We start from the raw sequence: 72,089 nt of genomic DNA, 5'->3' as shown, positions 1-72,089 counted from the left end.
GTATAGGTGTGTAACACTACATTCACTAGTAGGAGTGAGAAACACATCATGGGGTGGTGCACATTGTATGGGTGTGTAACATTACATTCACTAGTAGGAGTGAGAAAAAACATCACGGTGTGGTTTGAATCGGAGGGTCTGAATTAGGATACGCAGTGAGTGGCAATTTAGGATGGAAAAAAGCACCGCGGGGTGGTCAGCATGGTGAGGTCAGATAACATGCAGTGGCATGTAGGATAAGTTTCTAAAAAACATCACGAGGTGGTGAGCATTGTATGGGTGTGTAACATTACATTCACTAGTAGGAGTGAGAAAAACATCACGGGGTGGTGTGAATCAGAGGGTCTGAATTAGGATAGGCTGTGAGTGGCAATGTAGGATGGAGAAAAGCACCACGGGGTGGTCAGCATTGGGAATTCAGGAAACATGCAGTGGCAATGTAGGATAGGTTTCTGAAAAACATCGCGGGGTGGTGCACATTGTATGGGTGTGTAACATTACATTCACTAGTAGGAGGATAAAAACATAACGTGGTGGTGTGAATCGGAGGGTCTAAATAGGATAGCCAGTGAGTGGCAATGTAGGATGGAGAAAAGCACTGCGGGGTGGTCAGCATGGGGAGGTCATGGAACATGCTGTGGCAATGTAGGATATGTTTCTGAAAAACATCGCGGGTTGGTGTGCATTGTATGGGTGTGTAACATTACATTCACTAGTAGGAGTGAGAAAAACATCAGGGGGTGGTGTGAATCGGAGGGTGTGCATTAGGATAGGCAGTGAGTGGCAATGTGGGATGGAGAAAATCACCGCGGGGTGGTCAGCATGGGGAAGTCAGGGAATATGCAGTGGCAATATAGGATAGGGTTCTGAAAAACAACGCGGGGTGTTGCGCATTGCATGGGTGTGTAACATTACATTCACTAGTAGGTGTGAGAAAAATATCACGGGTTCACGTGAATAGGAGTGTCTGAATTAGGATAGGCCGTGAGTGGCAATGTAGGATGGAGAAAAGCACCGCTGGATGGTCAGCATGGGGAAGTCAGGGAACATGCAGTGGCAATGTAGGATAGGTTTCTGAAAAACATCGCGGGGTGGTGCGCATTATATGGGTGTGTAACATTACATTCTCTAGTAGGAGGAGAAAAAGATAACGGGGTGGTGTGAATCGGAGGGTCTAAATAGGATAGGCAGTGAGTGGCAATGTAGGATGGAGAAAAGCACTGCGGGGTGGTCAGCATGGTGAGGTCATGGAACATGCAGTGGCAATGTAGGATAGGCTTCTGAAAAACATCGCGGGGTGGTGCGCATTGTATGGGTGTGTAATATTACATTCACTAGTAGGAGTGAGAAAAACATTGCGGGGTGTTGCGCATTGTATGGTTGTGTAACATTACATTCACTAGTAGGAGTGAGAAAAACATCACGGGATGGTTTGAATCGGAGGGTCTGAATTAGGATACGCAGTGAGTGGCAATTTAGGATGGAAAAAAGCACCGCGGGGTGGTCAGCATGGTGAGGTCAAATAACATGCAGTGGCAATGTAGGATAGGTTTCTGAAAAACATCGCGGGGTGATGAGCATTGTATGGGTGTGTAACATTACATTCACTAGTAAGAGTGAGAAAAACATCACGGGGTGGTGTGAATCGGAGGGTCTGATTTAGGACAGGAAGTGAGTGGCAATGTAGGATGGGGAAAAGCACCTGGGGGTGGTCAGCATGGGGAAGTCAGGGAACATGCAGTGGCAATGTAGGATAGGTTTCTGAAAAACATCCGGGGGTGGTGCACATTGTATGGGTGTGCAACATTACATTCACTAGAAGGAGTGAGAAAAACATCGCCGTGTGGTGTGAATTGGAGGATCTGAATTAGGATAGGAAGTGAGTGGCAATGTAGGATGGAAAAAAGCACCTCGGGGTGGTCAGCATGGGGAAGTCAGGGAACATGCAGTGGCAATGTAGGATAGGTTTCTGAAAAACATCGCGGGGTGGTGTGCATTGTATGGGTGTGTAACATTACATTCACTAGTAGGAGTGAGAAAAACAGCGCGGGGTGTTGCACATTGTATGGCTGTGTAACTTTACATTCACTAGTAGGTGGGAGAAAAACATCACTGGGTGGTGTGATTTGGAGGGTCTGAATTAGGATAGGCAGTGAGTGGCAATGTAGGATGGAGAAAAGCACCGCTGGATGATCAGCATGTGGAAGTCAGGGAACATGCAGTGGCAATGTAGGATAGGTTTCTGAAAAACATTGCGGGGTGGGGCGCATTGTATGTGTGTGTAACATTACATTCACTAGTAGGAGTGAGAAAAACATCACGGGGTGGTGTGAATCGGAGGGTCTGAATTAGGATAGGCAGTGAGAGGCAATGTAGGATGGAGAAAAGAACCGCGGGGTGGTCAGCATTGGGAGGTCACGGAACATGCAGTGGCAATGAAGGACAGGTTTCTGAAAAACATCGCGGGGTGGTGCGCATTGTATGGGTGTGTAACATTACATTCACTAGTAGGAGTGAGAAAAATATCATGGGGTGGTGCGACTTGTATGCGTGTTTAACATTACATTCACTAGTAGGAGTGAGAAAAACATCACGGGGTGGTTTGAATCGGAGGGTCTGAATTAGGATACGCAGTGAGTGGCAATTTAGGATGGAAAAAAGCACCGCGGGGTGGTCAGCATGGTGAGGTCAGATAACATGCAGTGGCAATGTAGGATAGGTTTCGGAAAAACATCGCGGGGTGGTGAGCATTTTATGGGTGTTTAACATTACATTCACTAGTAGGAGTGAGAAAAACATCACGGGGTCGTGTGAATCGGAGGGTCTGAATTAGGATAGGCAGTGAGTGGCTATGTAGGATGGGGAAAAGCACCGCGGTGTGGTCAGCATGGGGAGGTCAGGGAAAATGAAGTGGCAATGTAGGATAGTTTCTGAAAAACATCGCTTGGTGGTGCGCATTGTATGGGTGTGTAACATTACATTCACTAGTAGGAGTGAGAAAAACATCACAGGGTCGTGCACATTGTATGGGTGTGTAACATTACATTCACTAGTAGGAGTGAGAAAAACATCGCGGTGTGGTGTGAATCGGAGGATCTGAATGAGGATAGCAAGTGAGAGGCAATGTAGGATGGAGAAAAGCACCTCGGGGTGGTCAGCATGGGGAAGTCAGGGAACATGCAGTGGCAATGTGGGATAGGTTTCTGAAAAACATCCGGGGGTGGTGTGTATTGTATGGGTGTGTAACATTACATTTACTAGTAGGAGTGAGAAAAACATCACGGGGTGGTGTGAATCGGAGGGTGTGCATTAGGATAGGCAGTGAGTGGCAATGTGGGATGGAGAAAAGCACCGCGGGGTGGTCAGCATGGGGAGGTCATGGAACATGCAGTGGCAATGAAGGATAGGTTTCTGAAAAACATCGCGGGGTGGTTCGCATTGTATGGGTGTGTAACACTACATTCACTAGTAGGAGTGAGAAACACATCATGGGGTGGTGCGCATTGTATGGGTGTGTAACATTACATTCACTAGTAGGAGTGAGAAAAAACATCACGGTGTGGTTTGAATCGGAGGGTCTGAATTAGGATACGCAGTGAGTGGCAATTTAGGATGGAAAAAAGCACCGCGGGGTGGTCAGAATGGTGAGGTCAGATAACATGCAGTGGCATGTAGGATAAGTTTCTAAAAAACATCACGAGGTGGTGAGCATTGTATGGGTGTGTAACATTACATTCACTAGTAGGAGTGAGAAAAACATCACGGGGTGGTGTGAATCAGAGGGTCTGAATTAGGATAGGCTGTGAGTGGCAATGTAGGATGGAGAAAAGCACCACGGGGTGGTCAGCATTGGGAATTCAGGAAACATGCAGTGGCAATGTAGGATAGGTTTCTGAAAAACATCGCGGGGTGGTGCACATTGTATGGGTGTGTAACATTACATTCACTAGTAGGAGGATAAAAACATAACGTGGTGGTGTGAATCGGAGGGTCTAAATAGGATAGCCAGTGAGTGGCAATGTAGGATGGAGAAAAGCACTGCGGGGTGGTCAGCATGGGGAGGTCATGGAACATGCTGTGGCAATGTAGGATATGTTTCTGAAAAACATCGCGGGTTGGTGTGCATTGTATGGGTGTGTAACATTACATTCACTAGTAGGAGTGAGAAAAACATCAGGGGGTGGTGTGAATCGGAGGGTGTGCATTAGGATAGGCAGTGAGTGGCAATGTGGGATGGAGAAAATCACCGCGGGGTGGTCAGCATGGGGAAGTCAGGGAATGTGCAGTGGCAATATAGGATAGGGTTCTGAAAAACAACGCGGGGTGTTGCGCATTGCATGGGTGTGTAACATTACATTCACTAGTAGGTGTGAGAAAAATATCACGGGTTCATGTGAATAGGAGTGTCTGAATTAGGATAGGCCGTGAGTGGCAATGTAGGATGGAGAAAAGCACCGCTGGATGGCCAGCATGGGGAAGTCAGGGAACATGCAGTGGCAATGTAGGATAGGTTTCTGAAAAACATCGCGGGGTGGTGCGCATTATATGGGTGTGTAACATTACATTCTCTAGTAGGAGGAGAAAAAGATAACGGGGTGGTGTGAATCGGAGGGTCTAAATAGGATAGGCAGTGAGTGGCAATGTAGGATGGAGAAAAGCACCGCGGGTGGTCAGCATGGGGAGGTCAGGGAACATGCAGTGGCAATGTAGGATAGGTTTCTGAAAAACATCGCGGGGTGGTGCGCATTTTATGGTTGTGTACCATTACATTCACTAGTAGGAGTGAGAAAAACATCACAGGGTCGTGCACATTGTATGGTTGTGTAACATTACCTTCACTAGTAGCAGTGAGAAAAACATCGCGGTGTGGTGTGAATCGGAGGATCTGAATGAGGATAGGAAGTGAGTGGCAATGTAGGATGGGGAAAAGCACCTGGGGGTGGTCAGCATGGGGAAGTCAGGGAACATGCAGTGGCAATGTAGGATAGGTTTCTGAAAAACATCCGGGGGTGGTGCACATTGTATGGGTGTGCAACATTACATTCACTAGTAGGAGTGAGAAAAACATCGCCGTGTGGTGTGAATCGGAGGATCTGAATGAGGATAGGAAGTGAGTGGCAATGTAGGATGGAGAAAAGCACCTCGGGATGGTCAGCATGGGGAAGTCAGGGAACATGCAGTGGCAATGTGGGATAGGTTTCTGAAAAACATCCGGGGGTGGTGTGCATTGTATTGGTGTGTAACATTACATTCACTTGTAGGAGTGAGAAAAACATCACGGGGTGGTGTGAATCGTAGGGTCTTAATTAGGGTAGGCAGTGAGTGGCAATGTAGGATGGGGAAAAGCACCGCGGGTTTGTCCGCATGGGGAGCTCAGGGAACATGCAGTGGCAATGTAGGATAGGTTTCTGAAAAACATCGTAGGGTGGTGCGCATTGTATGGGTGTGTTACATCACATTCACTCGTAGGATTGAGAAAAACATCACGGGGTGGTGTGAATCGCAGGGTCTGAATTAGGATAGGCATGGAGTGGCAATGTAGGATGGGGAAAAGCACCGCGGTGTTGTCAGCATGTGGAGGTCAGGGAACATGCAGTGACAATGTAGGATAGGTTTCTGAAAAACATCGCGGGTTGGTGCACATTGTATGGGTGTGTAACATTACATTCACTAGTAGGAGGAGAAAAACTTAACGGGGTGGTGTGAATCGGAGGGCCTAAATAGGATAGGCAGTGAGTGGCAATGTAGGATGGAGAAAAGCACCGCGGGGTGGTCAACATGGGGAGGTCAGGGAACATGCAGTGGCAATGTAGGATAGGTTTTTGAAAAACATCGCGGGATTGTGTGCATTGTATGGGTGTGTAACATTACATTCACTAGTAGGAGTGATAAAAAACATCACGGGGTTGTGTGAATCGGAGGGTCTGAATTAGGATAGGCAGTGAGTGGCAATGTACGATGGAGAGAAGCACCGCGGGGTGCTCAGCATGGGGAGGTCAGGGAACATGCAGTGGCAATGTAGGATAGGTTTCTGAAAAACATCGCGGAGTGGTGCGCATTGTATGGGTGTGTCACATTGCATTCACTACTAGGAGTGAGAAAAACATCACGGGGTGGTGTGTATCGGAGGGCCTGAATTAGGATAGGGAGTGAGTGGCATTGTAGGATGGAGAAAAGCACCGCTGGATGGTCAGCATGGGGAAGTCACGGAACATGCAGTGGCAATGTAGGATAGGTTTCTGAAAAACATCGCGGGGTGGTGCGCATTGTATGGGTGTGTAACATTACATTCACTAGTAGGAGTGAGAAAAACATCACAGAGTGGAGTGAATCGGAGGGTCTGAATTAGAGTAGGCAGTGAGAGGCAAGGTAGGATGGAGAAAAGCACCGCGGGGTGGTCAGCATGGGGAGGTCAGGGAACATGCAGTGGCAATGAAGGATAGGTTTCTGAAAAACATCGCGGGGTGGTGCGCATTGTATGGGTGTGTAACATTACATTCACTAGTAGGAGTGAGAAACACATCATGGGTTGGTGCGCATTGTATGGGTGTGTAACATTACCTTCACTAGTAGGAGTGAGAAAAACATCACGGGGTGGCGCGCATTGTATGGGTGTGTAACTTTACATTCACTAGTAGGAGTGAGAAAAACATCGCGGTGTGGTGTGAATCGGAGGATCTGAATTAGGATAGGAAGTGAGTGGCAATGTAGGATGGAGAAAAGCACCTCGGGGTGGTCAGCATGGGGAGGTCATGGAACATGCAGTGGCAATGTAGGATAGGTTTCTGAAAAACATCGCGGGGTGGTGCGCATTGTATGGGTTTGTAACATTACATTCACTAGTAGGAGTGAGAAAAACATTGCGGGGTGTTGCGCATTGTATGGTTTTGTAACATTACATTCACTAGTAGGAGTGAGAAAAACATCACGGGGTGGTTTGAATCGGAGGGTCTGAATTAGGATACGCAGTGAGTGGCAATTTAGGATGGAAAAAAGCACCGCGGGGTGGTCAGCATGGTGAGGTCAGATAACATGCAGTGGCAATGTAGGATAGGTTTCTGAAAAGCATCGCGGGGTGGTGAGCATTGTATGGGTGTGTAACATTACATTCACTAGTAAGAGTGAGAAAAACATCACGGGGTGGTGTGAATCGGAGGGTCTGATTTAGGACAGGAAGTGAGTGGCAATGTAGGATGGGGAAAAGCACCTGGGGGTGGTCAGCATGGGGAAGTCAGGGAACATGCATTGGCAATGTAGGATAGGTTTCTGAAAAACATCCGGGGGTGGTGCGCATTGTATGGGTGTGTAACATTACATTCACTAGTAGGAGTTCGGAAAACATCACGGGTGGGTGCACATTGTATGGGTGTGTAACATTACATTCACTAGTAGGAGTGAGAAAAACATCGCCGTGTGGTGTGAATCGGAGGATCTGAATTAGGATAGGAAGTGAGTGGCAATGTAGGATGGAGAAAAGCACCTCGGGGTGGTCCGCATGGGGAAGTCAGGGAACATGCAGTGGCAATGTAGGATAGGTTTCTGAAAAACATCGCGGGGTGGTGCGCATTGTATGGGTTTGTAACATTACATTCACTAGTAGGAGTGAGAAAAACAGCGCGGGGTGTTGCGCATTGTATGGCTGTGTAACTTTACATTCATTAGTAGGTGGGAGAAAAACATCACTGGGTAGTGTGATGTGGAGGGTCTGAATTAGGATAGGCAGTGAGTGGCAATGTAGGATGGAGAAAAGCACCACTGGATGATCAGCATGGGGATGTCAGGAAACATGCAGTGGCAATGTAGGATAGGTTTCTGAAAAACATCCGGGGGTGGTGCACATTGTATGGGTGTGCAACATTACATTCACTAGTAGGAGTGAGAAAAACATCATGGGGTGGTGCGACTTGTATGCGTGTTTCACATTACATTCACTAGTAGGAGTGAGAAAAACATCACGGGGTGGTGTGAATCGCAGGGTCGGAATTAGGATAGGCAGTGAGTGGCAATGTAGGATGGAGAAAAGCACCGCAGGGTTGTCAGCATGGGGAGGTCAGGGAACATGCAGTGGCAATGTAGGATAGGTTTCTGAAAAACATCGCTGTGTGGTGCGCATTGTATGCGTGTGTAACATTACTTTCACTAGTAGGAGTGAGAAAAACATGACAGGGTGGTGTGATTCGGAGGGTCTGATTTAGGATAGGCAGTGAGTGGCAATGTAGGATGGAGAAAAGCACCGCGGGGAGGTCAGCATGGGGAGGTCAGGAAACATACCGTGTCAATGTAGGATAGGTTTCTGAAAAACATCGCGGGGTGGTGCGCATTGTATGGGTGTGTAACATTACATTCACTAGTAGGAGTGAGAAACACATCATGGGTTGGTGCGCATTGTATGGGTGTGTAACTTTACATTCACGAGTAGGTGTGAGAAAAACATCACGGCGTGGTGTGATTTGGAGGGTCTGAATTAGGATAGGCAGTGAGTGGCAATGTAGGATGGAGAAAAGCACATCTGGATGGTCAGCATGGGGAAGTCAGGGAACATGCAGTGGCATTGTAGGATAGGTTTCTGAAAAACATCGCGGGATGGTGCGCATTGTATGGGTGTGTAACATTACATTCACTAGTAGGAGTGAGAAAAACATCACGGGGTGGTGTGAATTGGATGGTCTGAATTAGGATAGGCAGTGAGTGGCAATGTAGGATGGAGAAAAGCACCGCGGGTTGGTCAGCACTGGGAGGGCATGGAACATGCAGTGGCAATGAAGGATAGGTTTCTGAAAATCATCGGGGGTGGTGTGCATTGTATGGGTGTGTAACATTACATTCACTAGTAGGAGTGAGAAAAACATCCTGGGGGTGGTGCGACTTGTATGAGTGTGTAACATTACATTCACTAGTAGGTGTGAGAAACACATCACGGAGTGGTGTGAATCGGAGGGTCTGAATTAGGATAGGCAGTGAGTGGCAATGTAGGATGGAGAAAAGCACCGCGGGGTGGTCAGCATGGGGAGGTCAGGAAACATGCAGAGGCAATGTAGGATAGGTTTCTGAAAAACATCGCTGGGTGGTGCGCATTGTATGGGTGTGTAACATTACATTCACTAGTAGGAGTGAGAAAAACATCACGGGGTGGTTTGAATCGGAGGGTCTGAAATAGGATAGGCAGTGAGTGGCAATGTAGGATTGGAAGAAGCTCCGCGGTCTGGTCAGCATGGGGAGGTCAGGGAAAATGAAATGGCAATGTAGGATAGGTTTCTTAAAATCATCGCGGGGTGGTGCGCATTGTATGGGTGTGTAACATTACATTCACTAGTAGGAGTGAGAAAAACATCACGGGGTTGTGTGATTCGGAGTGTCTGAATTAGGATAGGCAGTGAGTGGCGATGTAGGATAGAGAAAAGCACCGCGGGGTGGTCAGCATGGGGAGGTCAGGGAACATGCAATGGCAATGTAGGATAGGTTTCCGAAAAACAACGCGGTGTGGTGCGCATTGTATGGCTGTGTAACATTACATTCACTAGTGAGAGTGAGAACAATCATCACGGGGTAGTATGAATCGGAGGGTCTGAATTAGGATAGGAAGTGAGTGGCAATGTAGGATGGAGAAAAGCACCTCGGGGTGGTCAGCATGGGGAAGTCAGGGAACATGCAGTGGCAATGTAGGATAGGTTTCTGAAAAACATCCGGGGGTGGTGTGCATTGTATGGGTGTGTAACATTACATTCACTAGTAGGAGTGAGAAAAACGTCACGGGGTTGTGTGAATCGTAGGGTCTCAATTAGGATAGGCAGTGAGTGGCAGTGTAGGATGGAGAAAAGCACCGTGGGGTGGTCAGCATGGGGAGGTCAGGGAACATGCAGTGGCAATGTAGGATAGGTTTCTGAAAAACATCGGGGGTGGTGCGCATTGTATGGATGTGTTACATTACATTCACTAGTAGGAGTGAGAAAAACATCACGGGGTGGTGTGAATCGGAGGGTCTGAATTAGGATAGGCATTGAGTGGCAATGTAGGATGGGGAAAAGCACAGCAGGGTGGTCAGCATGTGGATTTCAGGGAAGATGCAGTGACAATGTAGGATAGGATTCTGAAAAACATCGCGGGGTGGTGCGCATTGTATGGGTGTGCAACATTACATTCACTAGTAGGAGTGAGAAACACATCATGGGGTGGTGCGAATTGTATGGGTGTGTAACATTACATTCACTAGTAGGAGTGAGAAAAATATCACGGGTTCATGTGAATAGGAGGGTCTGAATTAGGATAGGCCGTGAGTGGCAATGTAGGATGGAGAAAAGCACCGCTGGATGGTCAGCATGGGGAAGTCAGGGAACATGCAGTGGCAATGTAGGATAGGTTTCTGAAAAACATCGCGGGGTGGTGCGCATTATATGGGTGTGTAACATTACATTCTCTAGTAGGAGTGAGAAAAACATCACGGGGTGGTGTGAATCGGAGGGTCTGAATTAGGATTGGCATTGAGAGGCAATGTAGGATGGAGAAAAGCAACGCGGGCTGGTCAGCATGGGGAGGTCATGGAACATGCAGTGGCAATGAAGGATAGCTTTCTGAAAAACATCGCGGGGTGGTGAGCATTGTATGGGTGTGTTACATTACATTCACTAGTAGGAGTGGGAAAAACATCATGGTGTGGTGTGAACCGGAGGGTCTGAATTAGGATAGGCAGTGAGTGGCAATGTAGGTAGGAGAAAAGCACCTCAGGGTGGTCAGCATGTGGAGGTCAGGAAACATGCAGTGGCACTGTAGGATAGGTTTCTGAAAAACATCTCACGGTGGTGCGCATTGTAAGGGTGTGTAACATTACATTCACTAGTAGGAGTGAGAAAAACATTACGGGGTGGTGCGCATTGTATGGGTGTGTAACATTACATTCACTAGTAAGAGTGACAAAAACATCACGGGGTAGTGTGAATCGGAGGGTCTGAATTAGGATAGGAAGTGAGTGGCAATGTAGGATGGAGAAAAGCACCGCGGGTTGGTCAGCATGGGGAAGTGAGGGAACATGCAGTGGCAATGTAGGATAGGTTTCTGAAAAACATCCGGGGGTGGTGCGCATTGTATGGGTGTGTAACATTACATTCACTAGTAGGAGGAGAAAAACATAAAGTGTGGTGTGAATCGGAGTGTCTAAATAGGATAGGCAGTGAGTGGCAATGTAGGATGGAGAAAAGCACTGCGGGGTGGTCAGCATGGGGAGGTCATGGAACATGCAATGGCAATGTAGGATAGGTTTCTGAAAAATATCGCGGGGTGGTGCGCATTGTATGGGTGTGTAACATTACATTCACCAGTACGAGTGAGAAAAACATCAAGGGGTCGTGTGAATCGGAGGGTGTGAATTACGATAGGCAGTGAGTGGCAATGTAGGATGGAGAAAAGCACCGCGTAGTGGTCAGCATGGGGAAGTCAGGGAACATGCAGTGGCAATGTAGGATAGGATTCTGAAAAACACCGCGGCCTGGTGCGCATTGTATGGGTGTGTAACATTACATTCACTAGTAGGAGTGAGAAAAACATCACGGGTTGGTGTGAATAGGAGGGTGTGAATTAGGATAGGCAGTGAGTGGCAATGTCGGATGGAGAAAAGCACCGCGGGTTGGTCAGCATGTGGAGGTCAGGGAACATGCAGTGGCAATGTAGGATAGGTTTTTGAAAAACATCGCAGGATGGTGCGCATTGTATGGGTGTGTAACATTACATTCACTAGTAGGAGTGAGAAAAACCTCACGGGGTGGTGTGAATCGGATGGTCGGAATTAGGATATGGAGTGAGTGGCAATGTAGGATGGAGAAAAACACCGCAGGTAGGTCAGCATGGGGAGGTCAGGGAACATGCAGTGGCAATGTACGATAGGTTTCTGAAAAACATCTCGGGGTGGTGCACACTGTAAGGGTGTGTAACATTACATTCACTAGTAGGAGAGAGAAAAACATCACGGGGTGGTGTGAATCTGAGCGTCTGAATTATGATAGGCAGTGAGTTGCAATGTAGGATGGAGAGAAGCAACGCGGGGTGCTCAGCATGGGGAGGTCAGGGAAAATGCAGTGGCAATGTAGGATAGGTTTCTGAAAAACATCGCGGAGTGGTGTGCATTGTATGGGTGAGTAACATTACATTCACTAGTAGGAGTGAGAAAAACATCACGAGGTGGTGTGTATCAGAGAGCCTGAATTAGGATAGGCAGTGAGTGGCAATGTAGGATGGAGAAAAACACCGCGGGGTGGTCAGCATGTGGAGGTTAGGAAACATGCAGTGGCACTGTAGGATAGGTTTCTGAAAAACATCTCTGGGTTGTGCGCATTGTAAGGGTGTGTAACATTACATTCACTAGTAGGAGAGAGAAATACATCACGGGGTGGTGTGAATCTGAAGGTCTGAATTAGGATAGGCAGTGAGTGTCAATGTAGGATGGAGAAAAGCACCGCGGGGTGGTCAGCATGTGGAGGTCAGGGAGCAGGCAGTGACAATTTAGGATAGGTTTCTGAAATACATCACGGGGTGTGCGCACTGTATGGGTGTGTGACATTACATTCACTAGTAGGAGTGAGAAAAACATCACGGGATGGTGTGAATCGGAGGGTCTGAATTAGCATAGGCAGTGAGTGGCAATGTAGAATGGAGAAAAGCACCGCGGGGGGCTTAGCATGGGGAAGTCAGGGAACATGCAGTGGCAATGTAGGATAGGGTTCTGAAAAACATCGCCGGGTGGTGCGCATTGTATAGGTGTGTAACATTACATTCACCAGTAGGATTGAGAAAAACATCAAGGGGTGGTGTGAATCGGAGTGTCTAAATAGGATAGGCAGTGAGTGGCAATGTAGGGTGGAGAAAAGCACTGCGGGGTGGTCAGCATGGGGAGGTCATGGAACATGCAATGGCAATGTAGGATAGGTTTCTGAAAAACATCGCAGGGTGGTGCGCATTGTATGGGTGTGTAACATTACATTCACTAGTAGGAGAGAGAAAAACATCACGGGGTGGTGTGAATCTGAGGGTCTGAATTAGCATAGGCAGTGAGTGGCAATGTAGGATGGAGAGAAGCACCGCGGGGTGCTCAGCATGGGGAGGTCAGGGAAAAAGCAGTGGCAATGTAGGATAGGTTTCTGAAAAATATCGCGGAGTGGGGCGCATTGTATTGGTGAGTAACATTACATTCACTAGTAGGAGTGAGAAAAACAACACAAGGTGGTGTGTATCAGACGGCCTGAATTAGGATAGGCAGTGAGTGGCAATGTAGGATGGAGAAAAACACCGCGGGGTGGTCAGCATGTGTAGGTCAGGAAACATGCAGTGGCAATGTAGGATAGGTTTCTGAAAAACATCTCGGGGTGGTGCGCATTGTAAGGGTGTGTAACATTACATTCACTAGTAAGAGAGAGAAAAATATCACGGGGTGGTGTGAACCTGATGGTCTGAATTAGGATAGGCAGTGAGTGGCAATGTAGGATGGAGAAAAGCACTGCAGGGTGGTCAGCATGTGGAGGTCAGGGAGCAGGCAGTGACAATTTAGGATAGGTTTCTGAAAAACATCGTGGGGTGGTGCGCATTGTATGGGTGTGTAACATTACCTTCACTAGTAGGAGTGAGAAAAACATCACGGGGTGGTGTGAATCGTAGGGTCTGAATTAGGATAGGCAGTGAGTCTCAATGTAGGATGGAGAAAAGCACCGTGGGGTGGTCAGCATGGGGAGGTCAGGGAACATGCAGTGGCAATGTAGGATAGGTTTCTGAAAAACATCGCGGGGTTTTGCGCATTGTATGGGGGTGTAACATTACATTCATTAGTAGGAGTGAGAAAAACATCACGGGGTGGTGTGAATGGGAGGGACTGAATTAGGATAAGCATGGAGTGGCAATGTAGGATTGGGAAAAGCACCGCGGGGTGGTCAGCATGTGGAGGTCATGGAACATGCAGTTACAATGAAGGATATGTTTCTGAAAAACATGGCGGGGTGGTGCACATTGTATGGGTGTGTAACATTACATTCACTAGTAGGAGGTGAAAAACATAAAGGGTGGTGTGAATCGGAGGGTCTAAATAGGATAGGCAGTGAGTGGCAATGTAGGATGGAGAAAAGCACTGCGGGGTGGTCAGCATGGGGAGGTCATGGAACATGCAGTGGCAATGTAGGATAGGGTTCTGAAAAACATCGCGAGGTGGTGCGCATTGTATGGGTGTGTAACATTACATTCACTAGTAGAAGTGAGAAAAACATCACGGGTTGGTGTGAATATGAGGGTCTGAATTAGGATAGGCAGTGAGTGGCAATGTAGGATGGAGAAAAGCACCGCAGGGTGGTCAGCAAGTGGAGGTCAGGGAACATGCAGTGGCAATGTAGGATAGGTTTTTGAAAAACATCGCGGGATGGTGCGCATTGTATGGGTGTGTAACATTACATTCACTAGTAGGAGTGAGAAAAACCTCACGGGGTGGTGTGAATTGGAGGGTCGGAATTAGGATAGGCAGTGAGTGGCAATGTAGGATGGAGAAAAGCACCGCAGGTTGGTCAGCATGGGGAGGTCAGGGAACATGCAGTGGCAATGTAGGATAGGTTTCTGAAAAACATCTCGGGGTGGTGCGCATTGTAATGATGTGTAACATTACATTCACTAGTAGGAGAGTGAAAAACCTCACGGGGTGGTGTGAATCTGAGGGTCTGAATTAGTAGAGGCGGTGAGTGGCAATGTATAATCGAGAGAAGCACCGCGGGGTGCTCAGCATGGGGAGGTCAGGGAAAATGCAGTGGCAATGTAGGACAGGTTTCTGAAAAACATCGCGGAGTGGTGCGCATTGTATGGGTGAGTAACATTACATTCACTAGTAGGAGTTAGAAAAACATCACGAGGTGGTGTGTATCAGAGGGCCTGAATTAGGATAGGCAGTGAGTGGCAATGTAGGATGGAGAAAAACACCCCGGGGTGGTCAGCATGTGGAGGTCAGGAAACATGCAGTGGCAATGTAGGATAGGTTTTTGAAAAACATCGCGGGATGGTGCGCATTGTATGGGTGTGTAACATTACATTCACTAGTAGGGGTGAGAAAAACCTCACGGGGTGGTGTGAATCGGAAGGTCGGAATTAGGATAGGCAGTGAGTGGCAATGTAGGATGGAGAAAAGCACCGCAGGTAGGTCAGCATGGGGAGTTCAGGGAACATGCAGTGGCAATGTAGGATAGGTTTCTGAAAAACATCTCAGGGTGGTGCACACTGTAAGGGTGTGTAACATTACATTCACTAGTAGGAGAGAGAAAAACATCACGGGGTGGTGTGAATCTTAGCGTCTGAATTATGATAGGCAGTGAGTGGCAATTTAGGATGGAGAGAAGCAACGCGGGGTGCTCAGCATGGGGAGGTCAGGGAAAATGCAGTGGCAATGTAGGATAGGTTTCTGAAAAACATCGCGGAGTGGTGCGCATTGTATGGGTGAGTAACATTACATTCACGAGTAGCAGTGAGAAAAACATCACGAGGTGGTGTGTATCATAGGGCCTGAATTAGGATAGGCAGTGAGTGGCAATGTAGGATGGAGAAAAACACCGCGGGGTGGTCACAATGTGGAGGTCAGGAAACACGCATTGGCAATGAAGGACAGGTTTCTGAAAAACATCTCGGGGTGGTGCGCATTGTAAGGGTGTGTAACATTACATTCACTTGTAGGAGAGAGAAAAACATCACGGGGTGGTGTGAATCTGAGGGTCTCAATTAGGATAGGCAGTGAGTGGCAATGTAGGTTGGAGAAAAGCACCGCGGGGTGGTCAGCATGTGGAGGTCAGGGAGCAGGCAGTGACAATTTAGGATAGGTTTCTGAAAAACATCGTGGGGTGGTGCGCATTGTATGGGTGTGTAACATTACATTCACTAGTAGGAGTGAGAAAAACATCACGGGGTGGTGTGAATCGTAGGGTCTGAATTAGGATAGGCAGTGAGTCTCAATGTAGGATGAAGAAAAGCACCGTGGGGTGGTCAGCATGGGGAGGTCAGGGAACAGGCAGTGGCAATGTAGGATAGGATTCTGAAAAACATCGCGGGGTGGTGCGCATTGTATGGGGGTGTAACATTACCTTCACTAGTATTAGTGAGAAAACCATCACGGGGTGGTGTGAATGGGAGGGTGTGAATTAGGATAAGCATGGAGTGGCAATGTAGGATTGGGAAAAGCACCGCGGGGTGGTCAGCATGTGGAGGTCAGGGAACATGCAGTTACAATGAAGGATAGGTTTCTGAAAAACATCGCGGGGTGGTGCACATTGTATGGGTGTGTAACATTACATTCACTAGTAGGAGGTGAAAAACATAAAGGGTGGTGTGAATCGGAGGTCTAAATAGGATAGACAGTGAGTGGCAATGTAGGATGGAGAAAAGCACTGCGGGGTGGTCAGCATGGGGAGGTCATGGAACATGCAGTGGCAATGTAGGATAGGTTTCTGAAAAACATCGCGGGGTGGTGCACATTGTATGGGTGTGTAACATTACATTCACTAGTAGGAGGTGAAAAACATAAAGGGTGGTGTGAATCGGAGGTCTAAATAGGATAGGCAGTGAGTGGCAATGTAGGATGGAGAAAAGCACTGCGGGGTGGTCAGCAAGTGGAGGTCAGGGAACATGCAGTGGCAATGTAGGATAGGTTTTTGAAAAACATCGCGGGATGGTGCGCATTGTATGGGTGTGTAACATTACATTCACGAGTAGGAGTGAGAAAAACCTCACGGGGTGGTGTTAATCGGAGGGTCGGAATTAGGATAGGCAGTGAGTGGCAATGTAGGATGGAGAAAAGCACCGCAGGTTGCTCAGCATGGGGAGGTCAGTGAACATGCACTGGCAATGTAGGATAGGTTTCTGAAAAACATCTCGGGGTGGTGCGCATTGTAATGTTGTGTAACATTACATTCACTAGTAGGAGAGAGAAAAACGTCACGGGGTGGTGTGAATCTGAGGGTCTGAATCAGGATAGGCAGTGAGTGGCAATGTAGGATGGAGAGAAGCACCACGGGGTGCTCAGCATGGGGAGGTCAGGGAAAATGCAGTGGCAATGTAGGACAGGTTTCTGAAAAACATCGCGGAGTGGTGCGCATTGTATGGGTGAGTAACATTACATTGACTAGTAGGAGTGAGAAAAACATCAAGAGGTGGTGTGTATCAGAGGACCTGAATTAGGATAGGCAGTGAGTGGCAATGTAGGATGGAGAAAAACACCGCGGGGTGGTCAGCATGTGGAGGTCAGGAAACATGCAGTGGCAATGTAGGATAGGTTTCAGAAAAACATCGCGGGGTGGTGCGCATTGTATGGGTGTGTAAAATTACATTTAATGGTAGCAGTCAGAAAAACATCACGGGGTGGTGTGAATCGTAGGGTCTGAATTAGGATAGGCAGTGAGTCTCAATGTAGGATGGAGAAAAGCACCGTGGGGTGGTCAACATGGGGAGGTCAGGGAACATGCAGTGGCAATGTAGGATAGGTTTCTGAAAAACATCGCGGGGTGGTGCGCATTGTATGGGGACGTAACATTACATTCACTAGTAGGAGGGAGAAAAACATCACGGGGTGGTGTGAATGGGAGGGTCTGAATGAGGATAGGCATGGAGTGGCAATGTAGGTTTGGGAAAAGCACCGCTGGGTGGTCAGCTTGTGGAGGTCAGGGAACATTCATTGACAATGTAGGATAGGTTTCTGAAAAATATTGCGGGGTGGTGCATATTGTATGGGTGTGTAACATTACATTCAGTAGTAGGAGGTGAAAAATATAAAGGGTGGTGTGAATCGGAGGGTCTAAATAGGATAGGCAGTGAGTGGCAATGTAGGATGGAGAAAAGCACCGCGGGGTGGTCAGCATGTGGAGGTCAGGGAACATACAGTGGCAATGTAGGATAGGTTTGTGAAAAACATCGCGGGATGGAGCGCATTGTATGGGTGTGTAACATTACATTCACTAGTAGGAGTGAGAAAAACATCACGGGGTCGTGTGAATCGGAGGGTCGGAATTAGGATAGGAAGTGAGTGGCAATGTAGGATGGAGAAAAGCACCGCAGGGTGGTCAGCATGGGGAGGTCAGGGAACATGCAATGGCAATGTAGGATAGGTATCTGAAAAACATCGCGGTGTGGTGCGCATTGTATGGGTGTGTAACATTACATTCACTAGTAGGAGTGAGAAAAACATCACAGGGTGGTGCGCATTTTATTGGTGTGTAACATTAAATTCACTAGTAAGACTGAGAAAAACATCACGGAGTGGTGTGAATCGGAGGGTCTGAATTAGGATAGACAGTGAGTGGCAATGTAGGATGGAGAAAAGCACCACGGTGTCGTCAGCATGTGGAGGTCAGGGAACAGGCAGGGACAATTTAGGATAGGTTTCTGAAATACATTGCGGGGTGTGCGCATTGTATGGGTGTGTAACATTACATTCACTAGTAGGAGTGAGAAAAACATCACGGGGTGGTTTGAATCGGAAGGTCTGAATTAGGGTAGACAGTGAGTGGCAATTTAGGATGGATAAAAGCACCACGGGGTGGTCAGCATGGTGAGGTCAGGGAACATGCAGTGGCAATGTAGGATAGGTTTCTGAAAAACATCGCGGGGTGATGAGTATTGTATGGGTGTGTAACATTACATTCACTAGTAGAAGTGAGAAAAACATCACGGGGTGGTGTGAATTGGAGGTTCTGAATTAGGATAGGCAGTGAGTGGCAATGTAGGATGGAGAAAAACACCGCGGGGTGGTCAGCATGTGGAGGTCACGAAACATGCAGGGGCAATGTAGGATAGGTTTCTGAAAAACATCTCGGGGTGGTGCGCATTGTAAGGGTGTGTAACATTACATTGACTAGTAGGAGAGAGGAAAACATCACGGAGTTGTGTGATTCGGAGGGTCTGAATTAGGATAGGCAGTGAGTGGCAATGTAGGATGGAGAAAAGCACCGCGGTGTGGTCAGCATGTGGAGGTCAGGGAACAGGCAGGGACAATTTAGGATAGGTTTCTGAAAAACATCGCGGGGTGGTGCTCATTGTATGGGTGTGTAACATTACATTCACTAGTGGGAGGAGAAAAAGATAACGGGGTGGTGTGAATTGGAGGGTCTAAATAGGATAGGCAGTGAGTGGCAATGTAGGATGGAAAAAAGCACTGCTGGGTGGTCAGCATGGGGAGGTCATGGAACATGCAGAGGAAATGTAGGATAGGTTTCTGAAAAACATCGCGGGGTGGTGCGCATTGTATGGGTGTGTAACATCACATTCACTAGTAGGAGTGAGAAAAACATCGCGGGGTGTTGCGCATTGTATGGGTGTGTAACTTTACATTCACTAGTAGGTGTGAGAAAAACACCACGGGTTGGTGTGATTTGGAGGGTCTGAATTAGGATAGGCAGTGAGTGGCAATGTAGGATGGAGAAAAGCACTGCTGGATGGTCACCATGGGGAAGTCAGGGAACATGCAGTGTCAATGTAGGATAGGTTTCTGAAAAACATCTCGGGGTGGTGCGCATTATATGGGTGTGTAACATTACATTCACTAGTAGGAGTGAGAAAAACTTCACAGGGTGGTGTGAATCGGAGGGTCTGAATTAGGATAGGCAGTGAGAGGCAATGTAGGATGGAGAAAAGCACCGCGGCGTGGTCAGCATGGGGAGGTTATGGAACATGAAGTGGCAATGAAGGATAGGTTTCTGAAAAACATCGTGGGGTGGTGCGCATTGTATGGGTGTGTAACATTACATTCACTAGTAGGAGTGAGAAAAACATCACGGGGTGGTTTGAATCGGAGGGTCTGAATTAGGATATGCACTGAGTGGCAATTTAGGATGGAAAAAAGCACCGCGGGGTGGTCAGCATGGTGAGGTCAGATAACATCCATTGGCAATGTAGGATAGGTTTCTGAAAAAGATCGCGGGGTGGTGAGCATTGTATGGGTGTGTAACATTACATTCACTAGTAGGAGTGAGAAAAACATCACGGGGTGGTGTGAATCGTAGGGTCTGAGTTAGGATAGGAAGTGAGTGGCAATGTGGGATGGAGAAAAGCACCTCGAGGTGGTCAGCATGGGGAAGTCAGGGAACATGCAGTGGCAATGTAGGATAGGTTCCTGAAAAACATCCGGGGGTGGTGTGAAATTTATGGGTGTGTAACAATACATTCACTAGTAGGAGTGAGAAAAACATCACGGGGTGGTGTGAATCGGAGGGTCTGAATTAGGATAGGCAGTGAGTGGAAATGTAGGATGGAGAAAAGCACCGTGGGGTGGTCAGCATGGGGAGGTCAGGGAACATGCAGTGGCAATGTATGATAGGTTTCTGAAAAACATCAGGGGTTGTGCGCCTTGCATGGGTTTGTAAAATTACATTCACTAGTAGGAGTGAGAAAAACATCACGGGGTGGTTTGAATCGGAGGATCTGAATTAGGATACCCAGTGAGTGGCAATTCAGGAGGGAAAAAAGCACCACGTGGTGGTCAGCATGGTGAGGTCAGATAACATGCAGTGGCATGTAGGATAGGTTTCTGAAAAACATCGCGGGGTGTTGCGCATTGTATGGGTGTGTAACATTACATTCACTAGTAGGAGTGAGAAAAACATCACGGTGTGGTGTGAATTGGAGGGTCTGAATTACGATAGGCAGTGAGTGGCAATGTAGGATGGAGAAAAGCACCGCGGGGTGGTCAGCATGGGGAGTCTGGAAACATTCAGTGGCAATGTTGGATAGGTTTCTGAAAAACATCGCGGGGTGGTGCGCATTGTATGGGTGTGTAACATTACATTCACTAGTAGGAGTGAGAAAAACATCACGATTTTGTGTGAATCGGAGGGTCTGAATTAGAATAGGCAGTGAGAGGCAATGAAGGATGGCGAAAATCACCGCGGGGTGGTCAGCATGGGCAGGTCAGGGAACATGCAGTGGCAAAGAAAGATAGGTTTCTGAAACACATCGCGGGGTGGTGTGCATTGTATGGGTGTGTAACATTACATTCTCTAGTAGGAGTGCGAAACACATCATGGGTTGAGGCGCATTGTATGGGTGCGTAACATTACATTCACTAGTAGGAGTGAGAAAAACATCATGGGGTGGTGCGCATTGTATGGGTGTGTAACATTACATTCACTAGTAGGAGTGAGAAAAACATCGGGGTGTGGTGTGAATCGGAGGATTTGAATTAGGATAGGAAGTGAGTTGCAATGTAGGATGGAGATAAGCACCGCGGGGTGGTCAGCATGGGGAAGTCAGGGAACATGCAGTGGCTATGGAGGATAGGTTTCTGAAAAACATCGCGGGGTGGTGCGCATTGTATGGGTGTGTAACATAACATTCACTAGTGGGAGTGAGAAAAACATCGCGGGGTGTTGCGCATTGTATGGGTGTGTAACTTTGCATTCACTAGTAGGAGTGAGAAAAACATCACGGGGTGGTTTGAATCGGAGGGTCTGAATTAGGATACGCAGTGAGTGGCAATTCAGGAGGGAAAAAAGCACCACGTGGTGGTCAGCATGGTGAGGTCAGATAACATGCAGTGGCAAGTAGGATAGGTTTCTGAAAAACATCGCGGGGTGGGGAGAATTGTATGGGTGTGTAACATTACATTCACTAGTAGGAGTGAGAAAAACATCACGGGGTGGTGTGAATCAGAGGGTCTGAATTAGGATAGGCAGTGAGTGGCAATGTAGGATGGGGAAAAGCACCGCGGGGTGGTCAGCATGGGGAGGTCAGGCAAAATGAAGTGGCAATGTAGGATAGGTTTCTGAAAAACATCGCGGGGTGGTGCGCATTGTATGGGTGTGTAACATTACATTCACTAGTAAGAGTGAGAAAAACATGACGGGGTGGTGTGAATCGCAGGGTCTGAATTAGGATAGGAAGTGAGTGGCAATGTAGGATGGAGAAAAGCACCGCGGGGTGGTCAGCATGGGGAGGTCTTGGAACATGCAGTGGCAATGAAGGATAGGTTTCTGAAAAACATCGCGGGGTGTTGCGCATTGTATGGTTGTGTAACATTACATTCACTAGTAGGAGTGAGAAAAACATCACGGGGTGTTGTGATTCGTAGGGTCTGAATTAGGATAGGCAGTGAGTGGCGATGTAGGATGGAGAAAAGCACCGCGGGGTTGTCAGCATGGGGAGGTCAGGGAACATGCAGTGGCAATATAGGATAGGTTTCTGAAAAACATCGCGGGGTGGTGCGCATTCTATGGGTGTGTAACATTACATTCAGTAGTAGGAGTGAGATAAACATCACGGGGTGGTGTGAATCGTAGGGTCTGAATTAGGATAGGCAGTGAGAGGCAATGTAGGATGGAGAAAAGCACCGCGGGTTGGGCAGCATGGGGAGGTCTTGGAACATGCAGTGGCAATGAAGGATAGGTTTCTGAAAAACATCGCGGGGTGTTGCGCATTGTATGGGTGTGTAACATTACATTCACTAGTAGGAGTGAGAAACACATAATGGGTTGGTGCGCATTGTATGGGTGTGTAACATTACATTATCTAGTAGGAGTTCGGAAAACATCACGGGGTGGTGCACATTGTATGGGTGTGTAACATTATATTCACTAGTAGGAGTGAGAAAAACATGGTCGTGTGGTGTGAATCGGAGGATCTGAATTAGGATAGGAAGTGAGTGGCAATGTAGGATGGAGTAAAGCACCTCGGGGTGGTCAGCATGGGGAAGTCAGGGAACATGCAGTGGCAATGTAGGATAGGTTTCTGAAAAACATCGCGGGGTGGTGTGCATTGTATGGGTTTGTAACATTACATTCACTAGAAGGAGTGAGAAAAACATCGCCGTGTGGTGTGAATCGGAGGATCTGAATTAGGATAGGAAGTGAGTGGCAATGTAGGATGGAGTAAAGCACCTCGGGGTGGTCAGCATGGGGAAGTCAGGGAACATGCAGTGGCAATGTAGGATAGGTTTCTGAAAAACATCGCGGGGTGGTGTGCATTGTATGGGTTTGTAACATTACATTCACCAGTAGGAGTGAGAAAAACATCGCGGGGTGTTGTGCATTGTATGGCGGTGTAACTTTACATTCACTACTAGGTGTGAGAAAAACATCACGGGGTGGTGTGATTTGGAGGGTCTGAGTTAGGATAGGCAGTGAGAGGCAATGTAGAATGGAGAAAAGCACCACGGGGTGGTCAGCATTGGGAGGTCATGGAACATGCAGTGGCAATGAAGGATAGGTTTCTGAAAAACATCGCGGGGTGGTGTGCATTGTATGGGTGTGTAACATTACATTCACTAGTAGGAGTGAGAAAAACATCATGGGGTGGTGCGACTTGAATGGGTGTTTAACATTACATTCACTAGTGGGAGTGAGAAAAACATCACGGGGTGGTTTGAATCGGAGGGTCTGAATTAGGATACGCAGTGTGTGGCAATTTAGGATGGAAAAAATCACCGCGGGGTGGTCAGCATGGTGAGGTCAGATAACATGCAGTGGCATGTAGGATAGGTTTCTGAAAAACATCGCGGGACGGTGCGCATTGTATGGGTGTGTAACATTACATTCACTAGTAGGAGTGAGAAAAACATCACGGGGTTGTGTGAATCGGAGGGTCTGAATTAGGATAGGCAGTGAGTGGCAATGTAGGATGGGGAAAAGCACCGCGGGGTGGTCAGCATGGGGAGGTCAGGGAAAATGAAGTGGCAATGTAGGATAGGTTTCTGAAAAACATCGCGGGGTGGTGCGCATTGTATGGGGGTGTAACATTACATTCACTAGTAGGAGTGAGAAAAACATCACGGGGTGGTGTGAATGGGAGGGTCTGAATTAGGATAGGCATGGAGTGGCAATGTAGGATTGGGAAAAGCACCGCGGGGTGGTCAGCATGTGGAGGTCAGGGAACATGCAGTGACAATGTAGGATGGTTTCTGAAAAACATCGCGGGGTGGTGCACATTGTATGCGTGTGTAACATAACATTCACTAGTAGGAGGAGAAAAACGTAAAGTGTGGTGTGAATCGGAGGGTCTAAAAAGGATAGGCAGTGAGTGGCAATGTAGGATGGAGAAAAGCACTGCGGGGTGGTCAGCATGGGGAGGTCATGGAACATGCAATGGCAATGTAGGATAGGGTTCTGAAAAACATCGCGGGGTGGTGCGCATTGTATGGGTGTGTAACATTACATTCACTAGTAGGAGTAAGAAAAACATCATGGGGTGGTGTGAATTGGAGGGTGTGAATTAGGATAGGCAGTGAGTGGCAATGTAGGATGGAGAAAAGCACCGCGGGGTGGTCAACATCGGGAAGTCAGGGAACATGCTGTGGCAATGTAGGATAGGGTTCTGAAAAACATCGCGGTGTGGTGCGCATTGTATGGGTGTGTAACATTACATTCACTAGTAGGAGTGAGAAAAACATCACGGGTTGGTGTGAATAGGAGAGTCTGAATTAGGATATGCAGTGAGTGGCAATGTAGGATGGAGAAAAGCACCGCGGGGTGGTCAGCATGTGGAAATAAGGGAACATGCAGTGGCAATGTAGGATAGGTTTTTGAAAAACATCGCGGGATGGTGCGCATTGTATGGGTGTGTAACATTACATTCACAAGTAGGAGTGAGAAAAACATCATGGGGTGGTGTGAATTGGAGGGTCTGAATTAGGATAGGCAGTGAGTGGCAATGTAGGATGGAGAGAAGCACCGCGGTGTCTCAGCATGGGGAGGTCAGGGAAAATGCAGTGGCAATGTAGGATAGGTTTCTGAAAAACATCTTGGGGTGGTGCGCATTGTAAGGGTGTGTAACATTACATTCACTAGTACGAGAGAGAAAAACATCACGGGGTGGTGTGAATCTGAGGGTCTGAATTAGGATAGGCAGTGAGTGGCAATGTAGGATGGAGAAAAGCACCGCGGGTTGGTCAGCATGTGGAGGTCAGGGAGCAGGCAGTGACAATTTAGTATTGGTTTCTGAAATATATCGCACAGTGTGCGCATTGTATGGGTGTGTAACATTACATTCACTAGTAGGAGTGAGAAAAACATCACGGGGTGGTGTGAATCGCAGGGTCTGAATTAGGATAGGCAGTGAGTGGCAATGTAGGATGGAGAAAAGCACTGCGGGTTGGTCAGCAAGGGGAGGTCAGGGAACATGCAGTGGCAATGTAGGATAGGTTTCTGAAAAACATCGCGGGGTGTTGCGCATTGTATGGTGTGTAACATTACATTCACTAGTAGGAGTGAGAAAAACATCACGGGGTGGTGTGAATCGGAGGGTCTGAATTACAATAGGTAGTGAGTGGCAATGTAGGATGGAGAAAAGTACCGTGGGGTGGTCCGCATGGGGAGGTCATGGAGCATGCAGTGGCAATGTAGGATAGGTTTCGGAAAAACATCGCGGGGTGGTGCGCCTTGTATGGGTGTGTAAAATTACATTCACTAGTAGGAGTGAGAAAAACATCAGGGGGTTGTTTGAATCGGAGGGTGTGAATTAGGATAGGCAGTGAGTGGCAATGCGGTATGTAAAAAGCACCACGGGGTGGTCAGCATGGTGAGGTCAGATAACATGCAGTGGCAATGTAGGATAGGTTTCTGAAAAACATCGCGGGGTGGTGCGCATTGTATGGGTGTGTAACATTACATTCACCAGTAGGAGTGAGAAAAACATCGCGGGGTGTTGTGCATTGTATGGCAGTGTAACTTTAAATTCACTAGTAGGTGTGAGAAAAACATCACGGGGTGGTGTGATTTGGAGGGTCTGAATTAGGATAGGCAGTGAGTGGCAATGTAGGATGGAGAAAAGCACCGCTGGACGGTCAGCATGGGGAAGTCAGGGAACATTCAGTGGCAATGTAGGAATGGTTTCTGAAAAACATTGGGGGGTAATGCGCATTGTATGGGTGTGTAACATTACATTCACTAGTAGGAGCGAGAAAAACATCATGGGGTGGTGTGAATCGGAGGGTCTGAATTAGGATAGGCAGTGAGAGGCAATGTAGGATGGAGAAAAGCACCACGGGGTGGTCAGCATTGGGAGGTCATGGAATATGCACTGGCAATGAAGGATAGGTTTCTGAAAAACACGGCGGGGTGGTGTGCATTGTATGGGTGTGTAACATTACATTCACTAGTAGGAGCGAGAAAAACATCACGGGGTGGTGTGAATCGGAGGGTCTGAATTAGGATAGGCAGTGAGAGGCAATGTAGGATGGAGAAAAGCACCACGGGGTGGTCAGCATTGGGAGGTCATGGAATATGCACTGGCAATGAAGGATAGGTTTCTGAAAAACATCGCGGGGTAGTGTGCATTGTATGGGTGTGTAACATTACATTCACTAGTAGGAGTGAGAAAAACATCATGGGGTGGTGCGACTTGTATGGGTGTTTAACATTACATTCACTAGTAAGAGTGAGAAAAACATCACGTGGTAGTTTGAATCGGAGGGTCTGAATTAGGATACGCAGTGTGTGGCAATTTAGGATGGAAAAACGCACCGCGGGGTGGTCAGCATGGTGAGGTCAGATAACATGCAGTGGCAATGTAGGATAGCTTTCGGAAAAACATCGCGGGGTGGTGAGCATTTTATGGGTGTGTAACATTACATTCACTAGTAGGAGTGAGAAAAACATCACGGGGTGGTGTGATTCGGAGGGTCTGAATTAGGATAGGCAGTGAGTGGCAATGTAGGATGGAGAAAAGCACCGCGGGGTGGTCAGCATGGGGAGGTCAGGGAACATGCAGTGGCAATGTAGGATAGGTTTCTAAAAAACATCGCGGGGTGGTGCGCATTGTATGGCTGTGTAACATTACATTCACTAGTAGGAGTGAGAAAAACATCATGGGGTGGTGCGCATTGTATGGGTGTGTAACATTACATTCACTAGTTAGAGTGAGAAAAACATCACGGGGTGGTGTGAATCGGAGGATCTGAATGAGGATAGGAAGTGAGTGGCAATGTAGGATGGAGAAAAGCACCTCAAGGTGGTCAGCATGGGGAAGTCAGGGAACATGCAGTGGCAATGTAGGATACGTTTCTGAAAAACATCTGGGGGTGGTGTGCCTTGTATCGGTGTGTAACATTACATTCACTAGTAGGAGTGAGAAAAACAACACGGGGTGGTGTGAATCGTAGGGTCTTAATTAGGATAGGCAGTGAGTGGCAATGTAGGATGGAGAAAAGCACCTCGGGGAGGTCAGCATGGGGAAGTCATTAAACATGCAGTGGCAATGTAGGATAGGTTTCTGAAAAACATCCTGGGGTGGTGCGCATAGTATGGGTGTGTAACATTTCATTCACTAGTAGGAGTGAGAAACACATCATGGGTTGGTGCGCATTGTATGGGTGTGTAACTTTACATTGACTAGTAGGAGTTCGGAAAACATCACGGGGTGTTGCACATTGTATGGGTGTGTAACATTACATTCACTAGTAGGAGTGAGAAAAACATGGCCGTGTGGTGTGAATCGGAGGATCTGAAATTAGGATAGGAAGTGAGTGGCAATGTAGGATGGAGAAAAGCACCTCGGGGTGGTCAGCATGGGGAAGTCAGGGAACATGCAGTGGCAATGTAGGATAGGTTTCTGAAAAACATCGCGGGGTGGTGTGCATTGTATGGGTGTGTAACATGACATTCACCAGTAGGAGTGAGAAAAACATCACGGGGTGTTGTGCATTGTATGGCGGTGTAACTTTACATTCACTAGTAGGTGTGAGAAAAACATCACGGGGTGGTGTGATTTGGAGGGTCTGAATTAGGATAGGCAGTGAGAGGCAATGTAGGATGGAGAAAAGCACCGCGGGGTGGTCAGCATGGTGAGGTCAGATAACATGAAGTGGCAATGTAGGATAGGTTTCATAAAAACATCGCGGGGTGGTGAGCATTTTATGGGTGTGTAACATTACATTCACTAGTAGGAGTGAGAAAAACATCACGTGGTGGTGTGAATCGGAGGGTCTGAATTAGGATAGGCATTGAGTGGCAATGTAGGATGGGGAAAAGCACAGCGGGGTGTTCAGCATGTGGAGGTCAGGGAACATGCAGTGACAATGTAGGATATGTTTCTGAAAAACATCGCGGGGTGGTGCACATTGTATGGGTGTGTAACATTACATTCACTAGTAGGAGGAGAAAAACATAACGGGGTGGTGTGAATTGGAGGGTCTAAATAGGATAGGCGGTGAGTGGTAATGTAGGATGGAGAAAAGCACTGCGGGGTGGTCAGCATGGGGAGGTCATGGAGCATGCAGTGGCAATGTAGGATAGGTTTCTGAAAAACATAGCGGGGTGGTGCGCCTTGTATGGGTGTGTAAAATTACATTCACTAGTAGGAGTGAGAAAAACATCAGGGGGTTGTGTGAATCGGAGGGTGTGAATTAGGATAGGCAGTGAGTGGCAATGCGGGATGGAAAAAGCACTACGGGGTGGTCAGCATGGTGAGGTCAGATAACATGCAGTGGCATGTAGGATAGGTTTCTGATAAACATCGCGGGATGGTGCGCATTGTATGGGTGTGTAACATTACATTCACTAGTAGGAGTGAGAAAAACATCACGGGGTTGTGTGAATCGGACGGTCTGAATTAGGATAGGCAGTGAGTGGCAATGTAGGATGGGGAAAAGCACCGCGGGGTGGTCAGCATGGGGAGGTCAGGGAAAATGAAGTGGCAATGTAGGATAGGTTTCTGAAAAACATCGCGGGGTGGTGCGCATTGTATGGGTGTGTAACATTACATTCACTAGTAGGAGTGAGAAAAACATCGCCGTGTGGTGTGAATAGGAGGATCTGAATTAGGATAGGAAGTGAGTGGCAATATAGGATGGAGAAAAGCACCTCGGGGTGGTCAGCATGGGGAAGTCAGGGAACATGCAGTGGCAATGTATGATAGGTTTCTGAAAAACATCGGGGGTGGTGAGCATTGTATGGTGTGTAACATTACAATCACTAGTAGGAGTGAGAAAAACATCATGGGGTGGTGTGAATCGAAGGGTCTGAATTAGGATAGGCATTGAGTGGCAATGTAGGATGGGGAAAAGCACAGCGGGGTGGTCAGCATGTGGAGGTCAGGGAACATGCAGTGACAATGTAGGATAGGGTTCTGAAAAATATCGCGGGGTGGTGCGCATTGCATGGGTGTGTAACATTACATTCACTAGTAGGAGTGAGAAAAACATCACGGGTTAGTGTGAATAGGAGGGTCTGAATAAGGATAGGCAGTGAGTGGCAATGTAGGATGGGGAAATGCACCGCGGGTTTGTCAGCATGGGGAGGTTAGGGAACATGCAGTGGCAATGTAGGATAGGTTTCTGAAAAACATCGCGGGGTGGTGCACATTGTGTGGGTGTGTAACATTACATTCACACTAGTAGGAGTGAGAAAAAGATCACGGTGTGGTGTGAATTGGAGGGTCTGAATTACAATAGGCAGTGAGTGGCAATGTAGGATGGAGAGAAGCACCACGGGGTGCTCAGCATGGGGAGGTCAGGGAAAATGCAGTGGCAATGTAGGACAGGTTTCTGAAAAACATCGCGGAGTGGTGCGCATTGTATGGGTGAGTAACATTACATTGACTAGTAGGAGTGAGAAAAACATCAAGAGGTGGTGTGTATCAGAGGACCTGAATTAGGATAGGCAGTGAGTGGCAATGTAGGATGGAGAAAAACACCGCGGGGTGGTCAGCATGTGGAGGTCAGGAAACATGCAGTGGCAATGTAGGATAGGTTTCAGAAAAACATCGCGGGGTGGTGCGCATTGTATGGGTGTGTAAAATTACATTTAATGGTAGCAGTCAGAAAAACATCACGGGGTGGTGTGAATCGTAGGGTCTGAATTAGGATAGGCAGTGAGTCTCAATGTAGGATGGAGAAAAGCACCGTGGGGTGGTCAACATGGGGAGGTCAGGGAACATGCAGTGGCAATGTAGGATAGGTTTCTGAAAAACATCGCGGGGTGGTGCGCATTGTATGGGGACGTAACATTACATTCACTAGTAGGAGGGAGAAAAACATCACGGAGTGGTGTGAATGGGAGGGTCTGAATGAGGATAGGCATGGAGTGGCAATGTAGGTTTGGGAAAAGCACCGCTGGGTGGTCAGCTTGTGGAGGTCAGGGAACATTCATTGACAATGTAGGATAGGTTTCTGAAAAATATTGCGGGGTGGTGCATATTGTATGGGTGTGTAACATTACATTCAGTAGTAGGAGGTGAAAAATATAAAGGGTGGTGTGAATCGGAGGGTCTAAATAGGATAGGCAGTGAGTGGCAATGTAGGATGGAGAAAAGCACCGCGGGGTGGTCAGCATGTGGAGGTCAGGGAACATACAGTGGCAATGTAGGATAGGTTTGTGAAAAACATCGCGGGATGGAGCGCATTGTATGGGTGTGTAACATTACATTCACTAGTAGGAGTGAGAAAAACATCACGGGGTCGTGTGAATCGGAGGGTCGGAATTAGGATAGGAAGTGAGTGGCAATGTAGGATGGAGAAAAGCACCGCAGGGTGGTCAGCATGGGGAGGTCAGGGAACATGCAATGGCAATGTAGGATAGGTATCTGAAAAACATCGCGGTGTGGTGCGCATTGTATGGGTGTGTAACATTACATTCACTAGTAGGAGTGAGAAAAACATCACAGGGTGGTGCGCATTTTATTGGTGTGTAACATTAAATTCACTAGTAAGACTGAGAAAAACATCACGGAGTGGTGTGAATCGGAGGGTCTGAATTAGGATAGACAGTGAGTGGCAATGTAGGATGGAGAAAAGCACCACGGTGTCGTCAGCATGTGGAGGTCAGGGAACAGGCAGGGACAATTTAGGATAGGTTTCTGAAATACATTGCGGGGTGTGCGCATTGTATGGGTGTGTAACATTACATTCACTAGTAGGAGTGAGAAAAACATCACGGGGTGGTTTGAATCGGAAGGTCTGAATTAGGGTAGACAGTGAGTGGCAATTTAGGATGGATAAAAGCACCACGGGGTGGTCAGCATGGTGAGGTCAGGGAACATGCAGTGGCAATGTAGGATAGGTTTCTGAAAAACATCGCGGGGTGATGAGTATTGTATGGGTGTGTAACATTACATTCACTAGTAGAAGTGAGAAAAACATCACGGGGTGGTGTGAATTGGAGGTTCTGAATTAGGATAGGCAGTGAGTGGCAATGTAGGATGGAGAAAAACACCGCGGGGTGGTCAGCATGTGGAGGTCACGAAACATGCAGGGGCAATGTAGGATAGGTTTCTGAAAAACATCTCGGGGTGGTGCGCATTGTAAGGGTGTGTAACATTACATTGACTAGTAGGAGAGAGGAAAACATCACGGAGTTGTGTGATTCGGAGGGTCTGAATTAGGATAGGCAGTGAGTGGCAATGTAGGATGGAGAAAAGCACCGCGGTGTGGTCAGCATGTGGAGGTCAGGGAACAGGCAGGGACAATTTAGGATAGGTTTCTGAAAAACATCGCGGGGTGGTGCTCATTGTATGGGTGTGTAACATTACATTCACTAGTGGGAGGAGAAAAAGATAACGGGGTGGTGTGAATTGGAGGGTCTAAATAGGATAGGCAGTGAGTGGCAATGTAGGATGGAAAAAAGCACTGCTGGGTGGTCAGCATGGGGAGGTCATGGAACATGCAGAGGAAATGTAGGATAGGTTTCTGAAAAACATCGCGGGGTGGTGCGCATTGTATGGGTGTGTAACATCACATTCACTAGTAGGAGTGAGAAAAACATCGCGGGGTGTTGCGCATTGTATGGGTGTGTAACTTTACATTCACTAGTAGGTGTGAGAAAAACACCACGGGTTGGTGTGATTTGGAGGGTCTGAATTAGGATAGGCAGTGAGTGGCAATGTAGGATGGAGAAAAGCACTGCTGGATGGTCACCATGGGGAAGTCAGGGAACATGCAGTGTCAATGTAGGATAGGTTTCTGAAAAACATCTCGGGGTGGTGCGCATTATATGGGTGTGTAACATTACATTCACTAGTAGGAGTGAGAAAAACTTCACAGGGTGGTGTGAATCGGAGGGTCTGAATTAGGATAGGCAGTGAGAGGCAATGTAGGATGGAGAAAAGCACCGCGGGGTGGTCAGCATGGGGAGGTTATGGAACATGAAGTGGCAATGAAGGATAGGTTTCTGAAAAACATCGTGGGGTGGTGCGCATTGTATGGGTGTGTAACATTACATTCACTAGTAGGAGTGAGAAAAACATCACGGGGTGGTTTGAATCGGAGGGTCTGAATTAGGATATGCACTGAGTGGCAATTTAGGATGGAAAAAAGCACCGCGGGGTGGTCAGCATGGTGAGGTCAGATAACATCCATTGGCAATGTAGGATAGGTTTCTGAAAAAGATCGCGGGGTGGTGAGCATTGTATGGGTGTGTAACATTACATTCACTAGTAGGAGTGAGAAAAACATCACGGGGTGGTGTGAATCGTAGGGTCTGAGTTAGGATAGGAAGTGAGTGGCAATGTGGGATGGAGAAAAGCACCTCGAGGTGGTCAGCATGGGGAAGTCAGGGAACATGCAGTGGCAATGTAGGATAGGTTCCTGAAAAACATCCGGGGGTGGTGTGAAATTTATGGGTGTGTAACAATACATTCACTAGTAGGAGTGAGAAAAACATCACGGGGTGGTGTGAATCGGAGGGTCTGAATTAGGATAGGCAGTGAGTGGAAATGTAGGATGGAGAAAAGCACCGTGGGGTGGTCAGCATGGGGAGGTCAGGGAACATGCAGTGGCAATGTATGATAGGTTTCTGAAAAACATCAGGGGTTGTGCGCCTTGCATGGGTTTGTAAAATTACATTCACTAGTAGGAGTGAGAAAAACATCACGGGGTGGTTTGAATCGGAGGATCTGAATTAGGATACCCAGTGAGTGGCAATTCAGGAGGGAAAAAAGCACCACGTGGTGGTCAGCATGGTGAGGTCAGATAACATGCAGTGGCATGTAGGATAGGTTTCTGAAAAACATCGCGGGGTGTTGCGCATTGTATGGGTGTGTAACATTACATTCACTAGTAGGAGTGAGAAAAACATCACGGTGTGGTGTGAATTGGAGGGTCTGAATTACGATAGGCAGTGAGTGGCAATGTAGGATGGAGAAAAGCACCGCGGGGTGGTCAGCATGGGGAGTCTTGAAACATTCAGTGGCAATGTTGGATAGGTTTCTGAAAAACATCGCGGGGTGGTGCGCATTGTATGGGTGTGTAACATTACATTCACTAGTAGGAGTGAGAAAAACATCACGATTTTGTGTGAATCGGAGGGTCTGAATTAGAATAGGCAGTGAGAGGCAATGAAGGATGGCGAAAATCACCGCGGGGTGGTCAGCATGGGCAGGTCAGGGAACATGCAGTGGCAAAGAAAGATAGGTTTCTGAAACACATCGCGGGGTGGTGTGCATTGTATGGGTGTGTAACATTACATTCTCTAGTAGGAGTGCGAAACACATCATGGGTTGAGGCGCATTGTATGGGTGCGTAACATTACATTCACTAGTAGGAGTGAGAAAAACATCATGGGGTGGTGCGCATTGTATGGGTGTGTAACATTACATTCACTAGTAGGAGTGAGAAAAACATCGGGGTGTGGTGTGAATCGGAGGATTTGAATTAGGATAGGAAGTGAGTTGCAATGTAGGATGGAGATAAGCACCGCGGGGTGGTCAGCATGGGGAAGTCAGGGAACATGCAGTGGCTATGGAGGATAGGTTTCTGAAAAACATCGCGGGGTGGTGCGCATTGTATGGGTGTGTAACATAACATTCACTAGTGGGAGTGAGAAAAACATCGCGGGGTGTTGCGCATTGTATGGGTGTGTAACTTTGCATTCACTAGTAGGAGTGAGAAAAACATCACGGGGTGGTTTGAATCGGAGGGTCTGAATTAGGATACGCAGTGAGTGGCAATTCAGGAGGGAAAAAAGCACCACGTGGTGGTCAGCATGGTGAGGTCAGATAACATGCAGTGGCAAGTAGGATAGGTTTCTGAAAAACATCGCGGGGTGGGGAGAATTGTATGGGTGTGTAACATTACATTCACTAGTAGGAGTGAGAAAAACATCACGGGGTGGTGTGAATCAGAGGGTCTGAATTAGGATAGGCAGTGAGTGGCAATGTAGGATGGGGAAAAGCACCGCGGGGTGGTCAGCATGGGGAGGTCAGGCAAAATGAAGTGGCAATGTAGGATAGGTTTCTGAAAAACATCGCGGGGTGGTGCGCATTGTATGGGTGTGTAACATTACATTCACTAGTAAGAGTGAGAAAAACATGACGGGGTGGTGTGAATCGCAGGGTCTGAATTAGGATAGGAAGTGAGTGGCAATGTAGGATGGAGAAAAGCACCGCGGGGTGGTCAGCATGGGGAGGTCTTGGAACATGCAGTGGCAATGAAGGATAGGTTTCTGAAAAACATCGCGGGGTGTTGCGCATTGTATGGTTGTGTAACATTACATTCACTAGTAGGAGTGAGAAAAACATCACGGGGTGTTGTGATTCGTAGGGTCTGAATTAGGATAGGCAGTGAGTGGCGATGTAGGATGGAGAAAAGCACCGCGGGGTTGTCAGCATGGGGAGGTCAGGGAACATGCAGTGGCAATATAGGATAGGTTTCTGAAAAACATCGCGGGGTGGTGCGCATTCTATGGGTGTGTAACATTACATTCAGTAGTAGGAGTGAGATAAACATCACGGGGTGGTGTGAATCGTAGGGTCTGAATTAGGATAGGCAGTGAGAGGCAATGTAGGATGGAGAAAAGCACCGCGGGTTGGGCAGCATGGGGAGGTCTTGGAACATGCAGTGGCAATGAAGGATAGGTTTCTGAAAAACATCGCGGGGTGTTGCGCATTGTATGGGTGTGTAACATTACATTCACTAGTAGGAGTGAGAAACACATAATGGGTTGGTGCGCATTGTATGGGTGTGTAACATTACATTATCTAGTAGGAGTTCGGAAAACATCACGGGGTGGTGCACATTGTATGGGTGTGTAACATTATATTCACTAGTAGGAGTGAGAAAAACATGGTCGTGTGGTGTGAATCGGAGGATCTGAATTAGGATAGGAAGTGAGTGGCAATGTAGGATGGAGTAAAGCACCTCGGGGTGGTCAGCATGGGGAAGTCAGGGAACATGCAGTGGCAATGTAGGATAGGTTTCTGAAAAACATCGCGGGGTGGTGTGCATTGTATGGGTTTGTAACATTACATTCACTAGAAGGAGTGAGAAAAACATCGCCGTGTGGTGTGAATCGGAGGATCTGAATTAGGATAGGAAGTGAGTGGCAATGTAGGATGGAGTAAAGCACCTCGGGGTGGTCAGCATGGGGAAGTCAGGGAACATGCAGTGGCAATGTAGGATAGGTTTCTGAAAAACATCGCGGGGTGGTGTGCATTGTATGGGTTTGTAACATTACATTCACCAGTAGGAGTGAGAAAAACATCGCGGGGTGTTGTGCATTGTATGGCGGTGTAACTTTACATTCACTACTAGGTGTGAGAAAAACATCACGGGGTGGTGTGATTTGGAGGGTCTGAGTTAGGATAGGCAGTGAGAGGCAATGTAGAATGGAGAAAAGCACCACGGGGTGGTCAGCATTGGGAGGTCATGGAACATGCAGTGGCAATGAAGGATAGGTTTCTGAAAAACATCGCGGGGTGGTGTGCATTGTATGGGTGTGTAACATTACATTCACTAGTAGGAGTGAGAAAAACATCATGGGGTGGTGCGACTTGAATGGGTGTTTAACATTACATTCACTAGTGGGAGTGAGAAAAACATCACGGGGTGGTTTGAATCGGAGGGTCTGAATTAGGATACGCAGTGTGTGGCAATTTAGGATGGAAAAAATCACCGCGGGGTGGTCAGCATGGTGAGGTCAGATAACATGCAGTGGCAATGTAGGATAGGTTTCGGAAAAACATCGCGGGGTGGTGCGCCTTATATGGGTGTGTAAAATTTCATTCACTAGTAGGAGTGAGAAAAACATCAGGGGGTTGTGTGAATCGGAGGGTGTGAATTAGTATAGGCAGTGAGTGGCAATGCGGGATGGAAAAAGCACCACGGTGTGGTCAGCATGGTGAGGTCAGATAACATGCAGTGGCATGTAGGATAGGTTTCTGAAAAACATCGCGGGATGGTGCGCATTGTATGGGTGTGTAACATTACATTCACTAGTAGGAGTGAGAAAAACATCACGGGGTTGTGTGAATCGGAGGGTCTGAATTAGGATAGGCAGTGAGTGGCAATGTAGGATGGGGAAAAGCACCGCGGGGTGGTCAGCATGGGGAGGTCAGGGAAAATGAAGTGGCAATGTAGGATAGGTTTCTGAAAAACATCGCGGGGTGGTGCGCATTGTATGGGGGTGTAACATTACATTCACTAGTAGGAGTGAGAAAAACATCACGGGGTGGTGTGAATGGGAGGGTCTGAATTAGGATAGGCATGGAGTGGCAATGTAGGATTGGGAAAAGCACCGCGGGGTGGTCAGCATGTGGAGGTCAGGGAACATGCAGTGACAATGTAGGATGGTTTCTGAAAAACATCGCGGGGTGGTGCACATTGTATGCGTGTGTAACATAACATTCACTAGTAGGAGGAGAAAAACGTAAAGTGTGGTGTGAATCGGAGGGTCTAAAAAGGATAGGCAGTGAGTGGCAATGTAGGATGGAGAAAAGCACTGCGGGGTGGTCAGCATGGGGAGGTCATGGAACATGCAATGGCAATGTAGGATAGGGTTCTGAAAAACATCGCGGGGTGGTGCGCATTGTATGGGTGTGTAACATTACATTCACTAGTAGGAGTAAGAAAAACATCATGGGGTGGTGTGAATTGGAGGGTGTGAATTAGGATAGGCAGTGAGTGGCAATGTAGGATGGAGAAAAGCACCGCGGGGTGGTCAACATCGGGAAGTCAGGGAACATGCTGTGGCAATGTAGGATAGGGTTCTGAAAAACATCGCGGTGTGGTGCGCATTGTATGGGTGTGTAACATTACATTCACTAGTAGGAGTGAGAAAAACATCACGGGTTGGTGTGAATAGGAGAGTCTGAATTAGGATATGCAGTGAGTGGCAATGTAGGATGGAGAAAAGCACCGCGGGGTGGTCAGCATGTGGAAATAAGGGAACATGCAGTGGCAATGTAGGATAGGTTTTTGAAAAACATCGCGGGATGGTGCGCATTGTATGGGTGTGTAACATTACATTCACAAGTAGGAGTGAGAAAAACATCATGGGGTGGTGTGAATTGGAGGGTCTGAATTAGGATAGGCAGTGAGTGGCAATGTAGGATGGAGAGAAGCACCGCGGTGTCTCAGCATGGGGAGGTCAGGGAAAATGCAGTGGCAATGTAGGATAGGTTTCTGAAAAACATCTTGGGGTGGTGCGCATTGTAAGGGTGTGTAACATTACATTCACTAGTACGAGAGAGAAAAACATCACGGGGTGGTGTGAATCTGAGGGTCTGAATTAGGATAGGCAGTGAGTGGCAATGTAGGATGGAGAAAAGCACCGCGGGTTGGTCAGCATGTGGAGGTCAGGGAGCAGGCAGTGACAATTTAGTATTGGTTTCTGAAATATATCGCACAGTGTGCGCATTGTATGGGTGTGTAACATTACATTCACTAGTAGGAGTGAGAAAAACATCACGGGGTGGTGTGAATCGCAGGGTCTGAATTAGGATAGGCAGTGAGTGGCAATGTAGGATGGAGAAAAGCACTGCGGGTTGGTCAGCAAGGGGAGGTCAGGGAACATGCAGTGGCAATGTAGGATAGGTTTCTGAAAAACATCGCGGGGTGTTGCGCATTGTATGGTGTGTAACATTACATTCACTAGTAGGAGTGAGAAAAACATCACGGGGTGGTGTGAATCGGAGGGTCTGAATTACAATAGGTAGTGAGTGGCAATGTAGGATGGAGAAAAGTACCGTGGGGTGGTCCGCATGGGGAGGTCATGGAGCATGCAGTGGCAATGTAGGATAGGTTTCTGAAAAACATCGCGGGGTGGTGCGCCTTGTATGGGTGTGTAAAATTACATTCACTAGTAGGAGTGAGAAAAACATCAGGGGGTTGTTTGAATCGGAGGGTGTGAATTAGGATAGGCAGTGAGTGGCAATGCGGTATGTAAAAAGCACCACGGGGTGGTCAGCATGGTGAGGTCAGATAACATGCAGTGGCAATGTAGGATAGGTTTCTGAAAAACATCGCGGGGTGGTGCGCATTGTATGGGTGTGTAACATTACATTCACCAGTAGGAGTGAGAAAAACATCGCGGGGTGTTGTGCATTGTATGGCAGTGTAACTTTAAATTCACTAGTAGGTGTGAGAAAAACATCACGGGGTGGTGTGATTTGGAGGGTCTGAATTAGGATAGGCAGTGAGTGGCAATGTAGGATGGAGAAAATCACCGCTGGACGGTCAGCATGGGGAAGTCAGGGAACATTCAGTGGCAATGTAGGAATGGTTTCTGAAAAACATTGGGGGGTAATGCGCATTGTATGGGTGTGTAACATTACATTCACTAGTAGGAGCGAGAAAAACATCATGGGGTGGTGTGAATCGGAGGGTCTGAATTAGGATAGGCAGTGAGAGGCAATGTAGGATGGAGAAAAGCACCACGGGGTGGTCAGCATTGGGAGGTCATGGAATATGCACTGGCAATGAAGGATAGGTTTCTGAAAAACACGGCGGGGTGGTGTGCATTGTATGGGTGTGTAACATTACATTCACTAGTAGGAGCGAGAAAAACATCACGGGGTGGTGTGAATCGGAGGGTCTGAATTAGGATAGGCAGTGAGAGGCAATGTAGGATGGAGAAAAGCACCACGGGGTGGTCAGCATTGGGAGGTCATGGAATATGCACTGGCAATGAAGGATAGGTTTCTGAAAAACATCGCGGGGTAGTGTGCATTGTATGGGTGTGTAACATTACATTCACTAGTAGGAGTGAGAAAAACATCATGGGGTGGTGCGACTTGTATGGGTGTTTAACATTACATTCACTAGTAAGAGTGAGAAAAACATCACGTGGTAGTTTGAATCGGAGGGTCTGAATTAGGATACGCAGTGTGTGGCAATTTAGGATGGAAAAACGCACCGCGGGGTGGTCAGCATGGTGAGGTCAGATAACATGCAGTGGCAATGTAGGATAGCTTTCGGAAAAACATCGCGGGGTGGTGAGCATTTTATGGGTGTGTAACATTACATTCACTAGTAGGAGTGAGAAAAACATCACGGGGTGGTGTGATTCGGAGGGTCTGAATTAGGATAGGCAGTGAGTGGCAATGTAGGATGGAGAAAAGCACCGCGGGGTGGTCAGCATGGGGAGGTCAGGGAACATGCAGTGGCAATGTAGGATAGGTTTCTAAAAAACATCGCGGGGTGGTGCGCATTGTATGGCTGTGTAACATTACATTCACTAGTAGGAGTGAGAAAAACATCATGGGGTGGTGCGCATTGTATGGGTGTGTAACATTACATTCACTAGTTAGAGTGAGAAAAACATCACGGGGTGGTGTGAATCGGAGGATCTGAATGAGGATAGGAAGTGAGTGGCAATGTAGGATGGAGAAAAGCACCTCAAGGTGGTCAGCATGGGGAAGTCAGGGAACATGCAGTGGCAATGTAGGATACGTTTCTGAAAAACATCTGGGGGTGGTGTGCCTTGTATCGGTGTGTAACATTACATTCACTAGTAGGAGTGAGAAAAACAACACGGGGTGGTGTGAATCGTAGGGTCTTAATTAGGATAGGCAGTGAGTGGCAATGTAGGATGGAGAAAAGCACCTCGGGGAGGTCAGCATGGGGAAGTCATTAAACATGCAGTGGCAATGTAGGATAGGTTTCTGAAAAACATCCTGGGGTGGTGCGCATAGTATGGGTGTGTAACATTTCATTCACTAGTAGGAGTGAGAAACACATCATGGGTAGGTGCGCATTGTATGGGTGTGTAACTTTACATTGACTAGTAGGAGTTCGGAAAACATCACGGGGTGTTGCACATTGTATGGGTGTGTAACATTACATTCACTAGTAGGAGTGAGAAAAACATGGCCGTGTGGTGTGAATCGGAGGATCTGAAATTAGGATAGGAAGTGAGTGGCAATGTAGGATGGAGAAAAGCACCTCGGGGTGGTCAGCATGGGGAAGTCAGGGAACATGCAGTGGCAATGTAGGATAGGTTTCTGAAAAACATCGCGGGGTGGTGTGCATTGTATGGGTGTGTAACATGACATTCACCAGTAGGAGTGAGAAAAACATCACGGGGTGTTGTGCATTGTATGGCGGTGTAACTTTACATTCACTAGTAGGTGTGAGAAAAACATCACGGGGTGGTGTGATTTGGAGGGTCTGAATTAGGATAGGCAGTGAGAGGCAATGTAGGATGGAGAAAAGCACCGCGGGGTGGTCAGCATGGTGAGGTCAGATAACATGAAGTGGCAATGTAGGATAGGTTTCATAAAAACATCGCGGGGTGGTGAGCATTTTATGGGTGTGTAACATTACATTCACTAGTAGGAGTGAGAAAAACATCACGTGGTGGTGTGAATCGGAGGGTCTGAATTAGGATAGGCATTGAGTGGCAATGTAGGATGGGGAAAAGCACAGCGGGGTGTTCAGCATGTGGAGGTCAGGGAACATGCAGTGACAATGTAGGATATGTTTCTGAAAAACATCGCGGGGTGGTGCACATTGTATGGGTGTGTAACATTACATTCACTAGTAGGAGGAGAAAAACATAACGGGGTGGTGTGAATTGGAGGGTCTAAATAGGATAGGCGGTGAGTGGTAATGTAGGATGGAGAAAAGCACTGCGGGGTGGTCAGCATGGGGAGGTCATGGAGCATGCAGTGGCAATGTAGGATAGGTTTCTGAAAAACATAGCGGGGTGGTGCGCCTTGTATGGGTGTGTAAAATTACATTCACTAGTAGGAGTGAGAAAAACATCAGGGGGTTGTGTGAATCGGAGGGTGTGAATTAGGATAGGCAGTGAGTGGCAATGCGGGATGGAAAAAGCACTACGGGGTGGTCAGCATGGTGAGGTCAGATAACATGCAGTGGCATGTAGGATAGGTTTCTGATAAACATCGCGGGATGGTGCGCATTGTATGGGTGTGTAACATTACATTCACTAGTAGGAGTGAGAAAAACATCACGGGGTTGTGTGAATCGGACGGTCTGAATTAGGATAGGCAGTGAGTGGCAATGTAGGATGGGGAAAAGCACCGCGGGGTGGTCAGCATGGGGAGGTCAGGGAAAATGAAGTGGCAATGTAGGATAGGTTTCTGAAAAACATCGCGGGGTGGTGCGCATTGTATGGGTGTGTAACATTACATTCACTAGTAGGAGTGAGAAAAACATCGCCGTGTGGTGTGAATAGGAGGATCTGAATTAGGATAGGAAGTGAGTGGCAATATAGGATGGAGAAAAGCACCTCGGGGTGGTCAGCATGGGGAAGTCAGGGAACATGCAGTGGCAATGTATGATAGGTTTCTGAAAAACATCGGGGGTGGTGAGCATTGTATGGTGTGTAACATTACAATCACTAGTAGGAGTGAGAAAAACATCATGGGGTGGTGTGAATCGAAGGGTCTGAATTAGGATAGGCATTGAGTGGCAATGTAGGATGGGGAAAAGCACAGCGGGGTGGTCAGCATGTGGAGGTCAGGGAACATGCAGTGACAATGTAGGATAGGGTTCTGAAAAATATCGCGGGGTGGTGCGCATTGCATGGGTGTGTAACATTACATTCACTAGTAGGAGTGAGAAAAACATCACGGGTTAGTGTGAATAGGAGGGTCTGAATAAGGATAGGCAGTGAGTGGCAATGTAGGATGGGGAAATGCACCGCGGGTTTGTCAGCATGGGGAGGTTAGGGAACATGCAGTGGCAATGTAGGATAGGTTTCTGAAAAACATCGCGGGGTGGTGCGCATTATATGGGTGTTTAACATTACATTCACTAGTAGGAGTAAGAAAAACATCACGGGGTGGTGTGAATCGGAGGGTCTGAATTAGGATAGGCATTGAGAGGCAATGTAGGATGGAGAAAAGCACCGCGGGGTGGTCAACATGGGGAGGTCATGGAACATGCAGTGGCAATGAAGGATAGCTTTATGAAAAACATCGCGGGGTGGTGCGCATTGTATGGGTGTGTAACATTACATTCACTAGTAGGAGTGAGAAACACATCATGGGGTGGTGCGCATTGTATGGGTGTGTAACATTACATTCACTAGTAGGAGTGAGAAAAACACCAAAGTGTGGTTTGAATCGGAGGGTCTGAATTAGGATACGCAGTGAGTGGCAATTCAGGATGGAAAAAAGCACCACGGGGTGGTCAGCATCGTGAGGTCAGATAACATGCAGTGGCATGTAGGATAGGTTTCTGAAAAACATCGTGGGGTGGTGAGCATTGTATGGGTGTGTAACATTACATTCACTAGTAGGAGTGAGAAAAACATCACGGGGTGGTGTGAATCGGAGGGTCTGAATTAGGATAGGCAGTGAGTGGCAATGTAGGATGGGGAAAAGCACCGCGGGGTGGTCAGCATGGGAAGGTCAGGGAACATGCAGTGGCAATGTAGGATAGGTTTCTGAAAAACATCGTAGGGTGGTGCGCATTGTATGGGTGTGTAACATTACATTCACTAGTAGGAGTGAGAAAAACATCACGGGGTGTGTGATTCGTAGGATCTGAATTAGGATAGGCATTGAGTGACGATTTAGGATGGAGAAAAGCACCGCGGGGTTGTCCGCATTGGGAGGTCAGGGAACATGCAGTGGCAATGTAGGATAGGTTTCTGAAAAACATCACGGGGTGGTGCGCATTCTATGGGTGTGTAACATTACATTCACTAGTAGGAGTGAGAAAAACATTACTGGGTGGTGCACATTGTATGGGTGTGTAACATTACATTCACTAGTAAGAGTGAGAAAAACATCACGGGGTGGTGTGAATCGCAGGGTCTTAATTAGGATAGGAAGTGAGTGGCAATGTAGGATGGGGAAAAGCACCGCGGGGTGGTCAGCATGGGGAGGTCAGGGAAAATGAAGTGGCAATGTAGGATAGGTTTCTGAAAAACATCGCGGGGTGGTGCGCATTGTATAGGTGTGTAACATTACATTCACTAGTAGGAGTGAGAAAAATATCACGGGGTGGTGTGAATCGGAGGATGTGAATTAGGATAGGCAGTGAGTGGCAATGTAGGATGGAGAAAAGCACCGCAGGGTTGTCAGCATGGGGAGGTCAGGGAACATGCAATGGCAATGTAGGATAGGTTTCTGAAAAACATCGCGGAGTGGTGCGCATTGTATGGGTGTGTAACATTACTTTCACTAGTAGGAGTGAGAAAAACATGACAGGGAGGTGTTAATCGGAGGGTCTGAATTAGGATAGGCAGTGAGTGGCAACGTAGGATGGAGAAAAGCACCGCGCGGTGGTCAGCATGGGGAGGTCAGGAAACAGGCAGTGGCAATGTAGGATAGGTTTCTGAAAAACAACGAGGGGTGGTGCGCATTGTATGGGTGTGTAACATTACATTCACTAGTAGGAGTGAGAAAAACATCACGGGGTGGTTTGAATCGGAGGGTCTGAATTAGGGCACACAGGGAGTGGCAATTTAGGATGGAAAAAAGCACCACGGGGTGGTCAGCATGGGGAGGTCAGATAACATGCAGTGGCAATGTAGGATAAGTTTCGGAAAAACATCGTGGGGTGGTGAGCATTGTATGGGTGTGTAACATTACATTCACTAGTAGGAGTGAGAAAAACAACACGGGGTGGTGTGATTCGGAGGGTCTGAATTAGGATAGGCAGTGAGAGGCAATGTAGGATGGAGAAAAGCACCGTGGGTTGGTCAGCATTGGGAGGTCATGGAACATGCAGTGGCAATGAAGGATAGGTTTCTGAAAAACATCGCGGGGTGGTTTGCATTGTATGGGTGTGTAACATTACATTCACTAGTAGGAGTGAGAAAAACATCATGGGGTGGTGCGACTTGTATGGGTGTGTAACATTACATTCACTAGTAGGAGTGAGAAAAACATCACGGGGTAGTTTCAATCGGAGGGTCTGAATTAGGATATGCAGTGTGTGGCAATTTAGGATGGAAAAAAGCACCGCGGGGTGGTCAGCATGGTGAGGTCAGATTACATGCAGTGGCAATGTAGGATAGGTTTCAGAAAAACATCGCGGGGTGGTGAGCATTTTATGGGTGTGTAACATTACATTCACTAGTAGGAGTGAGAAAAACATCACGGGGTGGTGTGATTCGGAGGGTCTGAATTAGGATAGGCAGTGAGTGGCAATGTAGGATGGAGAAAAGCACCACAAGGTGGTCAGCATGTGGAGGTCAGGGAACATGCAGTGGCAATGTAGGATAGGTTTCTAAAAAACATCGCGGGGTGGTGCGCATTGTATGGCCGTGTAACATTACATTCACTAGTAGGAGTGAGAAAAACATCATGGGGTGGTGCGCATTGTATGGGTTTGTAACATTACATTCACTAGTTAGAGTGAGAAAAACATCACGGGGTGGTGTGAATCGGAGGGTCTGAATTAGGATAGGAAGTGACTGGCAATGTAGGATGGAGAAAAGCACCTCGAGGTGGTCAGCATGGGGAAGTCAGGGAACATGCAGGGGCAATGTAGGATAGGTTTCTGAAAAACATCTGGGGGTGGTGTGCCTTGTATCGGTGTGTAACATTACATTCACTTTTAGGAGTGAGAAAAACAACACGGGGTGGTGTGAATCGTAGGGTCTTAATTAGGATAGGCTGTGAGTGGCAATGTAGGATGGAGAAAAGCACCGTGGGGTGGTCAACATGGGGAGGTCATGGAACATGCAGTGGCAATGTATGATAGGTTTCTGAAAAACATCGGTGGTGGTGAGCATTGTATGGTGTGTAACATTACATTCACTAGTAGGAGTGAGAAAAACATTACGGGGTGGTGCACATTGTATGGGTGTGTAACATTACATTCACTAGTAAGAGTGAGAAAAACATCACGGGGTGGTGTGAATCGCAGGGTCTAAATTAGGATAGGAAGTGAGTGGCAATGTAGGATGGGGAAAAGCACCGCGGGGTGGTCAGCATGTGGAGGTCAGGGAACATGCAGTGACAATGTAGGATAGGGTTCTGAAAAACATCGCGGAGTGGTGCGCATTGCATGGGTGTGTAACATTAGATTCACTAGTAGGAGTGAGAAAAACATCACGGGTTGGTGTGAATAGGAGGGTCTGAATTAGGATAGGCAGTGAGTGGCAATGTAGGATGGGGAAATGCACCGCGGGTTGGTCAGCATGGGGAGGTTAGGGAACATGCAGTGGCAATGTAGGATAGGTTTCTGAAAAACATCGTGGGGTGGTGCACATTGTGTGGGTGTGTAACATTACATTCACTAGTAGGAGTGAGAAAAACATCACGGTGTGGTGTGAATTGGAGGGTCTGAATTACAATAGGCAGTGAGTGGCAATGCAGGATGGAGAAAAGCACCGCGGGGTGGTCAGCATGGGGAGTCTGGAAACATGCAGTGGCAATGTAGGATAGGTTTTTGAAAAACCTACCGGGGTGTTGCACTTTGTATTTGTGTGTAACATTACATTCACTAGTAGGAGTGAGAAAAATATCACGGGGTGGTGTGAATCGTAGGGTCTGAATTAGGATACGCAGTGAGTGGCAATGTATGATGGAGAAAAGCACCAAGGGGTGGTCAGCATGGGGAATTAAGGAAACATGCAGTGGCAATGTAAGATAGTTTTCTGAAAAACTTCGCTGGGTGGTGCGCATTGTATGGGTGTGTAACATTACATTCACTAATAGTAGTGAGAAAAACATCACGGGGTGTTGTGAATCATAGGGTCTGAATTAGGATAGGCAGTGAGTGGCAATGTAGTATGAAGAAAAGCACCACGGGGTGGTCAGCATGGGGAGGTCAGGAAGCATGCAGTGGCAATGTAGGATAGGTTTCTGAAAAACATCGCGGGGTGGTGCTCATTGTATGGGTGTGTAACATTACATTCACTAGTAGGAATGAGAAAAACATCACGGGGTGGTGTGAATCATAGGGTCTGAATTAGGATAGGCAGTGAGTGGGAATGTAGGATGGAGAAAAGCACCACGGGGTGGTCAGCAGGGGGAGGCCAGGAAACATGCAGTGGCAATGTAGGATAGGTTTCTGAAAAACATCGCGGGGTGGTGCGCATTGTATGGGTGTGTAACATTACATTCACTAGTAGGAGTGAGAAAAACATCACGGGGTGATGTGAATCATAGGGTCTGAATTAGGATAGGCAGTGAGTGGCAATGTAGAATGGAGAAAAGCACCACGGGGTGGTCAGCATGGGGAGGTCAGGAAACATACAGTGGCAATGTAGGATAGGTTTCTGAAAAACATCGCGGCGTTTTGCGCATTATATGGGTGTGTAACATTACATTCACTAATAGGTGTGAGAAATGCATCACGGGGTGGTGTGAAACTTAGGGTCTGCATTAGGATAGGCAGTGAGGGGCAATGTAGGATGGAGAAAAGCACCACGGGGTGGTCAGCATGGGAAAGTCAGGAAACATGCAGTGGCAATGTAGGATAGATTTTTGAAAAACCTACCGGGGTTTTGCGCATTGTATGGGTGTGTAACATTACATTCACTAGTAGGAGTGAGAATAATATCACGGGGTCGTGTGTATCTTAGAGTCTGAATTAGGATAGGCAGTGAGTGGCAATATAGGTTGGAGAAAAGCACCACGGGGTCGTCCGCATGGGGAGGTCATGAAACATGCAGTGGCAACGTAGGATAGGTTTCTGAAAAACATCGCGGGGTGGTATGCATTGTATGGGTGTGTAGCATTACATTCACTAGTAGGAGTGAGAAAAACATCACGGGGTGGTGTGAATCATAGCGTCTGAATTGGGATAGGAAGTGAGCGGCAATATAGGTTGGAGAAAAGCACAACGGGGTGGTCAGCATGGTGATGTCAGGACTCATGCAGTGGCAATGTAGGATACGTTTCTGAAAAACATCGCAGGGTGGTGTGCATTGTATGGGTGTGTAACATTACATTCACAAGTAGGAGTGAGAAAAACATCACGGGGTGGTGTGAATCATAGGGTCTGAATTAGGATAGGCCTTGAGTGGCAATGTAGGATGGAGAAAAGCACCACTGGGTGGTCAGCATGGGGAGGTCAGGAAACATTCAGTGGCAATGTAGGATAGTTTTCTGAAAAACATCGCGGGGTGGTCCGCATTGTATGGGTGTGTAACATTACATTCACTAGTAGGAATGAGAAAAACATCACGGGGTGGTGTGAATCATAGGGTCTGAATTAGGATAGGCAGTGAGTGGCAATGTAGGATGGAGAAAAGCACCACGGGGTGGTCATCATGGGGAGGTCAGGAAACATGCAGTGTCAATGTAGGATAGGTGTCTGAAAAACCTTGTGGTGTGGTGCGCATTGTATTGGTGTGTAGCATTACATTCACTAGTAGGAGTGAGAAAAACATCACGGGGCGTGTGAATGATAGGGTCTGAATTAGGATAGGCAGTGAGTGCAATGTAGGACGGAGAAAAGCACCAAGGGGTGGTTAGCATGGGGAGGTCAGGAAACATGCAGTGGCAATGTAAGATAGATTTCTTAAAAACATCGCGGGTTGGAGCGCAGTGTATGGTGTGTAACATTACATTCGCTAGCAGCAGTGAGAAAAACATCACGGGGTGGTGTGAATCATAGTGTCTGAATTAGGATAGGCAGTGAGTGGAAATGTAGGACGGAGAAAAGCACCACGTGGTGGTCAGCATGTGGAGACCAGGAAACATGCAGTGGCAATATAACATAGGTTTCGGAAAAACATCGCATGGTAGTTCGCATTGTATGTGTGTGTAACATTACATTCACTAGTAGGAGTGAGAAAAACATCACGGGGTGGTGTGAATCATAGGGTCTGAATTAGGATAGGCAGTGAGTGGCAATGTAGGATGGAGAAAAGCACCACGGGGTGATCATCATGGGGAGGTCAGGAAACATGCAGTGGCAATGTAGGATAGGTTTCTGAAAACATCGCGGGGTGGGGTGCATTGTATGGGTGTGTAACATTACATTCACTAGTAGGAGTGAGAAAAACATCACAGGGTGGTGTGAATCATAGGGTCTGAATTAGGATAGGCAGTGAGTGGAAATGTAGGATGGAGAAAAGCACCACGGGGTGGTCAGCATGGGGAGGTCAGGAAACATGCAGTGGCAATGTAGGATAGGTTTCTGAAAAACATCGCGGTGTGGTGCGCATTGTATGGGTGTGTAACATTACATTCACTAGTAGGAGTGAGAAAAACATCACGGGGTGGTGTGAATCATAGGGTCTGAATTAGGATAGGCAGTGAGTGGCAATGTAGGATGGAGAAAAGCACCACGGGGTGGTCAGCAGGGGGAGGCCAGGAAACATGCAGTGGCAATGTAGGATAGGTTTCTGAAAAACATCGCGGGGTTTTGCGCATTGTAAGGGTGTGTAACATTACATTCACTAGTAGGAGTGAGAAAAACATCACGGGGTGATGTGAATCATAGGGTCTGAATTAGGATACACAGTGAGTGGCAATGTAGGATGGAGAAAAGCACCACGGGGTGGTCAGCATGGGGAGGACAGGAAACATACAGTGGCAATGTAGGATAGGTTTCTGAAAAACATCGCGGCGTGTTGCGCATTGTATGGGTGTGTAGCATTACATTCACTACTAGGAGTGAGAAAAACATCACGAGGTGGTGTGAATCATAGGGTCTGAATTGGGATAGGCAGTGAGTGGCAATATAGGTTGGAGAAAAGCACCACTGGGTGGTCAGCATGGTGATGTCAGGACTCATGCAGTGGCAATGTAGGATAGGTTTCTGAAAAACATCGCAGGGTGGTGTGCATTGTATGGGTGTGTCACATTACATTCACTAACAGGAGTGAGAAATACATCACGGGGTGGTGTGAATCATAGGGTCTGCATTAGGATAGGCAGTGAGGGGCAATGTAGGATGGAGAAAAGCACCACGGGGTGGTCAGCATGGGAAGGTCAGGAAACATGCAGTGGCAATGTAGGATAGGTTTTTGAAAAACCTACCGGGGTGTTGCACTTTGTATGGGTGTGTAACATTACATTCACTAGTAGGAGTGAGAATAATATCACGGGGTGGTGTGTATCTTAGAGTCTGAATTAGGATAGGCAGTGAGTGGCAATATAGGATGGAGAAAAGCACCACGGGGTGGTCAGCATGGGGAATTCAGGAAACATGCAGTGGCAATGTAGGATAAGTTTCTGAAAAACATTGCGGGGTTGTGCGCATTGTATGGGTGTGTAACATTACATTCACTAGTAGGAGTGAGAAAAACATCACGGGGTGGTGTGAATCATAGGGTCTGAATTAGGATAGGCAGTGAGTGGCAATGTAGGATGGAGAAAAGCACCACGGGGTGGTCAGCAGGGGGAGGCCAGGAAACATGCAGTGGCAATGTAGGATAGGTTTCTGAAAAACATCGCGGGGTTTTGCGCATTGTAAGGGTGTGTAACATTACATTCACTAGTAGGAGTGAGAAAAACATCACGGGGTGATGTGAATCATAGGGTCTGAATTAGGATACGCAGTGAGTGGCAATGTAGGATGGAGAAAAGCACCACGGGGTGGTCAGCATGAGGAGGACAGGAAACATACAGTGGCAATGTAGGATAGGTTTCTGAAAAACATCGCGGCGTGTTGCGCATTGTATGGGTGTGTAGCATTACATTCACTACTAGGAGTGAGAAAAACATCACGGGGTGGTGTGAATCATAGGGTCTGAATTGGGATAGGCAGTGAGTGGCAATATAGGTTGGAGAAAAGCACCACGGGGTGGTCAGCATGGTGATGTCAGGACTCATGCAGTGGCAATGTAGGATAGGTTTCTCAAAAACATCGCAGGGTGGTGCGCATTGTATGGGTGTGTAACATTACATTCACTAATAGGAGTGAGAAATACATCACGGGGTGGTGTGAATCATAGGGTCTGCATTAGGATAGGCAGTGAGGGGCAATGTAGGATGGAGAAAAGCACCACGGGGTGGTCAGCATGGGAAGGTCAGGAAACATGCAGTGGCAATGTAGGATAGGTTTTTGAAAAACCTACCGGGGTGTTGCACTTTGTATGGGTGTGTAACATTACATTCACTAGTAGGAGTGAGAAAAACATCACGGGGTGATGTGAATCATAGGGTCTGAATTAGGATAGGCAGTGAGTGGCAATGTAGGATGGAGAAAAGCACCACGGGGTGGTCAGGATGGGGAGGTCAGGAAACATACAGTGGCAATGTAGGATAGGTTTCTGAAAAACATCGCGGCGTGTTGCGCATTGTATGGGTGTGTAACATTACATTCACTAATAGGTGTGAGAAATACATCACGGGGTGGTGTGAAACATAGGGTCTGCATTAGGATAGGCAGTGAGGGGCAATGTAGGATGGAGAAAAGCACCACGGGGTGGTCAGCATGGGAAAGTCAGGAAACATGCAGTGGCAATGTAGGATAGGTTTTTGAAAAACCTACCGGGGTTTTGCGCATTGTATGGGTGTGTAACATTACATTCACTAGTAGGAGTGAGAATAATATCACGGGGTGGTGTGTATCTTAGAGTCTGAATTAGGATAGGCAGTGAGTGGCAATATAGGATGGAGAAAAGCACCACGGGGTGGTCAGCATGGGGAATTCAGGAAACATGCAGTGGCAATGTAAGACAGTTTTCTGAAAAACATCGCAGTGTGGTATGCATTTTATGGGTGTGTAGCATTACATTCACTAGCAGGAGTGAGAAAAACATCACGGGGTGGTGTGAATCATAGGGTCAGAATTGGGATAGGCAGTGAGTGGCAATATAGGTTGGAGAAAAGCACCACTGGGTGGTCAGCATGGTGATGTCAGGACTCATGCAGTGGCAATGTAGGATAGGTTTCTGAAAAACATGGCGGGGTGGTGCGCATTGTATGGTTGTGTAACATTACATTCACAAGTAGGAGTGAGAAAAACATCACGGGGTGGTGTGAATCATAGGGTCTGAATTAGGATAGGCAGTGAGTGGCAATGTAGGATGGAGAAAAGCACCACTGGGTGGTCAGCATGGGGAAGTCAGGCCACATGCAGGGTCAATATAGGATAGGTTTCTGAAAAACATAGCGGGGTGGTGCGCAATATATGTGTGTGTAACATTACATTCACTAGTAGGAGTGAGAAAAACATCACGGGGTGGTGTGAATCATAGGGTCTGAATTAGGATAGGCAGTGAGTGGTAATGTAGGATGGAGAAATGCACCAAGGGGTGGTCAGCATGGGGAGGTCAGGAAACATGCAGTGGCAATGTAGGATAGGTTTCTGAAAAACATCGCGGGGTGGTGCGCATTGTATGGGTGTGTAACATTACATTCACTAATAGTAGTGAGAAAAACATCACGGGGTGGAGTGAATCATAGGGTCTGAATTAGGATAGGCAGTGAGTGGCAATATAGGATGGAGAAAAGCACCACGGGGTGGTCAGCATGTGAGGTCAGGAAACATAGAGTGGCAATGTAGGATAGGTTTATGAAAAACATCGCGGCGTGTTGCGCATTGTATGGGTGTGTAACATTACATTCACTTATAGTAGTGAGAAAAACATCACGGGGTGGTGTGAATCATAGGGTCTGAATTAGGATAGGCAGTGAGTGGCAATGTAGTATGGAGAAAAGCACCATGGGGTGGTCAGCATGGGGAGGTCATGAAACATGCAGTGGCAACGTAGGATAGGTTTCTGAAAAACATCGCGGGGTGGTATGTATTGTATGGGTGTGTAGCATTACATTCACTAGTAGGAGTGAGAAAAACATCACGGGGTGGTGTGAATCATAGCGTCTGAACTGGGATAGGAAGTGAGTGGCAATATAGGTTGGAGAAAAGCACTACGGGGTGGTCAGCATGGTGATGTCAGGACTCATGCAATCGCAATGTAGGATACCTTTCTGTAAAACATCGCAGGGTGGTGTTCATTCTATGGGTGTGTAACATTACATTCACAAGTAGGAGTGAGAAAAACATCACCGGGTGGTGTGAATCATAGGGTCTGAATTAGAATAGGCATTGAGTGGCAATGTAGGATGGAGAAAAGCACCACGGGGTGGTCAGCATGGGGAGGACAGGAAACATACAGTGGCAATGTAGGATAGGTTTCTGAAAAACATCGCGGCCTCTTGCGCATTGTATGGGTGTGTGGCATTACATTCACTACTAGGAGTGAGAAAAACATCACGGGGTTGTGTGAATCATAGGGTCTGAATTGGGATAGGCAGTGAGTGGCAATATAGGTTGGAGAAAAGCACCACGGGGTGCTCAGCATGTTGATGTCAGGACTCATGCAGTGGCAATGTAGTATAGGTTTCTGAAAAACATCGCAGGGTGGTGCGCATTGTATGGGTGTGTAACATTACATTCACTAATAGGAGTGAGAAATACATCACGGGGTGGTGTGAATCATGGGGTCTGCATTAGGATAGGCAGTGAGGGGCAATGTAGGATGGAGAAAAGCACCACGGGGTCGTCAGCATGGGAAGGTCAGGAAACATGCAGTGGCAATGTAGGATAGGTTTTTGAAAAACCTACCGGGGTGTTGCACTTTGTATGGGTGTGTAACATTACATTCACTAGTAGGAGTGAGAAAAATATCAAGGGGTGGTGTGAATCGTAGGGTCTGAATTAGGATACGCAGTGAATGCAATGTAGGATGGAGAAAAGCACCAAGGGGTGGTCAGCATTTGGAATTAAGGAAACATGCAGTGGCAATGTAAGATAGTTTTCTGAAAAACATCGCTGGGTGGTGCGCATTGTATGGGTGTGTAACATTACATTCACTAATAGTAGTGAGAAAAACATCACGGGGTGGTGTGAATCATAGGGTCTGAATTAGGATAGGCAGTGAGTGGCAATGTAGTATGGAGAAAAGCACCACGGGGTGGTCAGCATGGGGAGGTCAGGAAGCATGCAGTGGCAATGTAGGATAGGTTTCTGAAAAACATCGCGGGGTGGTGCTCATTGTATGGGTGTGTAACATTACATTCACTAGTAGGAGTGAGAAAAACATCACGGGGTGATGTGAATCATAGTGTCTGAATTAGGATAGGCAGTGAGAGGGAATGTAGGATGGAGAAAAGCACCACGGGGTGGTCAGCAGGGGGAGGCCAGGAAACATGCAGTGGCTATGTAGGATAGGTTTCTGAAAAACATCGCGGGGTGGTGCGCATTGTATGGGTGTGTAACATTACATTCACTAGTAGGAGTGAGAAAAACATCACGGGGTGATGTGAATCATAGGGTCTGAATTAGGATAGGCAGTGAGTCGCAATGTAGGATGGAGAAAAGCACCACGGGGTGGTCAGCATGGGGAGGTCAGGAAACATACAGTGGCAAAGTAGGATAGGTTTCTGAAAAACATCGCGGCGTGTTGCACATTATATGGGTGTGTAACATTACATTCACTAATAGGTGTGAGAAATACATCACGGGGTGGTGTGAAACATAGGGTCTGCATTAGGATAGGCAGTGAGGGGCAATGTAGGATGGAGAAAAGCACCACGGGGTGGTCAGCATGGGAAAGTCAGGAAACATGCAGTGGCAATGTAGGATAGGTTTTTGAAAAACCTACCGAGGTTTTGAGCATTGTATGGGTGTGTAACATTAAATTCACTAGTAGGAGTGAGAATAATATCACGGGGTGGTGTGTATCTTAGAGTCTGAATTAGGATAGGCAGTGAGTGGCAATATAGGATGGAGAAAAGCACCACGGGGTGGTCAGCCTGGGGAATTCTGGAAACATGCAGTGGCAATGTAAGATAGTTTTCTGAAAAACATCGCAGGGTGGTATGCATTGTATGGGTGTGTAGCATTACATTCACTATCAGGAGTGAGAAAAACATCACAGGGTGGTGTGAATCGTAGGGTCTGAACTAGGATAGGCAGTGAGTGGCAATGTAGGATGGAGAAACGCACCACGGGGTGGTCAGCATGCGGAGGTCAGGAAACATACAGTGGCAATGTAGGATAGGTTTCTGAAAAACATCGCAACGTGGTGCGCTTTGTATCGGTGTGTAACATTCCTTTCACTACAAGGAGTGAGAAAAACATCACAGGGTGGTGTGAATCATAGGGTCTGAAATAGGATAATCAGTGAGTCGCAATGTAGGATGGAGAAAAGCACCACGGTGTGGTCAGCATGGGGAGGTCAGGAAACATGCAGTGGCAATGTGTGATAGGTTTCCGAAAAACATCGCGGGGTGGTGCACATTGTATGGGTCTGTAACATTACACTCACTAGTAGGAGTGAGAAAAACATCCTGGGGTGGTGTGAATCATACGGTCTGAATTAGGATAGGCAGTGAGTGGCAATGTAGGATGGAGAAAAGCACCACGGCGTGGTCAGCATGTGGAGGTCAGGACACATGCAGTGGCAGTATAGGCTAGGTTTCTGAAAAACGTCGCGTGGTGGTGCGCATTGTATGGGTGTGTAACATTACTTTGACTAGGAGGAGTGAGAATATCATCACGGGGTGATGTGAATCATAGGGTCTGAATTACGATAGGCAGTGAGTGGCAACGTAGGATGGAGAAAAGCACCACGGAGTGTTCAGCATGGGGAGGTCAGGAAACATGCAGTGGCAAAGTTGAATAGCTTTCTGAAAAACCTCGCGGGGTGGTGCACATTGTATGGGTGTGTAACATTACATTCTCTAGTAGGAGTGAGAAAAACTTCACGGGGTGGTGTGAATCATAGAGTCTGAAATAGGATAGGCAGTGAGTGGCAATTTAGGATGGAGAAAAGCACCACGGGGTGGTCAGCATGGGGAGGTCAGGAAACATGCAGTGGCAAAGTTGAATAGCTTTCTGAAAAACCTCGCGGGGTGGTGCACATTGTATGGGTCTGTAACATTACATTCACTAGTAGGAGTGAGAAAAACTTCACGGGGTGGTGTGAATCATAGAGTCTGAAATAGGATAGGCAGTGAGTGGCAATTTAGGAAGGAGAAAAGCACCACGGGGTGGTCAGCTTGGGGAGGTCAGGAAACATGCGGTGGCAATGTGTGATAGGTTTCTGAAAAACATCGCGGGGTGGTGCACATTGTATGGGTCTGTAACATTACACTCACTAGTAGGAGTGAGAAAAACATCATGGCGTGCTGTGAACCATAGGGTCTGAATTAGGATAGGTAGTGAGTGGCAATGTAGGATGGAGAAAAGCACCACGGGGTGGTCAGCATGGGGAAGTCAGGACACATGCAGTGGCAATGTAGGATAGGTTTCAGAAAAACATAGCGGGTGCTGCGCATTGTATGGGTGTGTAACATTACATTCACTATTAGGAGTGAGAAAAACATCACGGCTGGTGTGAATCATAAGGTCTGATTTAGGATAGGCAGTAAGTGGCAATGTAAGATGGAGAAAGGCACCACGGGGTGGTCACAATTGGGAGATCAGTAAACATGCAGTGGCAATTTAGGATAGGTTTCTGGAAAACATCGCGGGTTGGTGCGCATTGTATGGGTGTGTAACATTACATTCACCAGTAGGAGTAAGTAAAACATCACGGGGTGGTGTGAATTATAGGGTCTGAATTAGGATAGGCAGTGAGTGGCAATGTAGGATGGAGAAAAGCACCACGGGGTTGTCAGCATGGTGATGTCAGGAAACATGCAGTGGCAATGTAGGATAGGTTTCTGAAAAACATCGCAGGGTGGTGCGCATTGTATGGGTGTGTAACATTGCATTCATTAGGAGGAGAGAGAAAAACATCACGGGGTGGTTTGAATCATAGGGTCTGAATTAGGATAGGCAGTGAGTGGCAATGTAGGATGGAGAAAAGCACCACGGAGTGGTCACCATGTTGAGGTCAGGACACATACCGTGACAATGTAGGATAGGTTTCTGAAAAACCTCGCGGTGTGGTGCGCATTGTATGGGTGTGTAACATTACTTTCACTAGTAGGAGTGAGAAAAACATCACGGGGTGGTGTGAATCATAGGGTCTGAATTAGGATAGGCAGTGAGTGGCAATGTAGGATGGAGAAAAGCACCACGGGGTGGTCAGCATGGGGAGGTCAGGAAACATGCAGTGGCAATGTAGGATAGGTTTCTGAAAAACATCGCAGGATGGTGCGCATTGTATGGGTGTGTAACTTTACATTCACTAGTAGGAGTGAGAAAAACATCACGGGATGGTGTGAATCATAGGGTCTGAATTAGGATAGGCAGTGAGTAGCAATGTAGGATCGAGGAAAGCACCACGGGGCGGTCAGCATGGGGAGGTCAGGAAACATGCAGTGGCAATATAGGATAGGTTTCTGAAAAACATCGCGGTGTGTTGCGCATTGTATGGGTGTGTAGCATTACATTTATTACTAGGAGTGAGAAAAACATCACGGGGGGTGTGAATCATAGGGTCTGAATTAGGATAGGCAGTGAATGCAATGTAGGATGGAGAAAAGCACCAAGGGGTGGTTAGCATGGGGAGGTCAGGAAACATGCAGTGGCAATGTAAGATACGTTTGTTAAAAACATCGCGGGGAGGAGCGTAGTGTATGGTGTGTAACGTATCATTCACTAGCAGCAGTGAGAAAAACATCACAGGGTGGTGTGAATCATAGGGTCTGAACTAGGATAGGCAGTGAGTGGCAATGTAGGATGGAGAAACGCACCACGGGGTGGTCAGCATGCGGAGGTCAGGAAACATACAGTGGCAATGTAGGATAGGTTTCTGAAAAACATCGCAGCGTGGTGCGCTTTGTATCGGTGTGTAACATTCCTTTCACTACAAGGAGTGAGAAAAACATCACAGGGTGGTGTGAATCATAGGGTCTGAAATAGGATAATCAGTGAGTCGCAATGTAGGATGGAGAAAAGCACCACGGTGTGGTCAGCATGGGGAGGTCAGGAAACATGCAGTGGCAATGTGTGATAGGTTTCTGAAAAACATCGCGGGGTGGTGCACATTGTATGGGTCTGTAACATTACACTCACTAGTAGGAGTGAGAAAAACATCCTGGGGTGGTGTGAATCATACGGTCTGAATTAGGATAGGCAGTGAGTGGCAATGTAGGATGAAGAAAAGCACCACGGCTTGGTCAGCATGTGGAGGTCAGGACACATGCAGTGGCAGTATAGGCTAGGTTTCTGAAAAACGTCGCGTAGTGGTGCGCATTGTATGGGTGTGTAACATTACTTTGACTAGGAGGAGTGAGAAAATCATCACGGGGTGATGTGAATCATAGGGTCTGAATTACGATAGGCAGTGAGTGGCAACGTAGGATGGAGAAAAGCACCACGGAGTGTTCAGCATGGGGAGGTCAGGAAACATGCAGTGGCAAAGTTGAATAGCTTTCTGAAAAACCTCGCGGGGTGGTGCACATTGTATGGGTGTGTAACATTACATTCTCTAGTAGGAGTGAGAAAAACTTCACGGGGTGGTGTGAATCATAGAGACTGAAATAGGATAGGCAGTGAGTGGCAATTTAGGATGGAGAAAAGCACCACGGGGTGGTCAGCATGGGGAGGTCAGGAAACATGCAGTGGCAAAGTTGAATAGCTTTCTGAAAAACCTCGCGGGGTGGTGAACATTGTATGGGTCTGTAACATTACATTCACTAGTAGGAGTGAGAAAAACTTCACGGGGTGGTGTGAATCATAGAGTCTGAAATAGGATAGGCAGTGAGTGGCAATTTAGGAAGGAGAAAAGCACCACGGGGTGGTCAGCTTGGGGAGGTCAGGAAACATGCGGTGGCAATGTGTGATAGGTTTCTGAAAAACATCGCGGGGTGGTGCACATTGTATGGGTCTGTAACATTACACTCACTAGTAGGAGTGAGAAAAACATCATGGCGTGCTGTGAACCATAGGGTCTGAATTAGGATAGGTAGTGAGTGGCAATGTAGGATGGAGAAAAGCACCACGGGGTGGTCAGCATGGGGAAGTCAGGACACATGCAGTGGCAATGTAGGATAGGTTTCAGAAAAACATAGCGGGGTGCTGCGCATTGTATGGGTGTGTAACATTACATTCACTATTAGGAGTGAGAAAAACATCACGGCTGGTGTGAATCATAAGGTCTGATTTAGGATAGGCAGTAAGTGGCAATGTAAGATGGAGAAAGGCACCACGGGGTGGTCACAATTGGGAGATCAGTAAACATGCAGTGGCAATTTAGGATAGGTTTCTGGAAAACATCGCGGGTTGGTGCGCATTGTATGGGTGTGTAACATTACATTCACCAGTAGGAGTAAGTAAAACATCACGGGGTGGTGTGAATTATAGGGTCTGAATTAGGATAGGCAGTGAGTGGCAATGTAGGATGGAGAAAAGCACCACGGGGTTGTCAGCATGGTGATGTCAGGAAACATGCAGTGGCAATGTAGGATAGGTTTCTGAAAAACATCGCAGGGTGGTGCGCATTGTATGGGTGTGTAACATTGCATTCACTAGGAGGAGAGAGAAAAACATCACGGGGTGGTTTGAATCATAGGGTGTGAATTAGGATAGGCAGTGAGTGGCAATGTAGGATGGAGAAAAGCACCACGGAGTGGTCACCATGTTGAGGTCAGGACACATACCGTGACAATGTAGGATAGGTTTCTGAAAAACCTCGCGGTGTGGTGCGCATTGTATGGGTGTGTAACATTACTTTCACTAGTAGGAGTGAGAAAAACATCACGGGGTGGTGTGAATCATAGGGTCTGAATTAGGATAGGCAGTGAGTGGCAATGTAGGATGGAGAAAAGCACCACGGGGTGGTCAGCATGGGGAGGTCAGGAAACATGCAGTGGCAATGTAGGATAGGTTTCTGAAAAACATCGCAGGATGGTGCGCATTGTATGGGTGTGTAACTTTACATTCACTAGTAGGAGTGAGAAAAACATCACGGGATGGTGTGAATCATAGGGTCTGAATTAGGATAGGCAGTGAGTAGCAATGTAGGATCGAGGAAAGCACCACGGGGCGGTCAGCATGGGGAGGTCAGGAAACATGCAGTGGCAATATGGGATAGGTTTCTGAAAAACATCGCGGTGTGTTGCGCATTGTATGGGTGTGTAGCATTACATTTATTACTAGGAGTGAGAAAAACATCACGGGGGGTGTGAATCATAGGGTCTGAATTAGGATAGGCAGGGAATGCAATGTAGGATGGAGAAAAGCACCAAGGGGTGGTTAGCATGGGGAGGTCAGGATACATGCAGTGGCAATGTAAGATACGTTTGTTAAAAACATCGCGGGGAGGAGCGTAGTGTATGGTGTGTAACATATCATTCACTAGCAGCAGTGAGAAAAACATCACAGGGTGGTGTGAATCATAGGGTCTGAACTAGGATAGGCAGTGAGTGGCAATGTAGGATGGAGAAACGCACCACGGGGTGGTCAGCATGCGGAGGTCAGGAAACATACAGTGGCAATGTAGGATAGGTTTCTGAAAAACATCGCAGCGTGGTGCGCTTTGTATCGGTGTGTAACATTCCTTTCACTACAAGGAGTGAGAAAAACATCACAGGGTGGTGTGAATCATAGGGTCTGAAATAGGATAATCAGTGAGTCGCAATGTAGGATGGAGAAAAGCACCACGGTGTGGTCAGCATGGGGAGGTCAGGAAACATGCAGTGGCAATGTGTGATAGGTTTCTGAAAAACATCGCGGGGTGGTGCACATTGTATGGGTCTGTAACATTACACTCACTAGTAGGAGTGAGAAAAACATCCTGGGGTGGTGTGAATCATACGGTCTGAATTAGGATAGGCAGTGAGTGGCAATGTAGGATGGAGAAAAGCACCACGGCTTGGTCAGCATGTGGAGGTCAGGACACATGCAGTGGCAGTATAGGCTAGGTTTCTGAAAAACGTCGCGTGGTGGTGCGCATTGTATGGGTGTGTAACATTACTTTGACTAGGAGGAGTGAGAAAATCATCACGGGGTGATGTGAATCATAGGGTCTGAATTACGATAGGCAGTGAGTGGCAACGTAGGATGGAGAAAAGCACCACGGAGTGGTCAGCATGGGGAGGTCAGGAAACATGCAGTGGCAAAGTTGAATAGCTTTCTGAAAAACCTCGCGGGGTGGTGCACATTGTATGGGTGTGTAACATTACATTCTCTAGTAGGAGTGAGAAAAACTTCACGGGGTGGTGTGAATCATAGAGACTGAAATAGGATAGGCAGTGAGTGGCAATTTAGGATGGAGAAAAGCACCACGGGGTGGTCAGCATGGGGAGGTCAGGAAACATGCAGTGGCAAAGTTGAATAGCTTTCTGAAAAACCTCGCGGGGTGGTGCACATTGTATGGGTCTGTAACATTACATTCACTAGTAGGAGTGAGAAAAACTTCACGGGGTGGTGTGAATCATAGAGTCTGAAATAGGATAGGCAGTGAGTGGCAATTTAGGAAGGAGAAAAGCACCACGGGGTGGTCAGCTTGGGGAGGTCAGGAAACATGCGGTGGCAATGTGTGATAGGTTTCTGAAAAACATCGCGGGGTGGTGCACATTGTATGGGTCTGTAACATTACACTCACTAGTAGGAGTGAGAAAAACATCATGGCGTGCTGTGAACCATAGGGTCTGAATTAGGATAGGTAGTGAGTGGCAATGTAGGATGGAGAAAAGCACCACGGGGTGGTCAGCATGGGGAAGTCAGGACACATGCAGTGGCAATGTAGGATAGGTTTCAGAAAAACATAGCGGGGTGCTGCGCATTGTATGGGTGTGTAACATTACATTCACTATTAGGAGTGAGAAAAACATCACGGCTGGTGTGAATCATAAGGTCTGATTTAGGATAGGCAGTAAGTGGCAATGTAAGATGGAGAAAGGCACCACGGGGTGGTCACAATTGGGAGATCAGTAAACATGCAGTGGCAATTTAGGATAGGTTTCTGGAAAACATCGCGGGTTGGTGCGCATTGTATGGGTGTGTAACATTACATTCACCAGTAGGAGTAAGTAAAACATCACGGGGTGGTGTGAATTATAGGGTCTGAATTAGGATAGGCAGTGAGTGGCAATGTAGGATGGAGAAAAGCACCACGGGGTTGTCAGCATGGTGATGTCAGGAAACATGCAGTGGCAATGTAGGATAGGTTTCTGAAAAACATCGCAGGGTGGTGCGCATTGTATGGGTGTGTAACATTGCATTCACTAGGAGGAGAGAATAAAACATCACGGGGTGGTTTGAATCATAGGGTCTGAATTAGGATAGGCAGTGAGTGGCAATGTAGGATGGAGAAAAGCACCACGGAGTGGTCACCATGTTGAGGTCAGGACACATACCGTGACAATGTAGGATAGGTTTCTGAAAAACCTCGCGGTGTGGTGCGCATTGTATGGGTGTGTAACATTACTTTCACTAGTAGGAGTGAGAAAAACATCACGGGGTGGTGTGAATCATAGGGTCTGAATTAGGATAGGCAGTGAGTGGCAATGTAGGATGGAGAAAAGCACCACGGGGTGGTCAGCATGGGGAGGTCAGGAAACATGCAGTGGCAATGTAGGATAGGTTTCTGAAAAACATCGCAGGATGGTGCGCATTGTATGGGTGTGTAACTTTACATTCACTAGTAGGAGTGAGAAAAACATCACGGGATGGTGTGAATCATAGGGTCTGAATTAGGATAGGCAGTGAGTAGCAATGTAGGATCGAGGAAAGCACCACGGGGCGGTCAGCATGGGGAGGTCAGGAAACATGCAGTGGCAATATAGGATAGGTTTCTGAAAAACATCGCGGTGTGTTGCGCATTGTATGGGTGTGTAGCATTACATTTATTACTAGGAGTGAGAAAAACATCACGGGGGGTGTGAATCATAGGGTCTGAATTAGGATAGGCAGTGAATGCAATGTAGGATGGAGAAAAGCACCAAGGGGTGGTTAGCATGGGGAGGTCAGGAAACATGCAGTGGCAATGTAAGATACGTTTGTTAAAAACATCGCGGGGTGGAGCGTAGTGTATGGTGTGTAACATTTCATTCACTAGCAGCAGTGAGAAAAACATCACAGGGTGGTGTGAATCATAGGGTCTGAACTAGGATAGGCAGTGAGTGGCAATGTAGGATGGAGAAACGCACCACGGGGTGGTCAGCATGCGGAGGTCAGGAAACATACAGTGGCAATGTAGGATAGGTTTCTGAAAAACATCGCAGCGTGGTGCGCTTTGTATCGGTGTGTAACATTCCTTTCACTACAAGGAGTGAGAAAAACATCACAGGGTGGTGTGAATCATAGGGTCTGAAATAGGATAATCAGTGAGTCGCAATGTAGGATGGAGAAAAGCACCACGGTGTGGTCAGCATGGGGAGGTCAGGAAACATGCAGTGGCAATGTGTGATAGGTTTCTGAAAAACATCGCGGGGTGGTGCACATTGTATGGGTCTGTAACATTACACTCACTAGTAGGAGTGAGAAAAACATCCTGGGGTGGTGTGAATCATACGGTCTGAATTAGGATAGGCAGTGAGTGGCAATGTAGGATGGAGAAAAGCACCACGGAGTGGTCAGCATGTGGAGGTCAGGACACATGCAGTGGCAATATAGGCTAGGTTTCTGAAAAACGTCGCGTGGTGGTGCTCATTGTATGGGTGTGTAACATTACTTTGACTAGGAGGAGTGAGAAAATCATCACGGGGTGATGTGAATCATAGGGTCTGAATTACGATAGGCAGTGAGTGGCAACGTAGGATGGAGAAAAGCACCACGGGGTGGTCAGCATGGGGAGGTCAGGAAACATGCAGTGGCAAAGTTGAATAGCTTTCTGAAAAACCTCGCGGGGTGGTGCACATTGTATGGGTGTGTAACATTACATTCTCTAGTAGGAGTGAGAAAAACTTCACGGGGTGGTGTGTATCATAGAGTCTGAAATAGGATAGGCAGTGAGTGGCAATTTAGGATGGAGAAAAGCACCACGGGGTGGTCAGCATGGGGAGGTCAGGAAACATGCAGTGGCAAAGTTGAATAGCTTTCTGAAAAACCTCGCGGGGTGGTGCACATTGTATGGGTGTGTAACATTACATTCACTAGTAGGAGTGATAAAAACTTCACGGGGTGGTGTGAATCATAGAGTCTGAAATAGGATAGGCAGTGAGTGGCAATTTAGGAAGGAGAAAAGCACCACGGGGTGGTCAGCTTGGGGAGGTCAGGAAACATGCGGTGGCAATGTGTGATAGGTTTCTGAAAAACATCGCGGGGTGGAGCACATTGTATGGGTCTGTAACATTACACTCACTAGTAGGAGTGAGAAAAACATCATGGCGTGCTGTGAACCATAGGGTCTGAATTAGGATAGGTAGTGAGTGGCAATGTAGGATGGAGAAAAGCACCACGGGGTGGTCAGCATGGGGAAGTCAGGACACATGCAGTGGCAATGTAGGATAGGTTTCAGAAAAACATAGCGGGGTGCTGCGCATTGTATGGGTGTGTAACATTACATTCACTATTAGGAGTGAGAAAAACATCACGGCTGGTGTGAATCATAAGGTCTGATTTAGGATAGGCAGTAAGTGGCAATGTAAGATGGAGAAAAGCACCACGGGGTTGTCAGCATGGGGATGTCAGGAATCATGCAGTGGCAATGTAGGATAGGTTTCTGAAAAACATCTCAGGGTGGTGCGCATTGTATGGGTGTGTAACATTACATTCACTAGTAGGAGTGAGTAAAACATCACGTGGTGGTGTGATTTATAGGGTCTGAATTAGGATAGGCAGTGAGTGGCAATGTAGGATGGAGAAAAGCACCACGGGGTTGTCAGCATGGGGATGTCAGGAATCATGCAGTGGCAATGTAGGATAGGTTTCTGAAAAACATCGCAGGGTGGTGCGCATTGTATGGGTGTGTAACATTGCATTCACTAGGAGGAGAGAGAAAAACATCACGGGGTGGTTTGAATCATAGGGTCTGAATTAGGATAGGCAGTGAGTGGCAATGTAGGATGGAGAAAAGCACCACGGAGTGGTCAGCATGTTGAGGTCAGGACACATACCCTGACAATGTAGGATAGGTTTCTGAAAAACCTCGCGGTGTGGTGCGCATTGTATGGGTGTGTAACATTACTTTCACTAGTAGGAGTGAGAAAAACATCAAGGGGTGGTGTGAATCATAGGGTCTGAATTAGGATAGGCAGTGAGTGGCAATTTAGGATGGAGAAAAGCACCACGGGGTGGTCAGCATGAGGAGGTCAGGAAACATGCAGTGGCAATGTAGGATAGGTTTCTGAAAAACATTGCTGGGTGGTGCGCATTGTATGGGTGTGTAACATTACATTCACTAGTAGGAGTGAGAAAAATATCACGGGGTGGTGTGAATCATAGGGTCTAAATTACGATAGGCTGTGAGGGGCAATGTAGGATGTAGAAAAGCACCAAGGGGTGGTCAGCATGGGGACGTCAGGAAACATGCAGTGGCAGTATAGGATAGGTTTCTAAAAAACATTGCGGGGTGCTGCGCATTATATGGGTGTGTAACATTACATTCACTAGTATGAGTGAGAAAAACGTCACGGGGTGGTGTGAATCATAGGGTCTGAATTAGGATAGGCAGTGAGTGGCAATGTACGATGGAGTAAAGCACGACGGTGTGGTCAGCTTGGGGAAGTCAGGAAACATGCAGTAGCAATGTAGGATAGGTTTCTGAAAAACATCGCTGGGTGGTGCACATTGTATGGGTGTGTAACATTACATTCACTAGTAGGAGTGAGAAAAACATCACGGGGTGGTGTGTATCATAGGGTCTGAATTAGGATAGGCAATGAGTGGCAATGTAGGATGGAGAAAAGCACCACGGGGTGGTTAGCATGGGGAGGTCAGGAAACATGCAGTGGCAATGTAGGATAGGTTTCTGAAAAACATCGCAGGATGGTGCGCATTGTATGGGTGTGTAACTTTACATTCACTAGTAGGAGTGAGAAAAACATCACGGGATGGTGTGAATCATAGGGTCTGAATTAGGATAGGCAGTGAGTAGCAATGTAGGATCGAGGAAAGCACCACGGGGCGGTCAGCATGGGGAGGTCAGGAAACATGCAGTGGCAATATAGGATAGGTTTCTGAAAAACATCGCGGTGTGTTGCGCATTGTATGGGTGTGTAGCATTACATTTATTACTAGGAGTGAGAAAAACATCACGGGGGGTGTGAATCATAGGGTCTGAATTAGGATAGGCTGTGAATGCAATGTAGGATGGAGAAAAGCACCAAGGGGTGGTTAGCATGGGGAGGTCAGGACACATGCAGTGGTAATGTAAGATACGTTTGTTAAAAACATCGCGGGGAGGAGCGTAGTGTATGGTGTGTAACATTTCATTCACTAGCAGCAGTGAGAAAAACATCACAGGGTGGTGTGAATCATAGGGTCTGAACTAGGATAGGCAGTGAGTGGCAATGTAGGATGGAGAAACGCACCACGGGGTGGTCAACATGCGGAGGTCAGGAAACATACAGTGGCAATGTAGGATAGGTTTCTGAAAAACATCGCAGCGTGGTGCGCTTTGTATCGGTGTGTAACATTCCTTTCACTACAAGGAGTGAGAAAAACATCACAGGGTGGTGTGAATCATAGGGTCTGAAATAGGATAATCAGTGAGTCGCAATGTAGGATGGAGAAAAGCACCACGGTGTGGTCAGCATGGGGAGGTCAGGAAACATGCAGTGGCAATGTGTGATAGGTTTCTGAAAAACATCGCGGGGTGGTGCACATTGTATGGGTCTGTAACATTACACTCACTAGTAGGAGTGAGAAAAACATCCTGGGGTGCTGTGAATCATACGGTCTGAATTAGGATAGGCAGTGAGTGGCAATGTAGGATGGAGAAAAGCACCACGGCGTGGTAAGCATGTGGAGGTCAGGACACATGCAGTGGCAGTATAGGCTAGGTTTCTGAAAAACGTCGCGTGGTGGTGCGCATTGTATGGGTGTGTAACATTACTTTGACTAGGAGGAGTGAGAAAATCATCACGGGGTGATGTGAATCATAGGGTCTGAATTACGATAGGCAGTGAGTGGCAACGTAGGATGGAATAAAGCACCACGGGGTGGTCAGCATGGGGAGGTCAGGAAACATGCAGTGGCAAAGTTGAATAGCTTTGTGAAAAACCTCGCGGGGTGGTGCACATTGTATGGGTGTGTAACATTACATTCTCTAGTAGGAGTGAGAAAAACTTCACGGGGTGGTGTGAATCATAGAGTCTGAAATAGGATATGCAGTGAGTGGCAATTTAGGATGGAGAAAAGCACCACGGGGTGGTCAGCATGGGGAGGTCAGGAAACAGGCAGTGGCAAAGTTGAATAGCTTTCTGAAAAACCTCGCGGGGTGGTGCACATTGTATGGGTGTGTAACATTACATTCACTAGTAGGAGTGAGAAAAACTTCACGGGGTGGTGTGAATCATAGTGTCTGAAATAGGATAGGCAGTGAGTGGCAATTTAGGAAGGAGAAAAGCACCACGGGGTGGTTAGCTTGGGGAGGTCAGGAAACATGCGGTGGCAATGTGTGATAGGTTTCTGAAAAACATCGCGGGGTGGTGCACATTGTATGGGTCTGTAACATTACACTCACTAGTAGGAGTGAGAAAAACATCATGGCGTGCTGTGAACCATAGGGTCTGAATTAGGATAGGTAGTGAGTGGCAATGTAGGATGGAGAAAAGCACCACGGGGTGGTCAGCATGGGGAAGTCAGGACACATGCAGTGGCAATGTAGGATAGGTTTCAGAAAAACATAGCGGGGTGCTGCGCATTGTATGGGTGTGTAACATTACATTCACTATTAGGAGTGAGAAAAACATCACGGCTGGTGTGAATCATAAGGTCTGATTTAGGATAGGCAGTAAGTGGCAATGTAAGATGGAGAAAGGCACCACGGGGTGGTCACAATTGGGAGATCAGTAAACATGCAGTGGCAATTTAGGATAGGTTTCTGGAAAACATCGCGGGTTGGTGCGCATTGTATGGGTGTGTAACATTACATTCACTAGTAGGAGTAAGTAAAACATCACGTGGTGGTGTGAATTATAGGGTCTGAATTAGGATAGGCAGTGAGTGGCAATGTAGGATGGAGAAAAGCACCACGGGGTTGTCAGCATGGGGATGTCAGGAAACATGCAGTGGCAATGTAGGATAGGTTTCTGAAAAACATCGCAGGGTGGTGCGCATTGTATGGGTGTGTAACATTGCATTCACTAGGAGGAGAGAGAAAAACATCACGGGGTGGTTTGAATCATAGGGTCTGAATTAGGATAGGCAGTGAGTGGCAATGTAGGATGGAGAAAAGCACCACGGAGTGGTCAGCATGTTGAGGTCAGGACACATACCGTGACAATGTAGGATAGGTTTCTGAAAAACCTCGCGGTGTGGTGCGCATTGTATGGGTGTGTAACCTTACTTTCACTAGTAGGAGTGAGAAAAACATCACGGGGTGGTGTGAATCATAGGGTGTGAATTAGGATAGGCAGTGAGTGGCAATGTAGGATGGAGAAAAGCCCCACGGGGTGGTCAGCATGAGGAGGTCAGGAAACATGCAGTGGCAATGTAGGATAGGTTTCTGAAAAACATTGCTGGGTGGTGTGCATTGTATGGGTGTGTAACATTACATTCACTAGTAGGAGTGAGAAAAATATCACGGGGTGGTGTGAATCATAGGGTCTAAATTACGATAGGCTGTGAGGGGCAATGTAGGATGGAGAAAAGCACCACGGGGTGGTCAGCATGGGGACGTCAGGAAACATGCAGTGGCAGTATAGGATAGGTTTCTGAAAAACATTGCGGGGTGCTGCGCATTGTATGGGTGTGTAACATTACATTCACTAGTATGAGTGAGAAAAACGTCACGGGGTGGTGTGAATCATAGGGTCTGAATTAGGATAGGCAGTGAGTGGCAATGTATGATGGAGTAAAGCTCGACGGTGTGGTCAGCTTGGGGAAGTCAGGAAACATGCAGTGGCAATGTAGGATAGGTTTCTGAAAAACATCGCTGGGTGGTGCGCATTGTATGGGTGTGTAACATTACATTCACTAGTAGGAGTGAGAAAAATATCACGGGGTGGTGTGAATCATAGGGTCTGAATAAGTATAGGCATTAAGTGGCAATGTAGGATGGAGAAAAGCACCACGGGGTCGTCACCAAGGGAGGTCAAGAAACATGCAGTGGCAATGTAGGATAGGTTTCTGAAAAACCGCGTTGTGGTGAACATTGTATGGGTGTGTAACATTACATTGACTAGGAGGAGTGAGAAAAACATCACGGGGTGGTGTGAATCATAGGGTCTGAATGAGGATAGGCTGTGAGTGGCAATATAGGATGGAGAAAAGCACCACGGGGTGGTCAGCATGGGGATGTCAGGAAACATGCAGTGGCAATGTAGGATAGGTTTCTGAATAACATCCCGGGGTGGTGTGCATTGTATGGGTGTGTAACATTACATTCACTAGTAGGAGTTAGAAAAACATCACGGGGTGGTGTGAATCATAGTGTCTGAATTAGGATAAGCAGTGAGTGGAAATGTAGGAAGGAGAAAAGCACCACGGGGTGGTCAGCATGAGGAGGTCAGGAAACATGCAGTGGCAATGTATGATACGTTTCTGAAAAACATTGGTGGGTGGTACACATTGTATGGGTGTGTAACATTACATTCACTAGTAGGAGTGAGAAAAATATCACAGGGTGGTGTGAATCATAGGGTCTAAATTACGATAGGCTGTGAGGGGAAATGTAGGATGGAGAAAAGCACCACGGCGTGATCAGCATGGGGAGTTCAGGAAACATGCAGTGGCAATGTAGCATAGGTTTCTGAAAAACATCGCGGGGTGTTGTGCATTGTATGGGTGTGTAACATTACATTCACCAGTAGGAGTGAGAAATATATCACGGGGTTGTGTGAATCATAGGGTCTGAATAAGAATAGGCATTGAGTGGCAATGTAGGATTGAGAAAAGCACCACGGGGTCGTCAGCAAGGGGAGGTCAATAAACATGTAGTGGCATTATAGGATAGGTTTCTGAAAAACGTCGCGTGGTGGTGCACATTGTATGGGTGTGTAACATGATACTGACTAGGAGGAGTGAGAAAAACATCACGGGGTGGTGTGAATCATAGGGTCTGAATTAGGATAGGCAGTGAGTGGCAATGTAGGATGGAGAAAAGTACCACGGGGTGGTCAGCATGGGGAGGTCGGGAAACATGCAGTGGCATTATAGGATAGGTTTCTGAAAAACGTCGCGTGGTGGTGCATATTGTATGGGTGTGTAACATTACACTGACTAGGAGGAGTGAGAAAAACATCACGGGGTGGTGTGAATCATAGGGTCTGAATTAGGATAGTCAGTGAGTGGCAATTTAGGATGGAGAAAAGCACCACGGGGTGGTCAGCTTGGCGAGGTCAGGAAACATGCGGTGGCAATGTGTGATAGGTTTCTGAAAAACATCACGGGGTGGTGCACATTGTATGGGTCTGTAACATTACACTCACTAGTAGGAGTGAGAAAAACATCATGGGGTGGTGTGAATCATAGGGTCTGAATTAGGATAGGCAGTGAGTGGCAATGTAGGATGGAGAAAAGCACCACGGGGTGGTCAGCATGGGGAGGTCAGGACACATGCAGTGGCAATGTAGGATAGGTTTCAGAAAAACATAGCGGGGTGCTGTGCATTATATGGGTGTGTAACATTACATTCACTATTAGGATTGAGAAAAACATAACGGCTGGTGTGAATCATAAGGTCTGAATTAGGATTGGCAGTGAGTGGCAATGTAAGATGGAGAAAGGCCCCACGGGGTGGTCAGCATGGGGAGGTCAGTAAACATGCAGGGGCAATTTAGGATAGGTTTCTGAAAAACATTGCGGGGTCATGTGCATTGTATGGGTGTGTAACATTACATTCACTAGAAGGAGTGAGAAAAACATCACGGGGTGGGGTGAATTATAGGGTCTGAATTAGGATAGGCAGTGAGTGGCAATGTAGTATGGAGAAAAGCACCACGGGGTTGTCAGCATGGGGAGGTCAGGAAACATGCAGTGGCAATGTAGGATAGGTTTCTGAAAAACATCTCAGGGTGGTGCGCATTGGATGGGTGTGTAACATTACATTCACCAGTAGGAGTGAGAAAAATATCACAGGGAGGTGTGAATCATAGGGTCTGAATTAGGATAGGCAGTGAGTGGCAATGTAGGATGCAGAAAAGCACCACGGGGTGGTCAGCATGAGGAGGTCAGGAAACATGCAATGGCAATGTATGATAGGTTTCTGAAAAACATTGCTGGATGGTGCGCATTGTATGGGTGTGTAACATTACATTCACTAGTAGGAGTGAGAAAAATATCACGGGGTGGTGTCAATCATAGGATCTAAATTAAGATAGGCTGTGAGGGGCAATGTAGGATGGAGAAATGCTCCACGGGGTGATCAGCATGGGGAGTTCAGGAAACATGCAGTGGCAATGTAGGATAGGTTTCTGAAAAACATGGCGGGGTGGTGCGCATTGTATCGGTGTGTAACATTACACTGACTAGGAGGAGTGAGAAAAACAATCCGGGGTGTTGTGAATCATAGGGTCTGAATTAGGATAGGCAGTGAGTGGCAATGTAGGATGGAGAAAAGCACCGCGGGGTGATCAGCATGGGGAGTTCAGGAAACATGCAGTGGCAATGTAGGATAGGTTTCTGAAAAACATCGCGGTGTGTTGCGCATTGTATGGGTGTGTAGCATTACATTTATTACGAGGAGTGAGAAAAACATCACGGGGGGTGTGAATCATAGGGTCTGAATTAGGATAGGCAGTGAATGCAATGTAGGATGGAGAAAAGCACCAAGGGGTGGTTAGCATGGGGAGGACAGGAAACATGCAGTGGCAATGTAAGATACGTTTGTTAAAAACATCGCGGGGAGGAGCGCAGTGTATGGTGTGTAACATTTCATTCACTAGCAGCAGTGAGAAAAACATCACAGGGTGGTGTGAATCATAGGGTCTGAACTAGGATAGGCAGTGAGTGGCAATGTAGGATGGAGAAACGCACCACGGGGTGGTCAGCATGCGGAGGTCAGGAAACATGCAGTGGTAATGTAGGATAGGTTTCTGAAAAACATCGCGGGTTGGTGCGCATTGTATGGGTGTGTAACATTACATTCACTAGTAGGAGTGAGAAAAACATAAAGGGGTGGTGTGAATCGGAGGGTCTGAATTAGGATAGGCAGTGAGTGGCAATGTAGGATGGAGAAAAGCACCGCGCGGTGGTCAGCATGGGGAGGACAGGGAACATGCAGTGGCAATGTAGGATAGGTTTCTGAAAAACATCGCGGGTTGGTGCGCATTGTATGGGTGTGTAACATTACATTCACCAGTAGGAGTGAGAAAAACATCACGGGGTGTTGTGAATCGGAGGGTCTGAATTAGGATAGGCAGTGAGTGGCAATGTAGGATGGAGAAAAGTACCGCGGGGTGGTCACCATGGGGAGGTCAGGGAACATGCAGTGGCAATGTAGGATAGGTTTCTGAAAAACATCGCGGGGTGGTGCGCATTGTATGGGTGTGTAAAATTACATTCACTAGAAGGAGTGAGAAAAACATCACGGGGTTGTGTGAATCGGAGGGTCTGAATTAGGATAGGCAGTGAGTGGCAATGTAGGATGGAGAAAAGCACCGCGGGGTGGTCAGCATGGGGAGGTCAGGGAAAAAGCAGTGGCAATGTAGATTAGGGTTCTGAAAAACATCGCGGGGTTGTGCCCATTGTATGGGTGTGTAACATTACATTCACCAGTAGGAGTGAAAAAAACATGACAGGGTGGTGTGAATCGGAGGGTCTGAATTAGGATAGGCAGTGAGTGGCAATGTAGGATGGAGAAAAGCACCGCGGTTTGGTCAGCATGGGGAGGTCAGGGAACATGCAGTGGCAATGTAGGATAGGGTTCTGAAAAACATCGCGGTGGTGCGCATTGTATGGGTGTGTAACATTCCTTTCACTACAAGGAGTGAGAAAAACATCACAGGGTGGTGTGAATCATAGGGTCTGAAATAGGATAGTCAGTGAGTGGCAATGTAGTATGGAGAAAAGCACCACGGTTTGGTCAGCATGGGGAGATCAGGAAACATGCAGTGGCAATGTGTGATAGGTTTCT

Source organism: Cavia porcellus, unplaced genomic scaffold (assembly GCF_034190915.1).
Source record: "Cavia porcellus strain 051 isolate PalLab524CR breed Dunkin Hartley unplaced genomic scaffold, mCavPor4.1 scaffold_19, whole genome shotgun sequence".
Taxonomy (NCBI): Eukaryota; Metazoa; Chordata; class Mammalia; order Rodentia; family Caviidae; genus Cavia; species Cavia porcellus.
The sequence above is the reverse complement of the archived record's forward strand: the minus strand, read 5'-3'. Positions refer to the sequence as shown.